General features: G+C 42.4%; 4 protein-coding genes across 4 annotated transcripts in view; 3 read left to right on the top strand and 1 right to left on the bottom strand.

The window, feature by feature from the left end:
- SRM (spermidine synthase) overlaps positions 1-1,718 on the top strand; it is a 9,054-nt gene extending 7,336 nt beyond the window's left edge. Inside the window, exons 7-8 of the mRNA XM_026715871.2 lie at positions 26-148; positions 512-1,718. Of these exons, the coding sequence (XP_026571656.2) occupies positions 26-148; positions 512-529 (141 nt within the window). The 3' untranslated portion in view covers positions 530-1,718. The remainder of the gene's footprint in view (positions 1-25; positions 149-511) is intronic.
- A 13,527-nt stretch (positions 1,719-15,245) lies between these two features.
- CORT (cortistatin) lies at positions 15,246-16,949 on the top strand. The gene is made up of 2 exons (XM_026715874.2): positions 15,246-15,528; positions 16,655-16,949. Exons 1-2 carry the CDS (start codon positions 15,343-15,345, stop codon positions 16,877-16,879), a joined length of 411 nt encoding a protein of 136 aa, XP_026571659.2. The 5' UTR covers positions 15,246-15,342; the 3' UTR covers positions 16,880-16,949.
- Positions 16,950-28,044: 11,095 nt separating this feature from the next.
- Positions 28,045-45,245, top strand: MASP2 (MBL associated serine protease 2). Its single transcript, XM_087914841.1, has 11 exons — positions 28,045-28,419; positions 29,375-29,597; positions 30,449-30,626; positions 34,994-35,125; positions 39,050-39,246; positions 40,170-40,317; positions 40,781-40,899; positions 41,249-41,327; positions 41,881-42,018; positions 42,982-43,056; positions 44,430-45,245. Exons 1-11 carry the CDS (start codon positions 28,388-28,390, stop codon positions 45,203-45,205), a joined length of 2,097 nt encoding a protein of 698 aa, XP_087770967.1. The 5' UTR covers positions 28,045-28,387; the 3' UTR covers positions 45,206-45,245.
- Positions 45,246-47,480: 2,235 nt separating this feature from the next.
- TARDBP (TAR DNA binding protein) lies at positions 47,481-55,876 on the bottom strand. Its single transcript, XM_026715858.2, has 6 exons — positions 55,737-55,876; positions 52,235-52,488; positions 51,307-51,470; positions 50,856-50,996; positions 50,378-50,548; positions 47,481-49,571 (listed from the first exon to the last, which is right to left on the bottom strand). Exons 2-6 carry the CDS (start codon positions 52,470-52,472, stop codon positions 49,038-49,040), a joined length of 1,248 nt encoding a protein of 415 aa, XP_026571643.1. The 5' UTR covers positions 52,473-52,488; positions 55,737-55,876; the 3' UTR covers positions 47,481-49,037.
- Between the last annotated feature and the right edge of the window lie 15,451 nt (positions 55,877-71,327).

Here is a 71,327-nt window from a genome sequence, read left to right as displayed (position 1 = left end):
CCCCCGTGTGTGAAATCTTCTGCAGAACACGAACTTCAGGGAACCGATCCAGCTACTTTCTCAGGAACAAGTGGAAAACATGACCCTTAAGTATTACAACTCGGACATCCACCGAGCGGCTTTTGTCTTGCCAGAATTTGCACGAAAGGTAAACCAAGTGGTGGAAATGTTTCTTCCCCCGTTTGACGTTAGCGTGACGAATCCTGCAAGTTATGCATGGGTCCCGCTGTCTCTGCCATTGCCGGTGTGGTTCTGGAACCGGCCCATTCAGTTGCCGTAACCCCTCTCCCTTTTCTGGCTGGCTCAGTCTCCCACCTCATCCCTTCCCTCCTCCAGGAGTTCAGCCTGGGAAAATCAGAACGGCCCTGCTGTCCCCAGAAGAAGCAATTGTTGAATAGGCACTTGCACGATTGTTTTATTCGTTCGGGGCAGAATGTTTCCCATGTTTTACCGGCCAGTTTCCTGTAACAGCTGTTTTTTTCTCCTTCTCTCCAATCTCTTCTCCCTTTAGGCACTGAGTACCGTGTAAAAAATGCCAACTTGGCCTCTTCCGTTTGAACTTCTGGAGGTCTCGAAGTGGCATCACCGTAGCAGCAGATTTTCTCCGGCGATGGCTCGGCCCTCCCGTCTGCAAGCCCGGGCACAACCCCTCTCTGCCAGCTGGGCCTCCCTTCCTATTATGTATTTAAAAGAAAAGGACTCGGTGTTCGGCCCCTGGCAAGACTCCAAAATATCTACTTAAGCTTCGGTTGCAGGCTCTGCCCTCCTTCCAGCCGGCGTTTCCTTTTTAACTGCCCCGATTTCATGGCTCTGTATTTATAGCTAACGAATATTTCCTCTCTCCAGCTCTTCTTCTGATGCTTCCTCCTGTAACTCAGCAGAGGGGCCTGATTTGACAGCATCCCCTTACCCTCGAACAGTGTGATGTTTTCGAAAGCAAACACCCGCTTCTCATCGCATCCTCCTCATGTTCGTCTTCCATAGGAGAAGCAGGTCCCTCGGTTTTACTGTTTGGGTATTTTGCCCTTTTCCTAGATTTTTTTTAACTGACCCGAGAAGCGCCTGCCAGCTGTAAACTCTGCTTTGCCCGCCTGTCATCACGAGAGAAGAGGCTCCTTCCGTTTGTGCCGCTGGAAACGTCCGTATCATCGGAGAGTTTCCAGCGACAGCGAGTCTGGGCCTTTTCCACACAACCACTCCCAAATTAACTGTCGTAATCATGCATCTTTGTTAAGCCGTTGCAGAAGCAGCCTGGAAATGAAATTAACTCTCGCTCCCAGAATCGTTTTTGTACAAATGTGAGGAAGTGTCCCCCCTACTTTTAAGAAGATAATAACCGTGGCGTTTCACAGGTGGTTTGCAAAAATGGCAAATACCTTTCCTTGAGCTGGTTGTTCTGCTGCAAGTGGCCAAATTCCCAGCATATGATGGCAAAGCAGGTGCCCTTGGACCCAGCCACGCCCATCTTTCAAATACCAAGATGAGATTCCAGTCGTCTTGGTTCAGAATAAGGGCCAAGGTCTGGGAATTGTGGGGGGCTGTACCCCAAAAGATCTGGGGAGGAATGGTGACCTGTCAAGAAATCCCTAATTTTAGCCAGTTCCCCTTGTCACTCATTCTGCCTTGTGGGGAAATTGTGCCTATGTATAGACTGGAAGGGTATGTCTGTATGTATGGTTTTGTTTCCTTTTTTTTAAAAAAAAACATCTTTAAAATTGTCCTTGTCTCTTTTGTTTTCTCTTTTTTTGAGGGGGGTGGGAATTGAGGACAGCAGCCACTTAAAATTCTGCCCACAAAACTGGGAGGCTTCAAAATAAGCTTATTTTGGCCTTTTGCGTTAATACTGGGGTTTGTAGAATTCTGTGGGGTGAGAACTGCTGTCATAGTCGCTGTCTTTTGGCCAAGTGGTTGCATCTTACGTAAACCACAGACCAATTATTTTTTAAAAAAATTACAGGTTGGTTCTTCTCTCATATTAAGCTATTTTTTTCCTTGATCGTGCAAAAGCAATAACATTTAAGAGTTATACAACTGTTTCACAATGCTTTGCAGCAGTCTAAGCAGTTTACAGAGTCAGCCTATTGCCCCCAACAATCTGGGTCCTCGTTTTACCGATTGGGAAGGGTGGAAGGCTGAGTCAACCTGCAACTGGTCAGGATCGGACTTCTGGCAGTTGGCAGAGTTACTTTGCAATACTCCATTCTAACCAATGCACCACCATAGCATCTCTCTCTCTCTCTCTCTCTCTCTCTCTCTCTGCACAAAAACAGCATATTTTTATTTTCCTCACTATTTAAATGCACCTGTTTTTGTGTGTGTTGACTTTCTTCAGTGTTTTAATCAAATGATTTTGGAGCGGGGGTGCAAATATTCTTCCCAGTTTTTGTAAACCGAAGGGAGAAAGGTTCATTGTGCAACTAGAGTGGTATTGCTGGCAAAAAAAACCCTCCCAATGTCATCATTTTCGATCCCACCTTCCATTTCTTAAGAGTGTGCAAATATTTGATTTGAAGAAGCAAATATTTGACTCTGAGACCTCCCAAGTGCTTCAACAACCCTTTAAAAGGATGCAAATGACCAGCTGTCTGCAAGGAATATAAATCTTTCCATTCCCCGCTATCCTGTCAGAGCTGAAGAAGCTTCTTGGATAAGAAGTGAATTGTCTTCAAAAGACAAAAAAACAAGAAAGTCCAGTGGCCTGAAAAAAAAGGCACCTTTGGGACATTTGAAGAAGCGGTTTCGAGTGAATTCAGCCTTTCAACCAAATTGCCGAATTAACTTGACACAGCAGGTAAGGTATCCTGAAATAATTTGAGAAAGATTAAGACATGGTTCGCAGCCTTGAGGGACTCAGTACATACAGATCATGTTCAATTTGAAAATGCAAAAATATTTGACTTGAGCTGGATCAAGGTGCACTCCCCGTTACTACGGGTGAGATCACCACCAGAGGGTGCCATTCTGCAACAGTTGAATGTTGAGATCTTGGCCTAGGCAGGCTAATTAGTACATTGTACTGCCCCCTTTTGGATCAGACTGGAATTGAAATTAACTTTTCTAAAAACCATACCTGGGATCGCTAGTCCCAGAATTGGAAGAATTGGATTTTTTTTTTCCCACCCTCCAAAAAGACATCAGTCATTTGCATAACATCAAATTAGCAAAAAAAGAAAAAGCTAAATGCACGAACATGCTTAGTTTTTGTGTGTGCCTATTGTGCAAGATAAGACAACAGGATAATTCAGTAATCACGTTTAGCACTAGGCAAAAACAGCCTTTGGTTTGGTCGGGAATAGAGATGGAAGTGGGGGAGAGTCTTTAAGTGTGAGGCCGTGTGTTGCCGGAGAAACGATGCATAGAGAAAGTCACTGCAGGAACATCCTATCGGGGTGACTCCCCGTGGCTGAAGAAGGAAAAAGCCACCAGTCTTGTTTCCTCATCCCGCTTTTCGAAGATCACTTACGGTTCCAGTGCCTGCAAAACACGCCTGGTATGATTTGGGCACGGCCTGTCTGGAGCCCAGCCAGCCTTCCATATGTTCCCACTGACCCTCCTGGACTCCTCTCGACCTTCTTTTCTGGACCATAGCAAAGGGGAGCGAGGCCCCTCGAGTTGCTTGCAGTGCAATTCCTTCATGGATTGGACCGGTTTAAAGGGAGAGCGCTAGGATGAACGTACAGAAGAAAAAAAAGGCGCCTGGGTTTCCATTGAAACGTGGAATTGATCTCCATTGTTGCTTTTAGCTTCCGCTACCTCAAGAGAGAGATGTTCTTAGCTTGGCAACTTGTGGATACAGTCTTAATGCTAACACAGTAGGAACTTTTATTATTATTATTATTTTTTCTTAATGGTCAGAATCTCAAAAGCCTCTGCACCAGTGGTGGTATGCTACCGGTTTGTACTGGTTCAGATGAACCGGTATTTTAAAAGAAGAAGCCGCTGTTCTACATCGCTCCGTTCTGAAATCTGGAGAACAGCCATGAAACTCTTGGCCTGGGGGGCTTCGACCCTTCTCCTCCTGACCTGGGCTGGGGGAGCTGTTGATCTTAGTCACTTCACTCTAAGTAGAAGAAATAGACATTCTTCAGGGGCGCAGTGACTGACTGGGGAGGAGGGAGGTTCTGCGTTACTTACAAACACTGGGAACTCAGATTTTAGGGGGGGGAAATGGGGCAAAGGAATCCTACTGGGCTCAGTTCTGACCAAGGCCCTCCCATCTGAGCACTGCAGCTCAATGGTAACGACATCACTGGCCTGGAAAAAGTCAAGGAATGGAAACAGTGAAAGGCCTGTTTCTGCCCACATCCACTGAGAAAACGGATCAAGTACTCCTGAAACCACATCTAGTCTCACACAGTGGTGGTTTTCAAATAATCTTACTAAAGATGTGAGGGTGCATGCATGTGTGGCTTTCGCCTGCACACACGGCTTCTGTGCATGTGTGCACACATACAGCTTCCACCCATGAGCACGGCTTCACACAGCACAGCTTTCGCGTACGCGCCTGGCTTCCACCGCGCGGCAAACTTGACTGAGCAGCCTTTTGGGGGCCTGTCTCCCCTCCATCTCTGCTCTCCGGGGCAGCGATTGCTTCTCCGCTGCTGCTCTTGTGCAATTGAGCAGCTGTGAGCCGCTGCTTCCCTCTTAAGTCCCATCTGGAAAGTGATGCAGCAGAGAGAAGCAGTGGTTGAATGTTGAATGCTGTTTCTCTCCGCCGCAGCGCTTTCCAGATGGGACGTAGAGGACTCAAACTGGAGCTTCCCCCGATCCGGCCTAGGAAAAAGGCGATTGGGCAGATGCTCCGGGACAAGGCCAGGGCCAGGGAATGGCACGTCCCCCGTGCCTGGCCTGAGACGAAGGGCAAGCAGGCAGCATGCTTACCTTTGGTGAAAAAAACAGTGAGGCGCAGAGATTAGCTGGGCCGTGTGGTGAAGGCAAGATATATAGGGTGGGGTGGGATGGGGGCTGGCGGGTGGGGTGAGCTATGAGCGGGTGGCAGGGGCCAGTCAGATGTGGTATTTACCGGTTCCCCAAACTACTAAAAATTCAGCTTCCGGTACGCCAGAACTGGTCCGAACCGGCTGAAATACCACCTCTGGCCTCACATCTGTTGAACTGTGGAGCAGCCCAACCCCTTGGATGGGCATCTACGTGTCTCTTTGTTTCAACTTGTCGTTAGAGTAAGGGATAGTGGTGGTGGATGTTGACTACGAACGGCTTCATCTGGAGATGTGAGACTCTGGAAACACTTGGAAATTCAGAGTTAGTTTTACCTCGCCATTCCTACACTATGTATTCAATAAACAGTAAACCTTTCAGAACTGAAATGATCCTGGTACGCAACCTGGATATTGACACCATCACTATGCCAAAGGCATACCTAGAACTCTTCAAAAACTCCAAAAACGCCAACCCGCATTTCCAGGTGCAGCCAGGTCTCAAGAGTTGACGCCAGGCCACTCCTAACATCAACAACTACATAGCGGATTGATCTGTATTTAAATACAGGGCTGGAAACTTGGAACCGTACTGAGGGGTTAAATTTGGTGCCACCAGATGATTGGAGGCCAGAACCATCAGAGTAAGCAGGTCACCATTGTTTCTTTTTCTATATTCTTCATCACCTATTTGCAAGAATTTTGCCAGGCTAACTGCAATCTCTTGGGAATGGGCAGATAAGGCTTCAAGAGTCTGGCCTCTGCCCTTCCACCCATGAACCCAACTCCAAGCTAGATCCTCTCTTGAGGTCAGGAAAAGAATATGTTAGTCCTGGAGATTTCGCGGTGCCTCTCAACGTAGTACCAAGCCAGAGCTGCCCCGGGGGCTTCGGACACCCCAGCCTGGTCCGAAAGCGTGGCTCAAAGCTGCTGCTGTGCACAGCACAATACAAGGCCACCACACCCAGAAAGAGATCTTGACCTTAGAATCCATTCTTCATTGATCAAGGAACAAGCTGCTAGGGTCATGGCGATCCCTTCCGTGGAGCACCTTCTCGAGAACATTACGGCCTCAAGAGACAAGGCAGAGGAAGAGGCTGGGCGTCCCTTCCTTGCCTTGAGCCATTACCTCATTTCTGCCTCGTGAAAGGACTTGCCTTGGTTGGTCAGAACTTCTGGTCTTGGTCAACTTGAGAGGCAATGGCTAGGAAAAGGGACAAGGTAGAACCTTCCTCTCCAACAGCCCGTTCCTTCCTGGAACGTCCTGATCTGGATCGCTCTCTTCAGTGAGAAAGCTTGCACAGGGGCAGCTGTCCAAGAGCTGTCAGCGGACCTGGGGGCTGGGAGACGAACCCAAAGAGAGCAACTCAAAGAAGAACCTTTGTTTTTACGTCATTTTTTTGCTTCTTCAACTGAATCATGGATGCTTAATGGAGCAAAGCAAGAATTAACAGCCTGTATTTAAAGAGGAAGAAGTCACCTGGAACACAATCGCGACTAAAAAAAAGTACGATCATTATTATTTTCTTTTTTTCTTTTTTTTATAAATAAATTTTATTAATTTTACAATGAAAACAAACCAACAACACATACACAAATGAAAGAAAAGAAAGAAGAAAGAAAGAAAGAAAGAAAGAAAGAAAGAAAGAAAGAAAGAAAAGAAAGAAAGAATAGAAAGCAATTAAAAACATTAAAAACATCAATAAACCTTAGTTCTTCCCTTCCGGAAAAGAAAGTTTTAGTTATGTTTTATTTTGAACAAGCAAAGTGGGTGGGGTTTTTTTTTCCCCCACCGGTTTTACTTTGCAGTAAAGTACTTAACTACGTACTCAAGTTCTTGAGGTAATGATCAGAATATTTAAAAGAGAAATGGAAACATGCTGAAAGGTTTTCAAATTTTAGGATTGTAAAAGGGTAATACCTTCTTTTTCCTATTAACAGGGTGCAAATCTTTGCAATTTGTTGGTCAAATTCCTCAGAACCCGCTTTCCCCATAGGGCCTGGACAGAGGCCATTAAACGGTTATATTCTGTATATATATTTGCACTCTCCCATGTAATTTTGTTATTACTGGTAATCCTTGCTTAACTACAATCATTGGGTCCGGCTCTAACTAACTGACCCAGTCATAAAACATGAGTTGCAGTGGCGCAGTGGTTAGAGCGGAGTACTGCAGGCTACTTCTGCTGACTGCCGGCTGCCTGCAATTTAGCAGTTCGAATCCCACCAGGTTCAAGGTGGACTCAGCCTTCCGTCCTTCCGAGGTGGGTCAAATGAGGACCCAGACTGTTGGAGGCAAGAGGCTGACTCTGTAAACCGCTTAGAGAGGGCTGGAAAGCACTGTGAACCGGTATAGAAGTCTAAGGGCTATTGCAATGAGGTCACGTGACTGCTATCATTAATGACAGCAGGGGTGCCAATCCCAGGTGCCATCTTTAAGCAACCCCTGCACAGTTGCAGAACCCACCGGTCATCCGATCCCCATTCGTGACCCCCTTCTTCTGTTCGATGGGAAGGGAGTCAGAACCAGATTCCGGGGTGGAGGAGCAGAGTTGAGGGTTCAAACAAGTCATCTACCGTTGTCCTTACTGGGCAAGTCATACCCAGATATTCCTTTCGTCATGATGGTTTCTACATTTCCTCAACTGTTCCTAGAAGGCCGCCAGGTGGACTCATTAAGAAGCACGTCATGGAATACAGGTCACCCAATGGTCCATAAAACAAGCTCAGCGAGTACCCAGATCCGTATTCCCAAATTTGTATTTGCACTTGGTTCTAGTCCAGGAAGAGGTGGAGGCTCGGTTAACTGAGCGTAGTCAAGACTACATAAGGAGCGGCCCTTGCCCCCTGCGCCAGTTCTGCTTGCGTCGGCTTTTTCCACTCCCCTGAGAGATTCCAGATCTTTCTCTTTGCCATGAAGTTACTGCCTCTCCTCCTAGGAGTGATATTCCTGGTTCTGGTTAAGGAAACTGAGGAGGCAGAGGGCAGATCCAAGAGAGATTATCCCAATGAAGAACGTGACATTGAGGTAGGTAAATGGACTGACATTTCAAGTGACTGTTCAAAGTTACAACGGCACTGAAAAAAGGGTGTCTGGTGGCTATTTTTCACACTTATGACCACTGCAGCGTCCCCGTGGTGACATGTTCAACATATGGATGCTTGGCACCGAACGTATGTTAGTAATATATGATGGTTGCAACGTCCTGTGGTCATCTTTTGCAACCTTCAGCCAATGGGGAAAACATATATTCACTTAAACAACTGCGTTACTAATTTAATAACTGCCACGATTCGCGAATGCAAATGTGGCAAGAAAAGTTGTAAAATGGGAGAAAACTCACTTAACAAAGCACATTTGGGGCTCGGTTGTGGCTGTAAGTTGAGGAATATCTGTGTTCTTTCTTCGTTGAGTTCATGGGGTTATTTCTTTCACTGTTGTAAGCCAACATTTAAAACCTAAGTTGGTCATAATGCAGATCTAGAAGAAGCAGAATTCCTTTGAATTCCCATCCCATCAAGATCTCTCATCGAAGTCCTGTTGTTTATTTGCTTATCTGTTAGTTGCATGCTCAGGACTGACTTTAGCATCCTATCTGCACAGACCTTTCTAACATGTTGGTGAAACACCCAATTGAAGGCATTAACCAGGGTTTGCACTCATATACATGGTGCAGCAATAAAGCCAGAATTTGAAAAACATATCGTGATCCATAAAACCTCACAGGGCTAATTTAATTCCAAACACTTCAGGTTTAATTTAGCAAAAAGAGCAAGGAGAATTGAAAATCTCCCTAGGCTGAGGGGACACTTTTCACACGAGAACTTCCTTTCCAGGCTGGGCCCCTCAACTTCCCTAATCTATAATCTATAAAAAGCGAAATATCACTCACGTATCATCACAAAATCTCCAGAACTGTAAAGCTTACAAAGTTGAAATTTGGCACGTTATGTTCCTCCTGGCTTCTAGGGACTCACTAAGGAAGGATTTTTCCAAATGACCATCAGAGCCATTAATTTTTCATATATTATTATTATTATTATTATTATTATTATTAACATGCTCTGATGCTAAGGAGTTCTACTCCCCCTCCCCACCTGAAAAGAAATCTCTGCCAAATGCAAAACACAAGCAGAGGAGCGGAGATTCAGTTTCGGAGCACCAAGCAGCTTTAAGGATAGAACAGTTGAGCTAAGCCACACCCAGGCTCCTTGCTGTCTCCTTCTTGCTCACACAGCAAATACTCTTTCAGTTTCCAAACAGCCCTCAACTCTCTCACACACTGACCGGACGTTAGCCAGATGAATACCGATGGATGCTGGTAGGCAGAGGTAGAATTTTTTCCCCCCTTATTTCCCTCCCCAAAAACTAACCCTGACCACATAGTTTCACAGCGAAGCAGGGGTATCGAGCTAGTGGTCCATAAAACCTCACAGGGCTAATTTAATTCCAGGCACTTCAGGTTTACTTTAGCAAAAAGAGCAATGAGGTCAGAACTGAAATTCCTACCAGGCTGAGGACATCTTTTACAAAAAAACTTCCTTTCCAGGCTGGAATAATATCCATGGCCATCTCCTGCCTAGAAATACAAGGAAATTATATCAGGAGTGTCAAAGACATCAATAAAACTTAGCTTCCTTCCAGAAAAATAAAAAAAATATTTCTTTTTTTTCTTTATTTTTGAAGAAGTAAAGTGGGCGGTTTTTTTTCCCCCATCTGTTTTACGTTGACGCAAAAAGATGTGACTTCATTACATGCTCACGTTCTTGAGGTAACGCTCAGTATACTTCAAAGAGAGAAATCTAGCAGGAAAGTTAACCTGAAAGATTTTGAAATTTGAGAAGGCGGTATTATAAAAATTTTAACCCCTGCTTTTTTTCCTATTAGGAGCAAAGCTTCTCCGAAAAACTAAAGGACCTTGGCAAAGAGATTAAGGAATACTTTAAAGCTACAGCTCATAAACTTGTGGACTGGGCTGCAAAGAAACTAAAACCGAAAACTTAAGCAGTAAAATCTGCAGATCAGCCTGACGATGGGATGTAGAATGCCGCCTTTCCCACTCCCGGGTCTTCTGATGAAATAAAAAGCGAAATGCCAGCTTTGTTTTTCCACACGATCTGGGGATCTTTAAAGAAGGAAAACAAGATTCCCCTGCCCTTTTTGTGCAATTTCCTTAACAGGGAAAAAAAAAACAACCACCATAAAGCATGCTTGGTAGAATCTTAAAGTATCGATGTTGTCTTTTCATTGCTTTTCTTTTCTTTTCTTATTTCATTCTCTTGGATTGTTTCTGCTTTCGGTGTCAGCTGACCAGAGTCATTTGGAGTGAAATGGCCTCTAAATTGTGAAGGGGGAAATGACACCCCTGCTGGCCTCCCAGAAGGCCTTAAAACCTACACAGACACACAAATACACACACAGACGGAGACACGTATGCTCTCCCCTGTAATTTTGTTATTAGGAATAGCACTTAGACTCATATATTGTTTCACAGTGCTTCACAGCCCTCCCTAAGCTGTTTTACGGAGTCGGCCTCTTGCCCCCAACAATCTGGGTCCTCATTTTACTGACCTCAGAAGGATGGAAGGCTGAGTCAACCTTGAGCCAGTCAGGATCGAGCTGCTGGCAGTCGGCAGAATTAGCCTGCGATACCACATTTTAACCACTGGGCCACCATGGCTCTTAACACTAGCACTTAGACTTGTAGGCTGCATCACAGACCTCTCTAAGCAGTTTACAGCCTCTGGCCCCCAACAATCTGGGTCCTCGTTTTACCAACCTTAGAAGGATGGAAGGCTGAGTCACCTTTGAGCCGGTCAGGATTGAACTTCTGACTGTGGGTAGAGTTAGCTGCAATACTGCATTCTAACCACAGGGAGGGAGGGAGGGAAGGTAGGAAGGAAGATAGCAATAGCACTTAGACTTCATAGTGCTTTACAGCCCACTCTAAGCATTTTACATAGTCAGTCTATTGCACCCAACAATCTGGGTCCTCATTTTACCCACCTCGGAAGGATGGAAGGCTGAGTCAACCTTGAGCTGGTCAGGATTGAACTGCTGGCAGTGGGCGGTCAGTCTGCAATATTTCATTCTAACCACTGCACCACCATGGCTCTTAACTATTTATTATAATTATTAGTACTATTAGAAGTAATCCTCGCTGAAGTATGGTAATTGGGACTGGCCCTCACTAAATCACATGACTAAGCGATATGACAGCCGACGTGGCAGTCCCAGTTGTCATTGTTAGGCAAATCCTGTACAAACGCACTATCCCCGTGGCCATGGGATTGCCATCAGTTATGTCCTGCTGGGTTCCCTGTTTCCTTTGTTTGTTGGAACTTGGCAGCGAAGGTTGGAAATGGAAGGAAAAGCAGCATTAAACCTTATAATCTCTCATCCACACCTTCTGCCATTGCACGTCTGGCCATGTCTGTACACACCCGTTGCCATTGGCCCTTCCTTTTACAATGACACCTGCAAGTAAAGAAATGCTTAGGATCAGATAGAATTAGGTGTTTATTCAAAAAGAAGGCTAAGTCGTAAGATTTTGGCTAAGCGAACTAGGTATGTTTCGCCTAATGAAGAGAAGGCCCAGTGGAGACATGATGGCAGTCTTCCACTATTTGAATAGCTTTCACAGGGAAAATTTGTCAATTTATTCTCTATAGCCGCAGGAGAAGCAGCAGTGGAGGAATTTCTTGACAGTCAGAAGTATTAATCAAGGGACTAGCTTGCCTGTTGGAGTTGTAGGTGCTGCATCGTTGAAGGCATTCAAGAAAAAATTGGACAACCATTTCTCCAGAATAGTACCAGGAAGGGGTCAAGCTATTTTCTAAAGCGCCTGTAGGCCAGACAAGGAATAATGGATGGAAACTGAACCAGGAGAGATTCAACCTGGAAATAAGGAGAAACTTTCTGACAGTGAGAACAATCAACCCATGGAACAGAAGTTGCCTTTGGAAGTTGTGGGAGACTTTCAAGAAGAGACTGGACTGCCATTTGTCAGAAATGGTGTAGGGTCTCCTGCTTGGGCAGGGGGTTGGACTAGATGACCTACAAGGTCCCTTCCAACTCTGATTATCTGTTATCTTTATCTGTTATCTGGTGAGGAGTTGGAGTAGAGGACTTCCAAGGTCCCTTCCAGCCCTAGGACTCTATGGTTGCAGAAAAATCTGGCAGTTCAGCCAGGTTCCTTCTCCCTTCTTGGAGGATAAATGTCTCTGTCCAGGGTGCTGAAAGGCACTCACCACCCACAATGGAATCTTGAGGAGCACCAGACGACTTTCCCAATGGAGAATCTTGTCAATCACACAATTGTTATTAGGTGATTGTATCCTAAGTGTCCTCTAATGTTGTAACATCTCCTCACAGAGGAGGTTTCTACTTCCTCCCAGTAATTTTCTCTGAATTTCTCTTGTTCTACATAAAGAAACCAAATACAGAATTAGGGGACTGGAGGCTAAAAGAATATAAAGAATGGTTGCTGGAATTGGGTATGTCTACTTAAATAAAAAGAAGGACTAGGGGAGACATGATAGAAGTGTTTCAATATCTCAGGGGCTACCCCAAAGAAGAGGGAGTCAAGCTATTCTCCAAAGCACCCAAAGGCAGACAAGAAGCAACAGATGGAAACTAATCAAGGAGAGAAGCAACTTAGAACTAAGGAGAAATTTCGTGACAGAACTATTAATCAGTGGAATGAGTTATCTCCAGAAGTTGTGAATGCTCCAACAATGGAGGTTGCCTAAGCAGGGGGTTGGACTAGAAGACCTCTAAGATCCCTCCCAATTCTTGCTATTCTACATTCTAACTTAAAAAACCTGCAGTGATTTACTTAACAACTGTGGCAAGAGAAGTTGTAAAATGAGACAAAATTGACTTAACCACAGAAATTTGAGGCTCAATTGAGTTCGTAAGTTGAGAAGTACTTGCAATATCTATAGCCACATATCAGGGTTGAGTGCGTGCATGCACGTTTCACTTCTTATCTTCTACAGAGGCATCTTACATAATTTCCCTTCCTGGGCTTTCAGTTATTGGCTATTTCTAATTTTTATCCTGCAATTCGAAAGAATAGGGTTCTTGAAAACTGCCATTAATGGGCCAATTCAATTTTCATGGATATGTTCTTTGAAGGAACATTACAGCACTGGGCTTAGCTTTGCAGGGTATGTTTTATTCTGAACAAGGGTAACAAGAGACTTTTTATCGGCAAAGGGAGTTGTTCTAAAAACCTCTCCTACCCAAAGAGAAGCCCATCAGGAAACCACGATAGTTAGTTTGTTCACCAAACAAGGCAGATGTCTAAAGCTGTCAAATGTCAGCAGTAGATTAACTAACTAAAAACTTCAGCATATTTACTGGGTGAGGCGAATGAAGAAGAGAAGAAAAGAAAAATATTTCATCATTCTGAGCCATGTCTGTAGAGATTCTTCATCATCTAGGTCATGGCTGTCCCAACAGTGCTTTTTTCAGGAGGCAACTGGACTTTCTTTCTTTCTTTTTTCTGTGAAGACGTTTTGCTTCTCATCCAAGAAGCTTCTTCAGCTCTGACAGGATAGTGGGGAAGTGTTAAGATAGTGTCCGAGCTGTAGAATGGAATGGAATGGAATAGGATAGAATAGAATAGAATAGAATAGAATAGAATAGAATAGAATAGAATAGAATAGAATAGAATAGAATAGAATAGAATAGAATAGAATAGAATAGAATGTAGAGGAGAATATAGAATAGAATAGAATAGAATAGAATAGAATAGAATAGAATAGGAGAAAGAGAATAGAATAGAAGAAATAGAATAGAATAGAATAGAATAGGAGAAATAGAATAGAATAGAATAGAATAGAATAGAATAGAATAGAATAGGAGAAATAGAATAGAATAGGAGAAATAGAATAGAATAGGAGAAATAGAATAGAATAAAATAGAATAGGAGAAAGAGAATAGAATAGAATAGAAGAAAGAGAATAGAATAGAATAGGAGAAATAGAATAGAATAAAATAGAATAGGAGAAAGAGAATAGAATAGAAGAAAGAGAATAGAACAGAAGAAAGAGAATAGAATAGAATAGAATAGAATAGGAGAAATAGAATAGAATAAAAGAGAATAGGAGAAAGAGAATAGAATAGAATAGAATAGAATAGAATAGAAGAAATAGAATAGAATAGAATAAAATAAAATAGAACAGAACAGAATACCTTTATTGTCATTGCATTCCACGAATACAATAAAATTTGAAAGCTACTCCAGCACAGTGCCCCAAACACCACATCACAATCACACTACAGAGTATTTAATAACAACAACAATAATAATAAACCCAGTCTAAAACCTATCTAAAACATTTAGTAAGTTAAATAGTTTAAAAATGCCACTCTAAAGAAGCTTCTTGGATGAGAAGCGAAACGTCTTCAAAAGTAAAACAAGAAAGGCTGGTTACCTCCTGAAAAAAGCACCTTTGGGACCGTTCTAATCAGTGCTTATGGCCTCTGATCAGATTCTACACAGTTTCCCCGTCAGCCATTCATTCTTTGATAAAACCATCCTCTCTCAAGGAGGAGGGAAATTCAGACGATTCCACAAATTCTGGTCTCTCGGGGTAGAATTGAATCCCACCGGGAAGGAAAATTGCATTTCAGAGGAGGAAAAAAGTCTTCTTCGAACATCAGCGCCTCTTTGTTTCGCAAGTTTCCTTGTTTCTGAACACACGGGATTATGCGTGCTATCAATGCCCTGCGTTTTATTTTTTAAAAAATTCTGCTTTCGCTTCTGTTATTTGCTGGACTTAAGCGTGGAGTGGGGAGAAAAACCTACAAAACACAGCTTTTGGTCAAGGAAATTTAAATGGCGTTTAATTCTGTTGTACGAGGTGCGATGACAATAAGCTAAATTAAATTAAACTTTTTAAAAAAGCATACAATAGAATACTTTATTGGCCAAGTGTGATTGGACACACAAGGAATTTGTCTTGGTATTTGGAACTGGTCTCTCAGTACACATAAAAGAAAAGAGACGAGAAGAGAATTATCAGGTACGACACTTAATGATAGTCATAGGGTACAAATAAGCAATCAGAGAACGGAAGGAGAGTGGCCACCTTTATAGAAATTTTTCTTTGTTCAGCTCTGGAATTTTTTTCTCCATTTCCAGATGTAAGAATATGGGGGGAAAGGGGGAAATCTGTCTAACTTCAACCACCATCATCATTTGGTGGAATTATCTCCTACCTCCCCGTTTGTGCTGTTATGTCACAAGTATCCCCTGGGGTCGGTCCTTCTCCTAGATTCTCATTCCTCAAACAGCGGATGCTGACACTTGTCTTCAATCTCATTGGCTTGGGAGAGAGTTTTTCCCAGATCCCGTCACCTGGCACAGCTCAGGGAGGGTTTTTATAAAAGGAGATGCGGCAACCGGGGAAGAATACACTGAAGCTAGTCTGCCTCGCAGCTTCTCTCTCGCAGCTTCCCAAACAAAATTTATCCATCATGACGATGGTGGGCAGGTTTGTTGCGGTGCTTCTGCTGACCTGGAGTATGTGTGCAGCTGCTCTGCCGGGGGAAGAAAACTTTTCTGCACAGACCAGCAGGGTAAGGGGTTTTTTTGGGGGGTGGGGGAATAAATTGACATTCCTCTGATATCGGAGAAAAGGGGGCGCTTTTTAAGGAAAGCGGGCTTTAAAAAGAATAATGGAATAGTCAGGCTGGAGGGACATCGGGGCATGAAAAATATATATATATATTTGTAATAAGGGGTGTGCATTAGGCGGTCCCCGTGAAGGAATCAGAGACGAAGAAAGACAAACTTTTCGTTGGAAACAGGAGGAGGCTGGCTTGCAAATGGGGGAGGTTTCTTCCACTTTCTGGAAAGGGAGGCTTTTCCAAGTTCTCTCTCTGCAGAAAGGATTTCCTGGAATTTCTGCCCATGTGGCTTCAAATCAGATCCAGCAGTGTTTAGCTTTCCAAGCTATGCTCAGACAGAATTCCCTTGGGAGGATGAGGTCCCTTGCGAACGCCGTGGACCTGTTAATTTCTACTGTGCTCTCCTTATTACAGCTAGTCCTCGACTTACCACAGTTCGTTTAGTGGCCCCTTTGAAGTTACGACGGCACTGGAAAAACCTGACTTTAGGACAGTTTTTACGATCTTAGTATAACCCTACGTTCCTGAGATCAAAATTCAGACCCTTGGCAATTGACTCGTATTTAATGACCGCTGCTGCGTCCTGCGGGGTCATTTTTGGCGACTTTCTGATGAGCAGTGTCAGCAGGGAAGCCAGAAGTAAGGTCTTGAAGTGGGGTGAAACTAACTCAGCCCTCAAACTGACTTAACCATGTTTCGCTTAGCCATCAAAATTTTGGGCTCCGCTGGGATTGTAAGTCATGGGCTACCTGTATAAATAGGAAGGGGGGGGGACTCTCTTGAAAATCTAAAATTGGATGTGATTTACCTGTATAAATAGGAAGGGGGGGGTCTGCCTTGAAAATCTAAAATTGGATGTGATTTACCTGTATAAATAGGAAGGGGGGGGTCTGTCTTGAAAATCTAAAATTGGATGTGATTATCACAATCTCTATGTGAATTCCCCTGGGTTTCCCCTCACCCCCCTCCTTCAAAGAAAACTTCTTTCTTGCAAGGATGAAAAAAAATATATATCTCACTGTCCCTTCTCTCCTTTTCTCTCCCTCTCCTCTCCTGCCTCCTTCACGGCCATAAGGAGCCATCCAAAGCTCAGAAAATCCTCGTTCTGAAAATGCTAGCAGGGCTCCTAAACGGAGTCGACGCAGATCACGAGGCAGCGGCTTTCGCCGACTTCCAAGATCCTCTAGAAAGAAAGCTGGAGGAAGAGCCCTTGATGCTGGGGCCCTCACCACACCTCAGCCCCCGAGACCGCAAAACTCCGTGTAAAAACTTCTTTTGGAAAACCTTCACTGCCTGCTAACAAACCCTCCAAGGCCTTTCGGGCATCCGGAGCTGTTCTCGCCAGAAGAGAAATACATCACCGCCTGTGTGGTTCCCGCCCGATCAGATGAGCCTCGATCTGCAGGCAGGGTGGTGGGTGGGGAGGGGGCTTTCTCATCCCATTTTGCAACCTAAGTGAGCCGACGCCTCTTTTGTCAAATGCTGCAAGTTGGATGGGTGGGTGGGTGGGCTGAAGGCGAAGGACTGGGTCAGTTTGCTGCGAATCACGTCCCCCCACCCCTGAGTCTTGCTAAGCTGTGGCCAGCGATCTCTTTGCCTTTTGTGGCGTTTCCCCTTTTCTGGCTTTTCTCCTTTTCCTCATCAAAGTACAAACTCTGATTCTGTGATTATTTAATTGACAAATAAAGCATGGCCTGAGAACATTGGGCTGCCCAGTCTTATGTTTATTTTCCGGTTGGTCTCTCTCTCTCTCTCTCTCTCTCTTTCTCTTTCTTTCCCATCTCTCTCTTTCTCATTCTCTGTTTCTCATTTTCACTCTCATCCTCTCTCTTTTTCTTTTTCTCATTCTGTTTCTCATTCTTTCTCATTCTGTTTCTCATTTTCTCTTTTTCATTCTCCCTTTTTTATTTTCTCTATTTCTTATTCTCTCTCTTTCTCATTCTCTCTCTCCCTTTCCCATCTCTCTATCTCATTCTTTCTCATTCTGTTTCTCATTTTCTCTTTCTTTATCATTCTTTTTCTCATTCTCTCTTTCTCATTCTGTTTCTCATTTTCTCTCTCTTTTTCATTCTTTATTTTCTGTTTCTCGTTCTCCCTTCCTCTCTCTCTCTCTCTCTTTGTGTGTGTGTGTTTCTCTCTCTTTCAAAAACCGGGGGAGGGCAGCTCCTGATTTTAATCACAGAAAAAACTTCATGGATGGAGAAAACATCAAATGCTAAGTAGAATGGATGCCTGAGGCAAGGGATATGGCTAGAGCTGCAGACAGATATTATGGCATCTCACAATTTGTGCAAATGCCCCTTAAAGCCCTTTTGAGGTTGGGAGCTGCATAGGAAACAAGTCGCTGATAAAAACTACCAGGCACTCTCTGGTTAGTACAGATAACATGTGGATGCCGCTAGCTCTGAGACAGAATAATAATGGGAGGTTGAGATGTTATCAGTCAGAGTCAAAGCAACCAAGGTCACGCCTCCTTAGCTTTGCTCAAAATCTGACTGACTTCTGGAGCAACGTTTGGGGTGAAAAGGAAGCATCAATGCTCCAATCAATACCTCAGTTACGGGACCAGCCCTTCTCTCAGGCACCTTTGATAGCAATACACAGTCCTGCTTGAAATCTCAAAGTGATAATTCCACCCACAAAGAAAACTTTTTTTCAACTACATCCCTCAAGCTGCATCCTCCCAAATCCAGCTTTTGCCCTGAGAGCTAAAATCCCATAGCATTAACTTCCAATTCTCTACCAGCAACAAACGAGCGACAGGCTGTTTTTCCGTTGGTTAACCTTCGGCACCGTTAGCTGCAACTTTTGTAAAAAAACAAAAACTCAGGAATCAGTTTTGGAGTGTGATTTGGCTTTCACCACTTGCAGGTTGCAAGCGCGAACCAACAAACAAGCATCCAACTTGGTAAAATTCAGAACAGTACTTTTTATGTATGCAAATTGGGTAGCCCGGAAGAAAAATGAGATACGCCACCATGCCAAACTGGGAGAGAGGAAACCAGCCAGCGGTGAATGTGCTTGCATGGAGAGCACTGATTGTGTTTACAGGATGGGCATCCCTGTGGCTAGGCATTCGGTGATTTGCTCAAGTGGCCTCATGTGGAGGCCTTGCGTCATGCACGGAATACAAACTAGGCACAGAAGCTTTGACAAACACCTTAATGTGCAGTCTGTGCTCCAGGACGTTGTGGGACCGTATTCCTTCCTGTTAGATTCATGGTGAGCAGTGGTGGGATTCAAATTCTTTTTTTACTACTGGTTCTGTGGGGCGTGGCTTGGTGGGCGTGGCAGGGGAAAGGATACTGCAAAATCCTCCCCACCCCACGAACCTGCTTTCCAGCTCCGTTCTCCTGGGCAGGGCAACCAAAGGAGACCCAGCCAATCAGCTGGGAGGCAGCAATAGACCAACCATGCCCGTCAGCTGGGAGGCAGCGAATAGATCGATTGGGTACCCCAACCTCACAGGATAGGCCACACTGCAGCCCCCTGGGAGCCAAAATGTGTCAAGAGTATATTCATGAACTGGAATAAAACTGGAGGTCAGCCAGTGAATAGGGACAGCAACTAAGTCAGCCAATGAGGACTGTTTGGAAACCGAAACTAAAGTAGCCTAGGCGTGGCTCTATATTAAGCTCTGCAGCTCTGAAGAGCTCTGAGCCTGTCTGTTGAAGATGAAACTAGCTTGCTTGCCTGCTGAACTAAAGTGAAAGTGATGCCTTGTTTCTGAGCTGCGGAAGTTGCTGCCGAAGCTCTGAACTTGCAACACGCTTCTGTCTGAGTCTGCTCCATGTCGGAGAAATCTACAGCTGGTTTGTAAAATCTACTTATTATGTTTATAAAGAGGTTAAAGGAAGCACCAGCCATCTGCGTTTAATTTTTCTGGTGCTGAATTGACGCTGCAAAGCTCTGAACAAAATGGTGCGCGTGGAGAATCCTGGATGCAGGTGGACGGGGCCAGTCAGAGGTAGTATTTGCCGTTTCTCTGACATGGTCATAGTTTCTGCTACTGGTCCATCAGAACCAGTCCGAACCGGCTGAAGACTACCTCTGATGACGAGCCCTTCCATGCAGCACCTTCTCAAGAACATTAACGGTCAGGGTGAGGAAGATCAATTAGGAGGCTGGCTGTCCCTCCCTTGTCTCGGGCAATCCCAGCATTCTTGGTCGTTGTAACTGCACCCTTCAGGGAGGAAAGCACACACAGGGGCAGCTTGCTGTGAGTAAGAGCTGTTGGGCCCAGATGACCTGGCGGTTGGGGAGAGAAGACACCGAAAGAAGGCGAATCCAAGAAGAGCCTTCGTTTTTATTCCGTTTTTGCTTCTTCAACCGAATCATAGATGCTTAACGGAGCAGAGCACAAATTAACAGCCAGCATTTAAACAGGAAGAAGTCATCATGAGTAAAAAGCCAAGTTATTTTTTTTTCCTTTGTTTCAATAGGAAGTACCCACTGTCCAAACCATCCTAAATGAAGACGACAAAGTGCACAACTAACCGAGTAAAACACACAAGAACTGACAGCCAATACAAACCTTCCCCTTATGCAACATCTCGGCTGAGGCCACCATTCCCAAATTTATGGGGCTATAGCCCGAAAGATGAGGGTTCTGCTTCCATGTTGGCTACTTGATCTGTCACTAAACAGGGAGAAGAGCCACAATTCCTGTAAATGCCAGAGTCAAAAAAAAAAAAAACCTACATAAATTTATAAATAAAACCCCACCAAAAGAAAGCTGGGCAAAATATACCTGTAATTTCATAAACCGGCATTAAACAATATGCACCGAAATACATGATGCAGGCAATAAAATTAGAATTGCAAGAGATATAATGATCCACACAGGGCTAATTTAAATCCAGGCACTTCAGGTTTACTTTAGCAAAAAGAGCAATGAGGCTCAGAACTGAAAATCCCACCAGGCTGATGACATGTTTTACAAAAGAACTTCCTTTCCAGGCTGGGCCCTTCAACTTCCTTAATGGAATAATAGTGGCCAACTCGTACCTAGAAATGCAAAGAAATCGGGATACCAATCAATCTTAATTCTTCCCTTCCAGAAAATATATTTTTTTCCTTTTATTTTAAACATGTAACGCTGGTCATTTTTTCGCCTGTTTTTCATTGCGGTAAATAGATGTGACTTCATCACATTCTCATCTGCCCGAAATGATTGTCAGAATATTTCGAACAGAGAAATGGTGGCAGAAAACTTAAAACCTGCCTTCCAGGCTTCTGAGTTCGGTAAAATGAGGACCTGGATGGTTGGGGGCAAGAGGCTGACTCTGTAAACCACTTAAGAGAGGACTGTAAAGCGGCATATAAGTCTAAGTGCTATTCCTTCCTCCCTCCCTCCCTCCCTTCTTTCCTTTCTAGCGGTTAGAATGCAGTATTGCAGGCTAACTCTGCCCACTGCCATCAGTTCGATCCAGACCGGCTCAAGGTTGACTCAATCTTCCATCCTTCCCAGGTGGATAAAACGAAGACCCAGGTTGTTGGGGATAATAGGCTGACTCCGTAAACCGCTTAGAGAGGGCTGTGAAGCACTGTGAAGCGGCATATAAGTCTAAGGGCTATTGCCACCTGTGCTCGCGCAGCAGTAATCACCAAAATTGATGAACTGAAGATGGATTCTGTGGCTCTCCATGCCATACCACAGTAGGTACCTAATAATTTTTTTTACCTCCCCTGGCCAGAGATTCTCCATGTAATTGAAAAGTCCCATGAAAAGAATCGAAGAGCTAGAAGAACGAGGTATTTACTATCAGGGGGTGAGGGTGACCATTTTAAAAAAAAAAAGGCAAGAGGAAAATTATCCTCCTTCATCCCCGCCATTGACAGGGGCTTAACTTCCTGCCCACCTGCCAGGCTGAATTTAACAGGCCTGCAAGAGCTAGAAATTGCCTCTGATGAATTGGTCGTGAAGTCTGCCTCCTGGGCTGCCACGCCAAGGGATGAGCCATTATTCTTCCAATTTAGCTCACAGATGTCTTTTAATAGGTATTACGACTCTCCATATGGGGCCCTCTTCACAGCACGCAGGGCAGCTGTCCGGCCTCACCTTTTACGCCCACCTTCCGAGGGCCAGTTAATCAGAATGAATGAGCTGTTCTCTTCCACCCCAAATGGCGGGCGGGTGGGCTCAATATACTTTTTTCTTTTTGCTCAATTGATCAGCTACTTCGAAAGGTGCGTCGTCCCGGTGAGGGTATCTTTTTTATGAAAACAAAAAATAAATAAATGCCAAACTCTAAATGTCCTCGGGAGATTTTCTGGACAAGTTTTGCTTTCGAGAAAGGATGTGACTTGTTGGAATTGGGGTGGTAGTGGATCTTTTTGGGAGGTGGTGGAGGGAAATCCATGAAAAACTCTTAGTGGTACAGAGAAACCGAGAGGGGACGAGGGGGGGAAACATTTTATAAACCTTTCAGCCTTCGTCAGGGTGCCTCCATAAAAACACATCCACTTGCATTAGGCCAGACGTCACTCACATGCTTGGCCTTTCTTTTGAGGACGGAAGAGGTGACAGAAACAGGAGGTAAAAGAACTGGGAGACGTAACAAGTTTCTGCTTCAATGGATCCTGTCTCCTTGACCTGCTCTGTCCCCGGAGGCTGCTAATGGATCATCATGGTTGGACGTTCCCCTGAAAGTCTTTTTAGATTAAATACAGAATAGCGGTGTGGCAAGGGACCTTGGAGGTCTTCTAGTCCAACCCCCCTGCTTAAGCAGGAGATCCTATACCATCCCACGCAAGTGGCTGTCCAGTCTCTTTTTAAAGACCTCCAGCGTTGGGGATCTTTGTCCCTGGCAAAACTTGCAGAGAACAACGAAGGCACCAATACCGTACATCCAATTAGAGAGAACGGAACACTTCCTGAAATGTATCTCCAAAAGGGGTTAACTAGAAATGTTTATCCCCAATCAATTTTTTTTAAGGTTTTCAGACATTAGAGAAATGGATAAAAAGTCTGATCTAGCCTTAGCATGGTAGCTCTTTGGCTAGGCTGAAAAATCACTTTTCTATCTCTGCCCTACCGTCCCTTCTCCAGATTAAATATATCAATCATCATCTTTAAATGACTCCATAATCCCTTGCGGGGTGGAGTCAACTGAATGGAGCTGACTGGTTACTGGCTGGATGCCTTTCTTGTCACCAGTGTGGAGTTTTGTTCAGCAGATATATTCTCAGGGTGCCCAGAGAGAGAAATATCTGCCTCTACCAAGGATCGAACTCACAGTCTCCTCATTGTGAGGCGAGAGCGCCACCTCTGGGCCACTGCGCCACTCAGGCTAAATATATCAATACAGCCAATAATTCATCATAGGTTTAGATTCCCTAGTGTGGATACATCATAATTCCTATTCCTGGTTTGGCTTTCTTTACAGAAATGCATGTTCCCTGCCTGAGTGATCTAAGACAAGCATAAAAGCCAACTAAATAAATAAATAAAAATAAGGGAATGAATAGAACAAACAAATGGCCAGACTTTTGTAGTCTTTTTTTCTTTTTCTGGAGTCTGCTCTGCATACTTATCATTTGAGGGGAGGGATTAAACTTTTTGTGGTTTGGGAGATCCTTTTATTGGCTCTCTGTCATGCCCCTGTCGGAATCTGATTCAGAGGGGGAGGCTGAGCAGCTGACAGGGAATGGGAGTGTGGCTCCATTGGCTGTGGAAGAAACTGGGGAAGGGCAAAGTCCAGCTGGGCAGAGCAGGGGAGAGGTACAGAAAGGCAGAGGAAATTCAGAGGAAGACCCAGGCCCACCCCTCTTCATCCTAGAGCAGAGAAGGGAGGAACAGAGAAGGGAGCAATGTGAATTGCGTGGCTTACAGGGGAGGAAAGGGTCCTGATTCCCTTCATTAGCTGCAGCTGGGAACACAGGGTTTAAAAAGGGAAGTGGTGCACAACAAACTGTTGAGAGCAAATTGTGAATTACCTGGTATTGTTGAGGCTTATCTGGGTTCCTGGTGTCTTCCCAACTGTGTGTGTTTTGCTGGCCTTTCAAGTCTGCAATTCCTTATCCTACCCTGTCAAGTTAATTGCTGCAGTGTGGTTGGTGTGGATTTTTATTTACAGTTTGTATGTACTTTGTTTTCGGACTAATTTCCTCCCCTTAAAGGCTGTTCCTGGGGGAGTTTTTTCTCTAGCCAAAGGTAACCTGGACATTGGGGGCAAAGTTGGCAGTATTAAAGGGACTCTTCTTATTTACGTGACTGTGTTGCCTTTATGCCACGCCCGTTTGGGTCATCACAAGCTCTTGCTTTGAGATACTGGCCTCACAGGGGCACCAATTTCAGCTTCAGTTGAAATGAGTAGAATCTTGTTTTAATTCCGTTTCGGGACACTTATGGAGAAACAGTGCTGCCGTCAGGCTAATGGCCCCCTAATAAAGAAGCCGCTGTGCCATATAACTAAGAAATTAAGGTGGGGAAGACAAAAAGCTCAAACCTGCAGTTTAGCGAAGCAGAATTGGGGACACACAAACATTTCTTAGATGAAAGAATACAAACCGACAAGACTTCGTATTCCCCTACTTGGCTGGTTGGTCTAACGCAAGCCTGCTGTAATTTGGCAGATAAATTCAGACAACTATTGGGTTAATCCCCAATAGATCCAAGAAAGACTGAAGACCTCCAAAGTCCCTTCCAACTCTGTTATTCTGTTCAGTCTGGAAGCCTCATATGGGGAAAGGCTGAGCCGTCTTCGAAGGCAGGAATCGGGGCAGTTTGCACGGATTGGAGCACTAATCCAGCCTCCATAGCTGAATATCCCGAGGTTCGTCTTCCGCAAATGAGGGCATGGCCGCTGGCCATCAACGCTACCCAACTACTTAATGCCTGTGTGCCAAATCTATTGCTTGAGCCAAGTCAACATATCAAGACAAGAGTGTGATCTGTTTGCGGGTTTGTTTTATTTAGTCCTGTTTTGCAGCAACAAACCTGGCAGAAAAGGTTGGCGGAGAAAGCTGGCCAAGTTGGAGCCCAACTGATGGCTACAGAAACAGCCAGGAAAAAAAACTGTTCCAACCGCATTATACAAAACTGGAGGTCGTGAGGATGCTAAATGCATCATGAGTCATCGATAGTGGACTCTGCAGGAAGCAGCACCTGCTAGACCTTGTTTGTGCTCCCAACCTAAGCAGGGCTGGGCTTGGTCTAGGATTTGGATGGGATCCTGAGGGGACCTCAAGACCAAAGGCTAAGCTGGCTGGAGGACTGAAGGGACAAATCACAGAGAAGAGCAACGCAAACGACTGCCAAGAAAACAACAAGGATGCATCCATGAAGGTGTCCAGGAATCCAGCTCTTTTCTTCATCTGGGAATAACAGATAATCAGAGTTGGAAGGGACCGTATAGGTCATCTAGTCTAACCCCCGGCCCAAGTGGGAGACCCTACACCATTTCTGACAAATGGTAGTCCAATCTCTTCCTGAAGGTCACAAGGGATGGCGCTCCCACAACTTCCAAAGGCAACTTCTGTTCCATGGGTTGATTGTTTTCACTGTCAGAAAATTCCTCCACATTTCTATAGTTGAATCTCTCCTTGTTCAGTTTCAGTAGAGGCAAGAGCTTCACTTTTAACCGGGATGAGCAGCTAAGAGAAAAGGAATTGCCTTGTTTTCCTCCAGTCCTGGGAGCTCGATGAAAATCCAAAGACTCAGATGGGCCCATGAAGGAAAAGGAGAGACGAGATGAGAAGCCAGCCCAATTCCGTCAGTTCTGCTGGAACGCCGAAATCATGAACTGTCTCCAAATAATACGTCCATGTTAAAAAAAATGTTATTTTAAAAGAAGATGCTCTTTTGAAGCCTTTTTCTTCATCCTTCACTCATGTCATGGAAAGCTGCTTCGGGGCTCCTAGCTGTGAACTAATTCAAGCTCAGAAACAGGACTTGAATCTAGATCTTGAACCTGACACAGTAGAGGATTGATATATTTGATTATAAATGTTTTAACAGCAGCTAGAATTGTATTTGCTAAAAATTGGAAAAGTGGAAGAAATTCCAATAGAAGGGGAGGTGAATGTGCAGAAAAGAATATATTGACACTGGCAATTAGAGAGCAGGAAGAAAATGAATGTTTTAAAATATGGGACTTATTTGACCAATGGCTGGATAGGAAAATAGAGAAATGAAGCACTTTATAATACAAATATAACATAATAGTAAAGATAATACAATGAAATCCTACATAACTGATTATCGTGGAAAGAATTATAATTTGCTCGAAAAGGATGAAGTAAATTTGTAATTAAAGTCTAATGATGATTTAACAATAAGATAATATGATATGGATAGGTTTTTTTATAATATGAATCTTAATTTAAATTTAAGAGGAAAGACTGTTGGTATTATGCACAAGAGATATGTACCAACCGACACACTGTACAACTGAAAGAAGGTTTTATTTCTTGTTTTGTGTTTGTATTTGTTTATGTTTGTTGTTAAAAAAAAGAAGAATCTTGAACTTGAACCACTGCTGGGCATGGAATCACCTGAAGACTTGTATCTTCTCAGTGGTGACAAGCAGACCTAGGAGATGTGGAGAAAAAGGCTTCCTTTGACATGACACAAGCCAAGGGCAAAGGCATAATGTTGGGATAGCTCCTCTCACAAAAGTGAGGATGCAATTGGATGGGAATCAGGGGTTTTTATGATTCGCATCTAAGCTCGAAGCCAACCTGACATCTGCTCCGGAGAATATCACCCATTATCTTTCGGCGCTTGTTCACTGCTTGTCGCAATGATGAAAATGGGACATTGGGTTCAGGGGAAAGAGAAAAAAAATAAAAGGTACAGCACTTTATGTTTAATGCACCTTCAGATGGGCAATGGAGGCTGGTCTGAACATCATGTACTAAGTGATTTTGTGTCAGCTGAAAACACACAGGTATAATGCGAGCATTCTTGCCTGCAGGGATTTGAACGGTGAAATATCTGGTTTATATGCAGCCTACTTCTTGCAATGAGCAGCAGATATAAATTATCTGGGTTCATCCCTTCAGAGGGCAAAATCAAACACGGGACTTTTTTTTAGATGACCCCTGAACCCAGTCATGACCCTTACTCCGAGTCTGCCTGTTGAAAACACGATTGTATCGGGCTGTAAATCCCTGGTATGTTCATCTACCTTCAAACGAACAGTTAAAAAATGGCAGACCAACGAAATCACACGAAATCTTCATGAAATCTGCTTGTTCATTGTTGATCAGCCATCAGTTCATGTTTCCCCTTCTGCTCGGGCCAAAAAGTATGAAATTGATTTTGCAAACGAGAAAATGACAATAGAGCCGTACGTGACAGTACTGGCCACCTGGGGTGGGGGTGGTGGAGGCAGACGCTTCCACTAATGAGTTCTGTCTGTGATAAAATGACAAAATAACTGCCGACTCTCTCAACCGGGTGACTTCAAAACAAGAAGCAAAGAGGCGGCCGGTATTGTTGCAGTTTGAGTAAGGAGACCACTCAGTTAATTCAAATGCCATCGTGGTCATTAAAGAAGCTAAGTTCTGCAGAAGAAGCTGCTCTGCTTTTGGAAAAGGAGTAGGATCTTGAGCTACCAAGTAAAATCGAGAAAAGCAACAGTCAACCGGTTGAAGACAAAATGGACCTCAGGAGAACCCTGGGCTGATTCAGTCACGACAGCTTCATATTTGCTTTGGTGGGCTGGGTGGAATGAGGGATTATGGTACAGTGACAAGATACCTTGCTTTGTGGAGAGATGCCAGTCGATTTGGTACCGCCCTTCTCAAAAGGATGAAGGACTTGTGAATGCAAGCAGCTGACAGTTAAATTGGCTCTCTTTTGGAAAGGAGTTTCTTCTCTCATATTATAGAATTTAAATAAATGCATATACTTTTCCTATTTATCTCTCCCTGTACATACTTCTGCCTGGGAAGAACCGTTGGCTAAAATACTAGGGACAAAAAAGATATTGCCTGTCTCGACAGACCAGAGGCAGAGTGCCTTCGAAGTCTGCAAAATTTACTTTTTACTAAAAACAACCAATTAAAGCCAGATTCAAAGTACTTGTGTAGAGAGTAGAGGTGTCTTAGTAAATGTGGAAGAAATGTGAAATAGACTGTGAAACCAGAATTCACGGTATTCAACGTAAAAGCATCTCTATTATCGGAGTGATTTTCAAGGGTGGTGAGTAAACAATAAGGGAAAACAAAATGTTTATAGAGTATTTTCTTTCAGGTCTGATTTAGAAATGCAATAAAAGGGGAAAAACGTCCTCATTCGTGTATTTAAGGCAAGGAACAATCGTTTTAAGGTTCCAGGCACCATTCACTACTCCTGGCATTGCCCACACGGTATTTTCTTCCCTCCGTCCCTTTCTTTCTCCAGCTGCAGAAGAGGTGCCTGGATTTTTTTATACGTTTACGGACATTACACAAGAGAGGGGAAAGACCCAGCTGACGAAACACAATGGCTATTGCCAAATATAATCCCTCCCTCCCCCCTCAGCCCAGAAAATTATGTACTTCCCTGTACCTTCCCCATTTATCTCACTTACTACACCCACAAGTGCTGGGTTATTTTATTTTTTTTGTCAACTTAGCCTAGCTCAGAACAAACTTAAACGTTGAAAGACTTTAGGTGTGTCTTTCTTTAAGGGAAAGAAGAGAGGGGAGGCCAAGAACGAATCGACGAAAGCCCTTCCCAACTTCCGCCACATGCCTGTTTTAAGAGAAACGTAAGACCAGAGTTCAAAATTCAGGCAAATATTCCTGAACCAACACAGGAAAAGCTTTCCTCAACAAGGTAAATAGGCCGTGGAAAGCTATTGACTGCAAAACCCAGATGGAAACAGACAGGAACGCTGCTGGGATGAGGTACGTTCTATGCACGGTGGGAATTAAATAAGGTGTGAACTTGTTTTTCATACTTTTGACCCGCCAAAATTTCCCTGATCCTTGTAAAAAAAAACTAATATTTTTTTTTTTTGAGAAGCAATTTCTTCTACAACACATTGAGATACAACTTGGCCTCTGGGAAGAACCTAACTTTTATCTCTTTGTATGGGAAGAAGAACAAATTGAGAAGTCTTCCTTTCTCTCCAATGTAATGATTTCTACCAATACCTATGCAACTGCCATTACCTTGTTTCTATGGGGAAATAATTCGTAATTTTCATAATTCAGTTCCTTTGGGCAATGCGTGGTTTGTTGTGAGCTTGCTCTGTGCTTGTCAAATTGTTCACCTGTCCATGTGATTGCCTCCCTCCTCCACGCCTACGGACATTTCTGTAGACAGTATGTCCTCCATCAACTTACACGACTTTAGTAGGCTGTTTGGTAAATTAATGGAGAAGAGCGGGGTCACGTCCTGCTTCCGTGAGGAATCTTATTCGGGTATGGAGGGAGACAAGATACCATATTAAATCAGTGTTTAATTTGATCAACTGTGGCTTTTTTTCTGGTGTTCTTTCTGCTTAATGAAGTGTAGTGGGCTTTCTTAAATTCAGCTTCTATAGGGTGATGACAGTGATGACAAATTGGCAATTCTGGCTTGGACAGATAAGAACTGAAGCTTGAATGTCTACAGGATTGTCTGCAGAATTCAATCAATGTGTGCCTGTTTTAGTAATGGCATTGAAACAGGTTTTTTTTTACATCTGACTCTTGAGCTTTATGGAATATTTTTAAGAGGGGCAATGAAGGCAGACAGGCTCAGAAATCTGAAGAGGAAGGAAGGGAGAAGAGGAAGGAAGAGGATGAGTGAAGGATCAGCCAGCCTGGTTTGTGTGTGTGTGTGTGTGTAAAACTTTCCCTATTTCCTCTGTCACAGATTTTGCTTTCTTCTCCTCACTTTGTGGCCTGGGATGCTTGGTGATGTTCTTCAGCTGGACAAAATGTACGGGAGGATCGCCTCTCCGGATTTCCCCAATGTCTACCCTAACAGCAAGGAGAGGATATGGAATATCACTGTGCCTCACGGATATGCCGTCCGCCTCTATTTTACTCACTTCAACCTTGAGCTGTCTTACCAGTGTGAATACGACTATGTCAAAGTACGTCCAACTACCATGTAGCAAGGCTTTGTGTGCATATTGAGGTTTATACTGTGTAGAGCCACCAGCGAGAGCATTTTTGGTACGAGTGAGCAAGCAACCTGACCCCTTGTTTCATATTTGCTTAGCTCTGAGAAAGTGGAACGAGATTCTCTGGCTCAGCCTCCCGTCCATCTGAGATCAGTAAAATGAAGATCCACATTGTTGGGGCCGGTAGGCTGGCTCTGTAAACCGCTTAGAGAGGGCTGAAAAGGCATATAAGTCTAAATGCTATTGCTGCAAGAGCCATGGTAGTGCAGTGGTGAGATTGTAGTATTGCAGGCTAATTCTGCTGACTGCCAGGAGTTCGATCCTGACTGGTTCAAGGTTGATTCAGCCTTCCAACTTTCCGCGGTGGGTAAAATGAGGACCAAGATTGTTGGGGGCAAGAGGATGATTCTGTAAACCACTTAGGGCTGAAGCGGTATATAAGTCTAAGTGCTACTGTGATAGATAGATAGATAGATAGATAGATAGATAGATAGATATGAAAAAGATGATGGGTGGATGAAATAGCGATAGATGGTAGGTAAGAGCTACCTGTGGTCAGAATGCAATATTGCAGGCTAATTCTGCCAACTGCCAGCAGTTCGATCCTGAACTGCTCAAGGTTGACTCGGCCTTCTGTCTTTGCCAGATCAGCAAAATGAGGACCCAGATTGTTGGGGGCAATAGCCTGACTCTGTAAGCTGCTTAGAGAGGACTGTAAACCACTGTAAAGCTAGACTGCGTGTGTCCTACCAGGTCCCCACAGAAACTTGGGGGGGAAGATTAACCTCACTGGCAAAGCTGATTCTGTGTTTGCTTTACAGCTGAACTCGGGAGGAAAGGCTGTGGCCACTCTCTGTGGGCAAGAGAGCACGGACACCGAGGAGGCCCCCGGGAAAAATATATATCGCTCCATTGATAATAACTTAGCAGTGACTTTCAGATCGGATTACTCCAACGAGAAGCAGTTCACAGGTTTTGAGGCCTTCTACGCTGCTGAAGGTGAGAGCAGGAAATAGCTAGAGGCGGCTCTGTGTTTTGATGACTCTAGGGAGGTGGGGGAAAAGGTGGCAACGTTATGGGAAAGGGGTCTGCCTGAGACCCCATTGATGGAGGCAGTTTTGAGTCCAATGGGCATCTGATATGGTAGGAAGTAGCTTCCTGATCATGGGGTGTCATAATTGGCACATATTTGGTCGGCAGAAGATTCAGACTCTGGCATCTCCTGGAAACAATTCTTGAGGCAAATCTAGAATTGCTGCCCCTTGTCACAATCAATAAATTTAGAAGTAGGGAGTGGGGTTTTTATTTAGTTTTGTCGGCTTTCTTTTCACATGGAATCAATAGTAGGATCCTGCCTTAGTTGCTACCAGTTCAGTGGGTGATCCTGCGTGTGCATGCACACGTGTATGCCCTAACAAGCCAAGCAGCTGAGAGGATGAAGAAATGAAAAGCAACGAGCAAGTCTCCCATGTGCTATTCAGTCTTTTATCCTCTCAGCTGATCAAAGGCTACCGTTTGTAAAAACTGGGCCAAACCGGTAGCATACCATCATTGCACAGAATGTGCTCCCGAATCACAGTATAGTTTTGTGCGTATTCTCTCAATCAAAATGGAGGGGTCGTAACATTAAATTTTGGAGAGATCTGCAAAAGACATGGAAAACCAAAGAGCTTTGGACCAGGAGACCCATAAACTGACACAGCTTACAATCCAGTTTTGGTATTTCCCATGTTGTGCGTGAGCAGCCACCCCGCTGCCTCTACTTCTACAAACCATGCCCGGAAGAGCCACCTTTTATCCCACCAGCCAATCTTGGTCCTCCGTTTGTTTTTCTCTTTTAGACATCGATGAGTGCGAAGGGCAGCTTGATGAAGAGTTGCCTTGTGACCACTACTGTCACAATTACCTGGGCGGCTTCTATTGCAGTTGCCAAATTGGCTATCTTCTGCACAGGGACAAGAAGACTTGCAAGGTGAGTCCACTTCCTAGAAAGCGGGAGGATGAAGTGGTCAAAAATTGGCCAGAGTGTGATACCCGAACCTTTTATTATTATTTTTAAATCTTCATTTCCCTAATTTGTTTACGCAAGCAGCTGCTTGGCTGTTGGAATGGGCTGCAGGTTTTATTGTGATTTAGAACAAGTTAAGCCGATCGAGTACCTTTAAAAACTCTAGAAAAGAAAACAGATTATCATCTGCTATGCCACCCAGTCAGCAAGGATTATATTCACCAGCGTCGTTTTCTTCTTTTCCATCTTTCTCTTTCTCCCTTTTCTATTTTCCAGCGTGAAATAAACCTCAGCTTAGACAGAGATGGAGACAGTGGTGCCACCTGTAGTCTTCTCCCGAAAACCCACAGAGGGCTCATTCGGCATCTAGCTCTTCTTTCCGCTTCTCTCATCGTCCATCTGCCTCCTGTGGTTAATAAAATGGCTTCCACCCTGTCCCACATTTCCTGCAATGTTTTATTTTGCAATGGCACTCGACACGAGAGGAAAAGGGGAACCTAAAGAGGTCACAAGCTGGACCTGAGAGGAGGGGAAGAGTGTACAGTCAAAGGATCGTATATGGAAACAGTCTCCTACACAGGTCCGGCGGGCTTCTTAGGGGAAAAGGAGAAATCAGGATGAGGTTGAAGCAGAATCACAATAAGCTTCCATGGCATTTGATGCCAAGACAGGCAGGTTTTCTTGACCATCCAAATTGGGGTGAAGTCTGGGCAACTGAATGGAGCTAGCAGAGTGTTTTAATGGCCGGATGCCCTTCCTGTTGCCAATGCGGAGTTTTGTTTAGTGTGTATATTCTCAGTGTGATATCTGTCTCTACCTAGGATCGAACTCACAGCCTCCTGATTGTGAGGCGAGAGCTCCGCCTCTAGGCCACCACACCACTCTTTCCTATAGGAGCCTAAAGTTCAAACCAACTCTTGGTTTATTTCACCCGTAAGACCCATCGTCTCAAATGAGTTTCCAGTGAGGAATTGATGGTTAAGCTTAGACACCCATAGATTGTTTGTAGTTGAGCTGTTCACACTTGGCCCTAACCTGTAACGCTTTCTGTCCTTACTACAGATCTTAGCCATCCTTGTTGGTAAATCGGGGTTTATGCTTCATATAATCTCAGCTCATTCACAGAACCAACCACTTTCTCTCGCCTTTATTTTCTACTTGTCGAGTCTTTGCCATGTTTTTCCACTCCATTCAGTAACCAAATTTATGGGCAACTGTTAATTTCAGACCTAATGATCCGGCAATCACACTTTTGCAAGTTGAGATAGGCTTGTTTCTCGGAGTTCAAATCTCTGGTGGGCCCTGCAGTGTAATCTCCAATAAAAAAAGAAAAAAGGCCTAAGTGTAATTGAATGCTCCCTTGATACTCCTAAAACTCAGCTGGAGTTTATGGCCAAAGACAGAAATAGGGGTGGAGGGGAAAAAAGGCTGCTTTTGTGCAAGGGATAAGTGTGTGTGTGTGTGTGTGTGTGTGTGTTTCTACAAAACAAAAATATAGCCCTTGATAAGGAATGCTGAATTAATATTAATGCCTGCCACGCTATGCATTAATTGAACAGTATTTGTGTGACACCTCTCGTCGATACGGCTCTCTTACCAGCGCCCAAACCATCTAATCATAAATTGAACTGCATTAAATTTTAATGGTCCACGAGCGTTGTCCGAAAAGGATGCAGCAGCACTAGATTCTAGAGAGTTCACTTTTCACCTTCTTCCATTCCCTGGCATTCCTTAAGGCAGTGATATACAACCTACAGTCTCCAGGGTGACAACAACTTCCCCCTCCTTTTTTACCTATCAGAACTTGTAACAGCCTAATTAAACTCACTATATTTCATTTACATTAAACTTAAATCAAAGGTACGGAGGGGAAATTAGCAGAGATTTGTTAGATGGGAAGTCCTGCCTCGGGTTATCAGAGGGAGACGCTGTGGCTATAAATTTATCAGCCACAAAAAGACATACCATGCTGGATTTTACCATGGAAACTCTTATTACCGTGATGGCGAACCTATGGCACGCAGAGCCATTTGTGCCAGCATATGAACTGCAGAGCAAACTTACTTCACTGGGCATGCACACGCCTCACAGCTGATTTTCGGCTGGTTTGAGGCCTTTTGGGGCCTCCCAAAGGCTTGAGGAAGGCTTCTGCAGGCTTTGCAGGCTGAAAACTAGCTCCGTTTCGTCACTTCCTGTTTTTCTGAAAATACCACAAACGGGGCTAGTTTTCAGTAAACCACTGTAAAGCTAGACTGCGTGTGTCCTACCAGGTCCCCACAGAAACTTGGGGGGGAAGATTAACCTCACTGGCAAAGCTGATTCTGTGTTTGCTTTACAGCTGAACTCGGGAGGAAAGGCTGTGGCCACTCTCTGTGGGCAAGAGAGCACGGACACCGAGGAGGCCCCCGGGAAAAATATATATCGCTCCATTGATAATAACTTAGCAGTGACTTTCAGATCGGATTACTCCAACGAGAAGCAGTTCACAGGTTTTGAGGCCTTCTACGCTGCTGAAGGTGAGAGCAGGAAATAGCTAGAGGCGGCTCTGTGTTTTGATGACTCTAGGGAGGTGGGGAAAAGGTGGCAACGTTATGGGAAAGGGTCTGCCTGAGACCCCATTGATGGAGGCAGTTTTGAGTCAATGGGCATCTGATATGGTAGGAAGTAGCTTCCTGATCATGGGGTGTCATAATTGGCACATATTTGGTCGGCAGAAGATTCAGACTCTGGCATCTCCTGGAAACAATTCTTGAGGCAAATCTAGAATTGCTGCCCCTTGTCACAATCAATAAATTTAGAAGTAGGGAGTGGGGTTTTTATTTAGTTTTGTCGGCTTTCTTTTCACATGGAATCAATAGTAGGATCCTGCCTTAGTTGCTACCAGTTCAGTGGGTGATCCTGCGTGTGCATGCACACGTGTATGCCCTAACAAGCCAAGCAGCTGAGAGGATGAAGAAATGAAAAGCAACGAGCAAGTCTCCCATGTGCTATTCAGTCTTTTATCCTCTCAGCTGATCAAAGGCTACCCGTTTGTAAAAACTGGGCCAAACCGGTAGCATACCATCATTGCACAGAATGTGCTCCCGAAGTCACAGTATAGTTTTGTGCGTATTCTCTCAATCAAAATGGAGGGGTCGTAACATTAAATTTTGGAGAGATCTGCAAAAGACATGGAAAACCAAAGAGCTTTGGACCAGGGAGACCCATAAACTGACACAGCTTACAATCCAGTTTTGGTATTTCCCATGTTGTGCGTGAGCAGCCACCCCGCTGCCTCTACTTCTACAAACCATGCCCGGAAGAGCCACCTTTTATCCCACCAGCCAATCTTGGTCCTCCGTTTGTTTTTCTCTTTTAGACATCGATGAGTGCGAAGGGCAGCTTGATGAAGAGTTGCCTTGTGACCACTACTGTCACAATTACCTGGGCGGCTTCTATTGCAGTTGCCAAATTGGCTATCTTCTGCACAGGGACAAGAAGACTTGCAAAGGTGAGTCCACTTCCTAGAAAGCGGGGAGGATGAAGTGGTCAAAAATTGGCCAGAGTGTGATACCCGAACCTTTTATTATTATTTTTTAAATCTTCATTTCCCTAATTTGTTTACGCAAGCAGCTGCTTCGCTGTTGGAATGGGCTGCAGGTTTTATTGTGATTTAGAACAAGTTAAGCCGATCGAGTACCTTTAAAAACTCTAGAAAAAGAAAACAGATTATCATCTGCTATGCCACCCAGTCAGCAAGGATTATATTCACCAGCGTCGTTTTCTTCTTTTCCATCTTTCTCTTTCTCCCTTTTCTATTTTCCAGCGTGAAATAAACCTCAGCTTAGACAGAGATGGAGACAGTGGTGCCACCTGTAGTCTTCTCCCGAAAACCCACAGAGGGCTCATTCGGCATCTAGCTCTTCTTTCCGCTTCTCTCATCGTCCATCTGCCTCCTGTGGTTAATAAAATGGCTTCCACCCTGTCCCACATTTCCTGCAATGTTTTATTTTGCAATGGCACTCGACACGAGAGGAAAAGGGGAACCTAAAGAGGTCACAAGCTGGACCTGAGAGGAGGGGAAGAGTGTACAGTCAAAGGATCGTATATGGAAACAGTCTCCTACACAGGTCCGGCGGGCTTCTTAGGGGAAAAGGAGAAATCAGGATGAAGTTGAAGCAGAATCACAATAAGCTTCCATGGCATTTGATGCCAGGACAGGCAGGTTCTCTTGTCCATCCAAATTGCAGCATCCTTGCAGGGTGAAGTCTGGGCAACTGAATGGAGCTAGCAGAGTGTTTTAATGGCCGGATGCCCTTCCTTGTTGCCAATGCGGAGTTTTGTTTAGCGTGTATATTCTCAGTGTGATATCTGTCTCTACCTAGGATCGAACTCACAGCCTCCTGATTGTGAGGCGAGAGCTCCGCCTCTAGGCCACCACACCACTCTTTCCTATAGGAGCCTAAAGTTCAAACCAACTCTTGGTTTATTTCACCCGTAAGACCCATCGTCTCAAATGAGTTTCCAGTGAGGAATTGATGGTTAAGCTTAGACACCCATAGATTGTTTGTAGTTGAGCTGTTCACACTTGGCCCTAACCTGTAACGCTTTCTGTCCTTACTACAGATCTTAGCCATCCTTGTTGGTAAATCGGGTTTATGCTTCATATAATCTCAGCTCATTCACAGAACCAACCACTTTCTCTCACCTTTATTTTCTACTTGTCGAGTCTTTGCCATGTTTTTCCACTCCATTCAGTAACCAAATTTATGGGCAACTGTTAATTTCAGACCTAATGATCCGGCAATCACACTTTTGCAAGTTGAGATAGGCTTGTTTCTCGGAGTTCAAATCTCTGGTGGGCCCTGCAGTGTAATCTCCAATAAAAAAAGAAAAAAGGCCTAAGTGTAATTGAATGCTCCCTTGATACTCCTAAAACTCAGCTGGAGTTTATGGCCAAAGACAGAAATAGGGGTGGAGGGGAAAAAGGGCTGCTTTTGTGCAAGGGATGTGTGTGTGTGTGTGTGTGTGTGTGTGTTTCTACAAAACAAAAATATAGCCCTTGATAAGGAATGCTGAATTAATATTAATGCCTGCCACGCTATGCATTAATTGAACAGTATTTGTGTGACACCTCTGTCGATACGGCTCTCTTACCAGCACCCAAACCCTCTAATCATAAATTGAACTGCATTAAATTTTAATGGTCCACGAGCGTTGTCCGAAAAGGATGCAGCAGCACTAGATTCTAGAGAGTTCACTTTTCACCTTCTTCCATTCCCTGGCATTCCTTAAGGCAGTGATATACAACCTACAGTCTCCAGGGTGACAAGCAACTTCCCCCCTCCTTTTTTTTACCTATCAGAACTTGTAACAGCCTAATTAAACTCACTATATTTCATTTACATTAAACTTAAATCAAAGGTACGGAGGGGAAATTAGCAGAGATTTGTTAGATGGGAAGTCCTGCCTCGGGTTATCAGAGGGAGACGCTGTGGCTATAAATTTATCAGCCACAAAAAGACATACCATGCTGGATTTTACCATGGAAACTCTTATTACCGTGATGGCGAACCTATGGCACGCAGAGCCATTTGTGCCAGCATATGAGCTGCAGGCAAACTTACTTCACTGGGCATGCACACGCCTCACAGCTGATTTTCGGCTGGTTTGAGGCCTTTTGGGGCCTCCCAAAGGCTTGAGGAAGGCTTCTGCAGGCTTTGCAGGCTGAAAACTAGCTCCGTTTCGTCACTTCCTGTTTTTCTGAAAATACCACAAACGGGGCTAGTTTTCAGCCTGCAAAGCCCGCGGAAGCCCTCCTCAAGCCTTTGGGAGGCCAAAAAAGGCCTCGAACAAACTGAAAATCAGCTGTGAGGTGCAGTGCAGGTAAGGGGGCGGTGGGGTGGGTGGAGATTGCACGCGCATGCGTAGGGGCCGTGGGGGGCACGCATTGCCTTCTGGGTGCTGGCACACGAGTGTGAGCGTGCAAGCCCGCACACAATTTTTGGCACAGGACCCCAAAAGGGTTAGCCATCACTGCTCTATTACTTCTCCTATACACCTGGCAACCATGAACAGAGCTGTCGGGAGGTGACTTGTATTTTGGGAGATACCGAAAAGGAAAGAGGGAGATGGCTGTGGCACAAATTGAAACCACAACCAAAAACATTTTCTCTCTCTCTCTGTTGGGAACTGCAAATTCGTCTTTGGTGATGAATCAAAACAGGAAAACTCTTTCTTCTTCTGCAAGGACAGGTACCCAGGCTGTACCTGGACCACTTTAGATAAGAAATGATAGAAAGCACCCATCGTTATCTTAAAGAGAAGACTTAAAACAGCCCCGTCATTGCTAAAACTAGGCAGTACACATAGTCCTCGACATACGACCACAATCGATGCCCAAAATTTCTGTGGTTGAAAGGGACCATTTGCTAAGTGAGCCCTGTTCCTGTTTTGCAAACTTCCTTGCCACGATTGTTAAGCGAATTGCTGCAGTTGTTAAGTTTAGAAACACGGCTGTTAAGTGAATTGGGCTCCTCTGTTGACTTTGTTTGTTGGAAGGTTGCAAAAGGAGGACCACGTGACCCCTCGGATACTGCGGCCGTCGTAAATATGAGTTCAGTTGCCAAGAACCTGCATTTTGATCACGTGACCATGGGGATGCTTGCAACGGTTGTAGGTGTGAAAAGTGGTTGTTAGTTGCTTTTTTTCGGTGCTGCTGTTAACTTCGAACAGGCACTAAACAAGGACTGTTGCAAGTCAAGGACTATCCGGGCTTGTTCAGATAAATGAACGCTTCAATCTCCTGTTAGCCTGCTTTGCAATGGAACACGGACGTTTGCATCTCGTTTCTTCTTACATCAGCCTAGGATTCGAAATGGTCTTTTGGCTCAAACCTCAATGTGAACCTTGAACTGAATATGAATTTTAAACACACACACACAGAAAAAAAACCCACATTTTTTTTCTGAAGAAGGCTTCTGTTGTTGTTTTTTTCTTCTTCGTCAGAATATATTCAGAACTGGAATAGAGCATGGTAACAAGATCAGCCGATGAATAGGCATAGCAACTAAGTCAGCCAATGAGGAGTGTTTGGAAACTGAAATTAGAAGTAGCCTAGGCGTGGCTCTATATTAAGCTCTGCTGCTATGTTAATCTCTGTTCTGTGCTCAGCTCTAAAGTGAAAGAGCTTGCTTGCTTGCCGAACTAAAGTGAAACTGGGGTCTGTTTCTGAGCTCCTGAGTTGCTGTTGAACCTGTAACATGTCTGCTTCTGTTTGAGTTTGTCCATGTTGGAGGAATCTACAATTGGTACTTGTAAAATTTACTTAATATGTTTATAAAGATGTTAAAGGAAGCATCAGCCATCTGTGTTTATTTTTCCAGTGCTGAATTTACGCTGCAAAACTCTGAACATTCTTCCCCCTTCCTTTCAGCGCACTGTCCGAATAAGGTGTTGACAGCAAGAACTGGTGTGATCTCCAGCCCCAATTATCCCAACCCGTATCCTAAAATATCCGAGTGCAGCTATAGCATCCGGGTGGAAGAAGGTTTCATGATCATCCTAGAATTTGTGGAAATCTTTGATGTAGAAGACCACCCAGAAGTACTGTGTCCCTATGATATCCTAAAGGTCAGTGGGGTTAGCTTTATAGGCCCTCCGTGCTACAAAACTGGATTTTTCACATCTCTATTTAATTCACTGCAACTAACAAACAGACTAGCTTCCCAAAGGACCCTGCGTCATGATTTGTTGAATACTACAAAGGGCTGGGTTCAAGATATGTTAAGCCCTAAATTACAGTTCACAAACAATCTCTCTCTCTCTCTCTCTCTCTCTCTACATATGTGCCTTGCTCCTATCTTGACAAACTATAGGAAGCAAACAGCAAAGCACAAAGAAACAGAAAAGCTTTTAAACAACTGATAAAAAGGACTTGCAAAGGCAAAAGTAGACAAATTGCATGACAATCTAGTATGATGTATGAAGCCAGCCAATGCCACAGGGCACCTTCAAAATAAATTAACATTTACAATCTATTTCTATTTCACCACACTTGTGAGCAACGAGGTCCTATCCGCAACGACCAGGTTTTCCAATTTTGCTCAAGAGGATTTTCCCCCCCAAAGAAGAAAAAAACCCTACTTGCCACACAATCATTTAAATTTTAAGGTGCAGTCTGAAATAAGTTTAAAACTTGCCTTGAAAAAAAAAACACGATAGCACATTTCTGCACACTTTCTAAAGCCATTTCTTTCTGTACTATAGGATCACGCTGAAGGGAGATGCCTATTGAATGACATATCCTAAAATCATATGGGACTTGGGTCACAGTGAATCCAATGAACTTCACGCAATTTCTGCAGCCTCACCATAGACCAATTCCACTTTGGATGGGTTACCTTCAAAACTTAACGCATTTAAAATAAGATAAAAGGAAATTAAAAAATAATCGAGGACATTTCTTTCTTAAAACAGTGGCGTCAGACAGAGCCGGACTGCAATATCTGCATGTTGGATTCTATAAAATAACTTACACTTTATGGTTCTTCCAGGTTAAGACCCCCAAGAAAGAATACGGTCCATTCTGCGGCAACACCCCTCCTCCCAAAATTGAGACGCGTAGCAATATGGTTGATATTACGTTCATCACTGACCTTTCTGGGGTTCATGCTGGATGGAAGCTCAGATATGACACAACAGGTTAGAAGGCTTGGGGAAAGACATGGTAGCTGAATGCCCAAACTGACGTGTCTGTTAAAAAACACGAGTCAGCTGCCAAGCGTCTGAATTTTGATCACGATCACGTCGTGTGAAAAATGGTCATAAGCCATCTTTATCAGTGCCATTGTAACTTGGAACAGCTACTAAATGTACTTATCTTGATCCTCAAGCAAAGCATTTAAAATTCTCTTGAGGCAAGTTATGCCCATTGTACCAAGACGTTCACAATTCAGATGGTTCCTGAAGCAGTTAAGAAGACGGCAGTGGGATAAAAGATTACAGCCCGTTATGTTGCGTAGATTAATTCTCCATTCAGACCAGGAAAACTAGGAAAACAAAAATCCGAAATGTAGAGAGTTCTGTAAGAACTGCGAGAGGATTTAATTGCATTTTGTCAAGAAGTAGGAAATCAAGGCTGGTTTTTTTCTCTCTCTCCCTGCAGCTTTGCCATGTCCCAACCCTCAAGCACCACCCAACGGCCGTCTCTCTCCAGTGCAGGCAAAATATATTCTGAAAGACTTCTACAGCCTCTCTTGCAACGTGGGCTACGCGCTTTTGGAAGTGTGTAATATTCTTACAGTGTTTTTTTTTACTTCTAAAGATTAGCAACTTATACAGATAGGTATAAATTTTACCTGTGGAACTTGGGCCAAAGCAGTCACTCTGCTGTATGTATTTCACATCCAGAGAGGAAAACTCCAAACATTATAAATGCTTTTAATATTGAGCTGTTATTAACCTTTCCCCGTTTCGTTCTTTCTGGTTGGGGGTGAAGGGACATCAAGCGCTTGCATGACACAACACTGGTTTTTTTTGTCTTTTTTCGGAGGCGGAGGGGAATGATTACCAACAAAGGCATTCTCAAATTGCGAGACAAATTCCCTGAAATCTTTCATTTTTCCTCCCACAGAACAAACTGATTGTGAAATCTTTCAAAGCAACCTGCCAAAAGGACGGTACCTGGAACAAGCCAATGGCCCAATGTACCAGTAGGTCTTTGCCCAGAATCCACGTGGGACTTGGCATAATGTTACTTGTTGCTTGTGGAAATCCGTATCAAGTCTGACAGGACAAAGCGAATGAAAATTGTGGTAGACAAACTGCATAAAATCTGCCTGCTTTGAAATATTTTCAGCAGAGACAGACCAACATACGTCCCAGTTTTCGCTATGAATTTACTACAGGGGAGTTAAACGCCAAAAGAAATCTTTTATCTTGCTTCTGCTGACCCTCCAATTCTTCTTTTAAAATTGATTTTATGCTCCAGAAGTCATTTGGGAGACATTTAAGAGGCAGAATGTAATTTATGTTACTTACAAGCTGAGTAAAAGAATTTGTAAGAATTAAAACAAATGCCTCCGAGTTGCAGATCCCTGATCACAGATATTTAAGTCTCTAAATTTAAGTCTCGGATAAAAATTATCTTTGACTTGGGACCAGATTCTCTACTGCCTAGCCTGCCACTATTTCTGTCCTGATGTTTCTCGTAACTATTGCCTGCATTCCTTCGGACACTTAATTTTTCTTCCTTATCCTTTTCAGTTGTCGACTGCGGCCCTGCCAATGACATAGCGAACGGCACACTTGTGTATGTCACTGGAAGAGAGATTTCCACCTACCAAGCTGAAATCAATTATAGCTGTGAAAGCCCCTTCTATGCCCTGAAAACTGGCCACTCTGGTAAGAGAAAGCTTTTGTGACACGGAAGAGGCTATCTTCAATTTTGCTTGCTAGGTAAGGGAGCTCTTCTGCATTCTATTTAGCAGGATCTTCAACCCAGGACATTCTTATTAATATTCTCTTGAATCTTGAAATATCCTGTAATTCTGAAAATCTCTCCCCCTTATTTGACTGCCTCAATAGAGTAAAAAAAAAAAAAGCCAACAATCCGATGCTTAAAAAAATAATCCTGCAAACCTTACAGTTTCACAAAGGCTATCCAGACTGACCTCCCCTGTGAAAAGGAAGTGCTGCTTTGGGTAACTGTGGATCAGCACATGGAGAAAGAATTCGACAATGACATGACAATCAAACAGGAAGAAGTGCTCCATTAAATAATAATAATAATAATAATAATAATAATAATAATAATAATAATAATAATAATAATGCTGGGCTAAACACCAGTGCCTTGTATGGCCTGGCAGTAATTGCTTTGGTATTGCACCATGTCCACGCCTATCGGAGTGAAAACTAGTTTTCAACGTAAGGCATTTGTAAAATTGGCGGAATTCGGGACACAGGGCTTCTGATACTGCTATGCACAGAGGCGTGAGAGAGGGAGACGCCAGGCACAAGAAATCGGGAGCCAGGGTTAGACCCCAAAATAGTACGAGTTTATTTTATGCTACCGCTAAATGAGAATCGGATCTACTAACCGTCAAGACAAATCGGCAGTAGATAAAAGAGTCTGTGGATTTCAAGGAGGGCTCGACTTAGATTTCTTATGGGTGCAAAGGGACTCTGAACTGATGATGTGCTTGACTCCTCCCTCGGTCTCAAGAGGTATCAGTAAACGATGGGATGCAAACTGGGACCTTCCGGTGAGAGTTAGGACTGTATTTAAAACTGGTGGGAAAGAGCTGGCTGCAATTTGAAGCACGGGTAGCATCTCTTTTTACCAAAACTATACTGTCTGTACAGGCAATTACCGGTGTGCCCCTGATGGTTTCTGGAAGGATCACAAGGGAAACAAAGCACCTCCAGTCTGTGAACCAGGTAATACATTTGCAAGTGCTCTACAACAGGTACATAAGACAAGAATATGATCTCAGACAAATGGCATCATTTCCTTGCTTCGTGATGCTTACAGTATCTGCTCCATGTGGTACAGAAAGAGCTTTCCCTTCCTGACCTGCCAGCTGTGCAGAGTTTTATGTATTTGTGTGTAGAATCATAAGTATAAAATAATCCTTTTTTTTTCATTTTTTAATCTCATGCAGATTTTTTCATATACATATAATCAAAGATGACTTTTCATTCAGCATAACTATTTTACTTTTAACTATACAAAAGAAACTATTGTAGGCATTATTCAAGGCTAAAAACAGATATTCCAAGCTTTTAGATGAGATGTGAAATATCCCTTATTAAAGGTAAAAGTTCCCGTCATAACTACGTGCTAGTTGTTTCCAGGCTCTAGGGGCGGTGCTCATCTCCGTTACAAAATTGAAGAGCCAGTGCTGTCCGAAGGCGTCTCCGGGGTCATGTGGCCGGCAGGACTAAATGCCAAAGACACATGGAACGCTGTTCCCTTCCCACCAAAGGGGTCCCCGTTTTTTTATTTGCATTTTTTATATGCTTTCAAACTGCTAGGTTGGCAGAAGCTGGGACAAGGAATGGGAGCTCACTCCCTTATGTGGCGCTAGGATTCGAACCGCCAAACGGCCGACCTTTCTGATAGAGAAGCTCAGCGTCTTAGCTACTGGGTCGCCGCGTCCCTTATCCCTTATTGCAACAGTCTCTCCAAGAACTTCTGTATTAGAACAAAATAATCTTTGTATTTTGTCTCATCTACTATTAACTTGGCCAATCAAACTGCACAACTGGGTACATATCAGACAACAAAGGCAGTATTTGAAAAGACCAGACGGCCCCATGTAGTATTACCAATAATAAGGCAGCATTCCTATTTGTGGAGAAGGTAGTTGAGCCACTCAGCACCTGGGAGATCTCAAAGCAAGACCACACATTAAGGAAACATTGGTATTTCCATAGTTTAAGCGTCAACATGTGGCCTAGATTTGTGACTAAGAAACATGTTCCACATTAAATGCCTTTAAAATTGCAACAGATAACATGTTACAATGCAGCCATAGCTCTGGGAAAGTCATCCATAACCACCACCTCGAGGTGGGAAAAAGAGAAGCCGCATAGCTTGACAAACCTGGCATCCAAACTTCAACCACCACCACTGCCACCATCCTCTTCGGAATTCCTTGTTGGGATGGGGAAGAATGGGGAAATAACTGAGTTTGGGACACATAATCCAATCCCTACACTTTTCTAGGACTTTGTAGACTGAGGCCGGGAGAATCAAATCTCTCTGGAGTAGTAAGTTTGACTAATACCTCCTTTCTCTTCCTTGCCAGTCTGTGGAGTGCAAACGTCCAACACTTTGAAACGAATTTTTGGGGGACAGAAGGCTCTGCCCGGCCAATTCCCTTGGCAGGTTTTAATCACAGACGCACACGGAGCAACTGGGGGCGGAGCCCTTTTATACGATAACTGGATCTTAACAGCCGCTCACGTTCTGGGCAGCTCACCTGATGCCTCTTCCCTGACCTTGAAAATGGGGCTTCTAAACAAACGGTCTCCTCATTACCACCAAGCCTGGGCGGAATCGGTTTTCGTCCACGGCGGCTTCACAAACGATGGCATCAACTTCAACAATGACATCGCTTTGATCAAACTGAAACACAAAGTCCCCATTAACAAAAACATCACTCCAATTTGCTTGCCGGGACACAACCCAGGCTTCCAGGTGCACACAAACGACACAGGAATAATCGCTGGCTGGGGAAAAACGGAGCGGGCCCGGCAGTCCCGTTTCTTGTTGTATACCGAGGTAGATGTTGTCGAGCCGAACAAATGCAAAGCTGCCTATGCCAACCGGACTTTGCAAGGAAAGCAACTCAGGCTGACGGAAAATATGCTTTGCGCAGGAACTGAGGAGGGGGGGAAGGATTCCTGCTATGGGGACAGCGGAGGAGCCTTGGTGTTCTACGATACTAAGGCCAGGAGGTGGTTTGTCGGGGGGGTGGTCTCCTGGGGTCTGGAATGTGGCTCTGCTGAGCTTTACGGGGTCTACACAAAAGTGTCCAATTATATGTCGTGGATGGGGGACCTAATTGCACGCCATTCTTGAACAGTTTTTGTCATGTTTTTCAATAAAGCATTGAACGCAATTAGTTCTGTAGATTTTAATAAGGCTCATCTATAGCCCTACCCTCCCAACTTAACTCGGGTTTATTTGAAGAAAGATCCACGGAATCTGCCTCTAAGCTATGCAACCAACAAACTGATTTTTAACCACGTTGAAAGATCTGGTTCTTTGTGAATTTCTTATGAAACTGTCCATTTTAAATCAGAAAGGTTCATGAAAGCATCCACAGCAACATTCACATTTTCCTCCCAAATTATTTTTCTTTTTCTTTCTTTCTTTTTCTATTTATTTATCTAGCTAGCTAGATTAGATACACAGATAGAACTATCTAGATTAGATAGATGAAAGATTGATGACTGACAGAAAATATATTGATGATAGAAAACATAGACAAATAGATAGTGACAGACAGAGACAGAGACAGTGACAGTGACAGATAGATACAGACCCCAGCCTTGCTCCCTGCCACAACCCATCGTGGTCATAATTCCCATCTATTCAGTTTTCTCATGTCGTTAAAGCCATCACTTTTCTTCTACCATACTCAATTTTAAAGTCCAAATCTTTAACTTCATTGGGGCCAATCTCTTCCCCCTCATTTACATTTACTGAAGCTTATCTTAATGAGATCAACCTAGCATACAAGGAATTCCTTTATTAGCTACCAAAGAGTTGGAGGTAATAGTATTCTCTTTTTATGAACAGGCTTCACTGACAACCGGTGGGGCGGGAGGGGGGAGAGAAAGCGCGTCAGGCGTTATGTAGGAACGGAGCAAAAGCCCCAGAGGCCCTGCTCATTCAGCTGTAAGTTTGGTCTCAACTGCAGAGATCAAAATGCGCCAAGATTTAATTCGCACCCACACAAATCTGGACTGGAAAATGGAACTGTCATCGTCATGTCCATTTGAATAGCAAAGTCTCAGTAATTAAGAGATGCTCAGCAGGCAACCGAAACACACATTTGCTCACATTGGGCCTCTGTTAAATTACAATACTGCTTATTACTAAATGAAGCTCATTAGCAAGATAATCCTTCTAGCAGTGGCAAACCGACTGTGTTCCTTATTTCCCTCTTTAAATTGCATTTAGCAGAATACATACAAGGGCTGCAGAAAGTTAAAAACAAGACTCCAGACGATCGAGTTATGAGAATTCTGTTTATTAACTCACTTTCAACACTAACGAAAAAAATTAATGATATGAATCATGTTTGAAAACAATTCTAAGATGCTTAGGGATTGGAGGGAAGGGATGTTAGAGCCCTTTGTGCTTGAAGCAGCATTAAAATGGTCACAGCATGGGTCCCCCTTTCTATTCAGAAGTGGCCCTTGGGTTTTATAAATACAAGCTGAAATAAATTACTGAAACCATGCTAGTGAGGTATCAAACTTACCCTCATGATCCTTCCTGGGATGACACAGTTTAGCCTTGGGAGGTCCGAGAAAACCATATTAAGTGTTACTCAGCAGCAGTAGCTGGTGTTAATGCAAGTGCTAAAATGCAAAATTCAGATGGTAGATTTTGGCAATGGATCGGATTTAGGTGAAGTAAAGATTATGCAATGTAAGACTATATGTCCTCTGGAATATTCACAGATCTGTTTTACACCAAGAACCATCTTCAGTTTTAGTATCAAACAACAACGCCACAATAAGCACCCAGCAAATAGTTTTCAGAGTTCACCTCCTACACTCATGTCCTTTAAAAGGAAATAGGATTTCTAGCTGAAATGCAAAGAAAATCAGGGGAGCTAAAGGGGATTTTAGAAGTGTATAAATTTAATGGGACCAAACTGACGGCTCCCATTACCTATCCAATGGAAGTTGTAGGTTTGTATCGAGTAAGGATACTGTTACTGTATAACTCACGTGGAGCCAAATGTTTTCCAATACTTTGTCGAACCACATTGTCACATTGAAACTGAGGTTTTTAGCATCCTATTCTCAGCAAGGCGGAGAACACAATACTACAGACTCAAGGGTTATTGGGGATTTTTGCTTAGACCCAGGAAATTAGTGATGCCTGCTGAGCAGGGATGGCGCACTTCATATGACAGAATTGCATTTCAGGTATGTTTATCGCAAAAGCTATGAAGATAAGGCCGGGTCTTAGTTTTGAAGTTTCTGCTACATGAGGCAGGCAAACCTAAAAAAAACATTTTAAAAAAACTTACTTTTTTTATCCTAAACGATACTTTAAACCAATTAAAAATTTAAGAGCTCTTTCGCTCTTGGGGGCTGTCAAACACACACACGTATTACTTAAATCAGTTTTATTTAAGAATTTCCTACATTGACAAATCTTGTAAAAAAGCATCCAAACACAGAACTTCAGCAAACAGCATTCATATGAGTATCTTACAGACAGGAAAACTTCCACCCGCAAGGGAACACCTGAGCTTGCAAGTGAGCTCTGCTGGGGAAAAAAAAAACAACACACACAGAAAGCACACTATGAACTGGATGTTCCCATCAAAAATCCCCACCTTCGGTTCACATTACCACACTTACAGGATCGTTGAACAAAATAACACACACCATACAGCATTCACAGCAGAGTTGACATAAAGGAGAGAAAAAAAAATATACAGATATTCATTTCACTTAACACATCCAACTAATTTGGTTAACTAAGTAAAAAGCCCTCCCCCCGCTTAAGTTCTTCCAGATCAGATGTCCGTTTGAATGCAAAGAAAACATTCGTACGTCTGCTCCCATCGCTCTCCGCACACTCTCTCACCAAAGCCACAGGATCGAGGGGCATTGCGTCAAGAAAAAAAAAATTGTTTTTTTTTTTTTAAATCCCATAATGCATCACCAAGTCTCTCTCTGCATGCGCCTCCTTCTTTTTCTCGCACATACCAAGCCCTCACATGCCTTGGCACCACAAATCCAATCCCACACAAGGTTTTCAGAAGTTCAAACAAGCCTTCTGGTTTCCATCTCACAGCCTTGCGTTCACAGCGTTGAGTACGACTCCATGAAATAAAAAGAGGAGCGGATAAAATGGAACACCCACCATCTTAAGACGCAGCATGTGCAGTGTGATGAAGGAGTCTTGGATGAGGAAAGCATGGAGACAGGAGTATTCCTAAAGCAGATATTTTTTTTTTATAGATCTATGTATAGGTGTTTGTGTTTTTTGTTTTTTTTTAAACTGCACTGTTTTCAATGAAGTGCTTCTTCCAGACACATTTGAAATGAGATGAACTGCAAGAACTAAATGAGGTCTCCATACTGTACTTTAGTATGAGAAGGGAGACAGTGTTAAAAGGAAAAAAAGCCGACACCAACATTGCATTCTCCACACAGGACATTTGGGGGAGGGGGAAGGAGAGAAAGAGAGAAAAAATTCTTATGGCGGGGGGGATCAAATTAAATTTAAAAAAAAAAATTAATAAAGGATAGGATGCAGTTTCTGAAAAAAATGTCTTCCATTTTTTTCTGAAACATGCCAAGATCTCAGCTGACTAGGAAACGAGGAATCAAATCTTTACAAATTCCTATTTAAATTGCAGCACACCCGTTTGCCAGTCAGGGAAACAGTTCACGTTCAGCCACTCAATAATCCCAACTCATGTATTCCAACTCATGGTAACAAAACCTATAAAACTTCATTGAATCTTTTTTTTCCCCCCTTACAAAAGAAAAAAAAAGTGTCAAAAATACTATCGAAATATACTACACACTGAACAGAATCGATTTGGGGTTGTTTTTTTTTCTTTTTTTCCTTTTAGTATATGCATTTTAGATTATACTTACCAGGAGCTCTAGAAAAAAAAAATTTGATTTCCCGCCGGTCAGTATAAGCCTGCCTACATCCCCCACCCCGATGACTTGGAATCCATGCTCGACCCGAATCCCCCATTAAACCCGCTGCTGGAGCCGGTGTTGGAGGAGCCCCACCCTATCGCTGGGCCCGAGTTCGAGCTTCCGTAGGAATTGCTCCCGGAGCTAAACCCTTGGCTCTGCTCCCTCTGCATGTTGCCCTGTGGCTGGTTGTTCCCTGACGGCCCAGACTGGTTCTGCTGGCTAGCAAGCATGCCCATCATCCCCCAGCTGCTTTGCAGCGCGGCCTGGGCAGCCGCCATCATGGCGGGGTTGATGCTGAAGGCCCCAAAGTTCATCCCACCTCCCATGTTACTGCCCTGGTTGCTGCCCAGCCCCCCGCCTCCCCCGCCTCCCCCGCGGTTAGGAAATCCCCCCTGATTCCCAAAGCCTCCTGGATTACCACCAAATCTTCCACCTCTTTCTAGTTGTCTACTGCTATTATGCTTAGGTTCAGCATTGGATATATGGACGCTGATTCCTTTTATGATCAAGTCCTCACCACAAAGGGACTGGGCGACCTGCAAAGAGTAAGGAGCAAGGGCTGAGTAATCCCAGGAGCAAAGGAGGAGAGACAACAAATGCACAAAAAGGGCTACAAAAGCAGCAATGAATACACAAGGCTTGTTTGGAGCATTCATTAACCTAGCCAACTATTAGCCTTCCCTCACAACAGCATAGAGCTATTCTCTCTCTTTTTTTAAAAAAAAACAACAACCCTAATTTAATTTGCATTGCACTTCGTACTCATTCTGCTCAAGTCTGAAACAAGAAACTCACTTTCTCATAAAAGCTTCCACTGACATTTCTAAAAGGAAGCCCATCCCACACAATTACCCCAATTATAGTTCTTAGGCAGCTGATTTTGAAATTGAATACTGCTCCATACAAATGTGTAAGTAACCACTGGCCCAGAAGGTCTGTGGCAAGATTAATCAGCTTCCCAGACAAACAGGAGTTAAGAGCTGTTTTTCCTTCATTCTCAAGGGCAAAAATGATTAACAGCCAGTTTATTTACAAGGTTTGCTTTGTGCCTGTTGTTATTTAAACAGTGGCAATGAAATGGAAGCATCTAATTACACAGTAATACTGAGATACTTTTAGATCAAGCTTTCCTGGATGAAAACCTCCCTTAAAATGATTGTGTAGCTGACAGGAATAAATTAACAGGATATATGCAACAGGATATATGCAATTTATATGTCTCATAATTCAACAGCCAACTGCATTTACATTTAACACACAATGAAATTAAATGGGAATGTTATGAAAACTGCTTAAGGAAACAGTGCATGCTCCTCGGGCAAAGAGGGCACTGGGTGAATACCTGATCATCAGCAAACGTAACAAAGGCAAAAGCTCTGAATGGTTTGGGAATGAAGACATCAACGACTTCTCCATATTGTGAAAAAAACTGACGGAGCTCATCTGCAGTCATGTCTTCAGTGCAACGCCCAACAAACACCTTCCTGCTACGCAAAGGTTCATCTGGACTTTGCTGGTACCAAGGCAGAAGATTTATATTAATATAAAAGAGTTACAGAGGCTGTCACCAATAAAGGTTCCCCCCACATAATAATACAGCAATTAGTCAACGAAAAACTTCAAATTCTGAAATTGTCTCTTCTAAAGTGATGGGACACGGAATTTGAATTCGGAAAACTAAGAAGTGCTTCGCTCCACTCGCAAAACCCTGTCAAGTCATATGAACACCTGGACCACTCTGGTCTTCTGCAAACTTGTTTCAGAGAAGAAAATATCTGGGCGCAATGTGATTCATAAAGCCCACAAATGTCATCATGTACCTTAGAATTGGGGAGCTTGCAGTCGCACCATCTTCCATCAATCATGTGACGCTGAGACATGACTTTCACTTGGGTTTCGTAGTCGGTAAACCTTACAAAACCAAACCCCTTTGAGTGGCCAGTTTTGATGTCCTTCTTAACCTAGATATAGAAAAGGAAATTATAGGCCCAGAATAGCATTATGTCACTATATCCACCTTAAAGTTAATTTGAAATATGTAATAATAGAAAAATACTAATGTTCTGTCTCTTAGCTGAAGGTTTCATCCTGCGTTACGGTCTTGAATGAAAAGCTGCAACAATCAGCTCCCTTTCCCTTAAATGTCCATTCCATTTGGCCTAGACTAGAAGGAGGAAAGGCAGGTCTTCCCTGCTGAGAGGTGGCAGCTAAACTAAATTTTCATTCTAACATAAGAACCGCTACGCAGCTTCAAGAACTTGTGCCAAATACCTGCACCATGAGAACTTCTCCAAACGTGCTGAAATATTCTTTCAGATCTTGCTCTGTTGTTTTCCATGGAAGACCCAAAACTATCAGATCAGAGGTTTTTTGCACTGCACGTTTCACTTTAACAGCTGATGAAGCATCTGTTTCATCCATTTTCCTCTTGTTGTCTAAAAAACAGCCGTGGACACAAATAGAGACCATGTTAATTGCAACGTAAGACTCCCAAAGTTGCTAGAAGCTGGGCAGTCTACTTTAACAAACTGATTGTTTGTGCAGTCAGAGGCTAAAGACTAGATTTGGCATTTTTTGACTATTGAGTCCTTCCCAAGGTTGTTTATTACATATTATTAAAAATCAGTTGATTTTAGAGCTATGCACATCTCAATCCTGTTACTCCACACAAAGGTGTGCTCAATATGAAACTTAATACATTCAACATAATGTTCAATATGCGTAATAGTTTGGAAATATATTTTTAGGCACATACAGTCTTTAATGTATTTTGACACTTTTCTCCAGTGCGTCTTATGGAGCAAAAAATACGGGCTGCAGCAGCAGGGCCCTTTTTACAATGCTGAAACCCGCCTCTTCTGTCTTTGTCATTGCCTGTTTTCCTCCTCTAAACCAAGATGCATCTTAATAGTGCAAAAAATACGATATTTAGTTATACGTCAGTAAGCGGGGCCTTACTAAATAACCGTATTTATATAACCTCATAGTGTGAATGCATATGCTGTTAGAGAGAATACTACTACATTTGTGGTTTCCCTTCCCAATTATTAAAAAGAATAACCGATTAAATAATTCAGTTGTTTCCACACATGGCTGAAATAAAACATTTTATGCATTTATGTAATTTCCAACTATAGTATATATTATTATAGTTGATAAACTTTTTTTAAGAAAAAGAAGAATAACTTTAAACACGCACCTTTGGGATAATTAACCACATATACCAAATTTCCCCAGCCATTATCTGGTGCATGAAGAATTCCTTCCACTAATCGGACGCCTCTCATACACTGAGACACGGGGTTTCTGTAACGCAGACCACAGGCTCCTGGGAACTGAGCTGTAACTGTGGAGAGTAACACAGTCCCATCATCCTCTGAAGGGATCTCAATGGGTTCCTCATTCTCATCTTCCGTAACTCGGATGTATTCCGACATCTCCGCCGTGATGTTACTGAAGGGTGAAAAGAAACAGATGAATAAAAAAGCAACATGCAATTTATAATAACAATAATCAGTGCTTTGGCTAATTGCAGAATGTAAATACTGTTTATCTGGCAGAACTTGAACTGAAAAATGATAGATTGTAACTAAAATGATAAGAGCATGCTATAAATTCAATCCTTGTATCTCTAATTGGAAAGAAATACAGGTGATTGAAATTTTTTTAAGAACTTAGAATGGACAATATTAATCTGAGTCTCTTATTTTTAACATTCAGATACATTTGGCATACAAAAACATTTCATTTAAATGATATAGTACCAACCATTTTAATTCCAAGAGTAGCCATTCAGATGCTCATAAATTTTATAGTTTACACTTACATGCTACCTTTAAGGCCTGCGTATACATGTTTTTATGTTTTGTTTGTTTTTAAAAAATTTTTTAAAAAGAGGCCTGCATATACCACAACACATTTTAGTTAATCTAATTATTATCATAGTAGCTACTATGAGCCTTGGTGGCACAGTGGTTAGAGTGCAGTACTGCAAGCTATTGCTACTGCAATCTGGCAGATCGAATCCCATCAGGCTCAAGGTTGACTCAGCCTTCCCTCCTTCTCAGGTGGGTAAAATGAGGACCCAGATTGTTGTGGGCAATATGCTGACTTTGTAAACTGCTTTGAGAGGGCTGTAAAGCACTATAAAGCGGTATATAAGTCTAAGTGCTATTGTCCCTGCCATCTTGCCAAACTGTCACACTGCCATCTTGCCAAACCATCAGCCAGCTATTAAAAAGGTAACAGGGTGATTAGCAAATTAATTTCACCAGCTCAGCAAGACACCAGCAATTTTTGACTACGGTATGGCTTTTCTGTTCAACTGAACATGTTAAAACAAACAGCGACTTCTGTTTACATTGCACCACACCAAAATTGGTCCCTTTCTCTTATACAAAATCATACTATTATGATTTGTTTATTCCGCTTTATCTTGTGTTTTTACATTACAAGCTAATAATGTTGTTTACCCCCAAAGAGAACACAATATGTGTATGGATATGGATAAATGTATAATTAAAACAACACCCATCTTGTTTTTAACTATAAGTTGCCGCAGTAGTAATTATGCAGAAAAACTAAATATAAAACCTTCACTTTTCCCAGCGCTGTTATACCTTTGAACAGTCACTAAATGAACTGTTGTAAGTCGAGGACTAGTATTCAGCAGTGTTGTACTGAAACTGCTTCTGACTCTAAAATATATTTTAAAACATGAAGACACGTATCTAGTCTTTGGAGATAGGCATTAAAACCCTATTTCCCATAGCATTAGCATCACAAATAGAAAATGGAGTAGAGTTTATTTTGGTCCCATAATTCAAAGAACCCAGAAAGATTGCTTTAGAATAAAAATGTCACTAACAGTATCAATGGGATGAAGATGATACACAGATAATCCTCGACTTACAACAGTTCATTTAGTGACCAAAGTTACAACAGCAATGAAAAAAGTGACATGACCATTTTTTACGCTTATGACCTCTGCAGCATCCCTATTGTCATGTGATTTATATTCAAGACGCTTGACTGACTCATATTTATGACAATGCCAGTGTCCCATGGTCATGTGATCACCTTTTGTGAACTTCTAACAAAGTCAATGGGGAAGCCACATTCACTTAACAACCGATTTACCAATTTAACAATTGCAGTGATTCACTTAACAAATGTGGCAAGAACAGTCATAAAAGGCAAAACTCAACAAATTTCTCACTTAGCAACATAAATTTGGGCTCAGTTGTGGTATTAAGTTCAGGACAACCTATGTTATAGAATGTATGTATTTTCTTGAATTGACTCATCTAATCATTTTGGGATGTCAGAGCTACTTTCCCCCTCCAGCTGGTAGCCCATAATAGGCCACTTACAAAGTTCTTATTGAATGGCAAGTGCACAACTTTTGAACAATTTCTGATAAAAATTTCTGGATCTAACAGAAATTCAATTACAATCAATTTCTGTTGCAAATGGATTATCTTGCAAGGTGGTGTTTTTGTTTTGTGATGGCATAAACAGGTACAAATTTAGCTACCCTGGGAGAGTTACCTTGGAAACCAGATTAAATGTTTTTGAAATAATTATGCACGAAATTCCTTTTTTTCAATTGGCCTATCAGAGGAGGTAACTCATTGCCAGTTTTTAGAAATAAATAGTTTCCTTGACTTCTCATGGCTCCATGGTAACATCCATGAAATTTTCTTGGCAGAATATGGAAGTGATTTGATGACTGCCTTCTTTAGGGATGAGTTTTATTTTTAAAATTTTTTACTTCTCAGTGGAAATGACAGATCTAGGATTTCCTAGTGATCCCCCTCTAAGTTCTTAGTCCGACCTTTATTTAGGTTTCCAAAATCAGAGGTTGGGAGGAAAAGACATAGGTTGAAAAATAGAGGTTACAACAGTTCATGTAGTGACCATTCAAAGTTACAAGGGCACTGAAAAAAAGTGACTCAGGGCCGTTTTTCATAGTTACGACCGTTGCAGTTATCCCCAATAACCATGTGATCAAAATTAAAATGCTTGGCCACTGGTTCATGTTTATGACCATTGCTGGGTCCTCGGGGAGTCACGTGATCCCCCCCCTTTTGCGACTTTCTGACAAAGTCAAGGGGGAAGCCAGATTCACTTAACAACCAGGGTTACTAGCATATCAACTGCAGTGATTCGCTTAGCAACTTTGGCAAGGGAGACCGTAAAATGGGGGCAAACCTCGCTTTCACAAATGTCTCTCACTTGAAACACAGAAACGTCGGGCTCCGATGTGGTCGTAAGTCGAGGACTGCCTGTACTTGGAACTAAGGAGTAGGGGGCACAGCACTGAGGCAGCCTGGTTTTGATCCAAGGACCTTTTCCTCTGAAACTACAAGTCCCAGCAACCTCCATTCTTCTCAGCCTCTACCCACCACCACACGCATTGGCTGGGAAAAGAGCGGGGGAGGCGGCCCGCAACGGGAGCCAGCGCGAACTGGAAAGCCCCCTTTGCGAAAAAAAGGCCTCTGTGGAAATCGCAGTTCCCTCAAACATGGAAGCCTCACAGTTGGAGAAGGGTGCCTTATTCCGTCCTGCGTGGGGTCGGGGAGCGCGCGAAAGAAAGGCCCATACGCGCAATCGAGACTCGGCAGAGTCACCGCAGCCTCCGCGTGAGGGCCCGGCCTTCCCCCACCGGCACCCACTCGTCCTCCAACCGTCGGACTCACCGTTGGCGCGAAGCCTAGGCAGGACAGGAAAGAATCGGTTGCGACTGGGCCGCAAGAGGACCTTGGGCAAGCTCCCGGCTGAGGCCTCCACTCTCCTCGCTGTCAACAAAATGGCGGCGCCCTCTTTTCCCTCAGCAACTGCGGACCGAAGCCGCGGTCCCAGAACGAGCCACACCAAGTCGCTTAGAGGGGGGACGCCGTGTCACCTGTCACGGAAGGCTTTTTACCTTTTAAGGGAAAAATTATGCTCCGGAGGGCGCATAGTTCAAAATTCTTTTAGTATTATTTCCATTTCGAAGTTTCTCATATTCTCTTTCCTCGCAAAAGGAGGTAATTTGAAGTCTACGGCACAGTCACCCCCCTTATAGAAACCCAAGAGTGGTATGGCTCACTCGGCCGTGTCATGCGCATGCGTTACAAGAACTATGTGAAGTTACAGAGGAGAGGTATCAGAAGCTCGTTTCAATAGCGTTTGTTACTTTTGCGCATGTGGAAGAGGCGGGACCTGGAGACCATGAGCGGGAAAAGGGCGGGAAAAGTCTCAGGCGGTGGCAAGCGTTGCGCATGCGCGTTCCCAGAAGAGCTAAATACTTTGAATTTCATTTGTGTCCCTCTTTAAGTTTTTGCGCTGCTGTTTTTACAAAAGGTGCCCCTACAAAAAAAAAAAAATAAACTTCTTAATTCCAGAGTTCCTTCTGAAATGCCGGTGTAGACTACCGAGGTTGACTTTGCAACGAAATTCTGAGCTATAAAGGCAGGTTTTGCAACTAGACTCCTTTTTTCTCATCAGTAATTTTTGCAGAATTTTGCATTTAATATTTTAACATTTTAGAGGGGTTGAAACTCGCTCTGGGTCGTTCCTACAACCATTGTAGAAGCTTTATTTCTAATTTAAAATACTGCACCTGATGCATAAAAAGCTAAACAAAAAGCCACATAGTAAATGGAAATGTACTGTATATGCCCAAGAGTTACCAGAGCGAGCCAGAAAGAAACCCGCAGAATAAGTTGTGTACAAATAAAAATACCCTGTTTTTCTTTCATTTCTTTAAAATACATTTTGTGTATTGCATTTTCAAGTATTTTTCCCAGGCTGAGAAAGTAGCAAAGAAAAAAAAGTGGGACAATTTTACCATAAGGAAAGCTATTTTCTTACCACTTGAGGTGGCAGTTTTTAAAAGTTAAATACTATGTAACTTGCAGTCTGGTTTAACCTCTCTCTTTATGGCCACATCCAGGATCTAAAATTAATTCATTTTTCTAACAAGGAATGTGCTACATTGTGGCTAAGCCAAGATATTTTGGTGGCCATGTGCTGAATAACCCAAAACTTTAGCATGACTGAACTATAAACCATGGTTCGCAAACTGTAATAGCTGGTTTCACGTATAAAACCAACCCAGCAGCCACATTGCGACTTTCCATGATGGGTTAGTACAGTGTTGGAGTGATGTATAAAATACAGGCAAATGGGGCCTGGTAATCAAACCATGGTTTGATGTGTATGCGTGAATCAAATTAGGAGGTGAAACAAACCTCCAAGATCAGGTAGAGGAGAATATATTTAAGATATTACAAATGTCTTAGAAATATTCAAGAGCAGGCCTAAAATTTGGTTTTAGGTTTTTGGTTTTCTAAACTATTTCCACCTGTTTTGGACAGCATAGTTGTGCCTTATAACTTTGTACAAGACTTATCTTACTGAAGATTTTCTCGGTCTGAAAGTAAGTTCATCCAAGTTAAAGTTAATATAGTTAAACAGGAAGAGCAACCACAGCTCTTGAAATGTCTATCAAACATTTGACTGGCATAACTTGAAATATTATTCTTCGTTCATGCCAACCATTCTTTTGAAATTGACATTTATAGTTAGAAGGTAGAGGTACAGTTTTAATATTCTTCCTATTAAATCTCCTTTCCTTTTAGTTGTAAGAAATTTCTATATAGTCTATTTGTCTTCTAACTGTCATTTGATTCCCCCATTTAGGGCTAGTCAAACTGGGCGTCTTTCTTATCATGTATCTGATAAGAGAAATTTCAGGGCTCTTCTGCAAAAAAAAAATTCCTGTTGGCAACATACAATCCTACCTGGAGATGGATGAACCAAATGCAGGTGAGAACTTAGTTCTACCGCTTGTCTCTAAAAAGATATGTGGATTATTTGTTTAGTTTCTGAAGTTGTAAAATGTCACTAATGGTTGCAATTATATTTGACTTCCAGTTTATTTTGATTACTTTTCTCCTTAGTTAACAGGTTGCAGAAACAATTCTGGTACAAATACAAGTGGTCTGAAGACAAAGAAAAGAAGCTCCACACAGGTAAGTACTTGAATACTATGAATATTTACACTTCATTTTGTTCCAGCTAAAAAAATAAATAAATGAAATATTGTTATTAGCCACATAAGTTTTCTGGGCTGCTGACTTGCACACACTGCAGAAAAATAATTGTTTTAGTCATTTGAAATTCTGGTATAATAATCCTACTTCCTTCCCTTGTTTCTTCACCAAATGCAGTTTTAAGCCACACAATAATAAAAAATAATAATATTTATTTTGGCATAACAGCTCAGTTGGACACATTGATCTTTAAGTATTCCTATGCCATGACAGTTTAGCAAATGCCCTCTAGAATGTAAATCTGCAGCTACTAAACATGTTTCCCATGACGGTTTTAAGATGTGTAGACTTCAACTCCCAGAATCCCCTGCTGGCTGGGGAACTCCAGGAGTTGAAGTCTGCACATCTTAAAGTTGTCTAGGATGAGCAAAACTGCGCTAAATAGTGCAGGAGAAAAGCTTCTGCACTGTGTCTCCTTACTGCCACTTAGTGGCTGATGTAGTCAATTAGCCTCAGCCTACTTCCGCCTGCTGTTTTGTTACGCTTAATGAAAATGCTTAAGTTCCTCTGTGTATATTTGCTGGCCTTGCATCATACTGTACCAACCTAGTTCTTCCAAAAATGGAAAGGCCATCTGGATTCCTTATGCCTCTGGCTCCAAAAGCAACTTAACATACCTGCATTTAGTGCATATCACTAAATCAAATTATGTATATCATTAAATCAAGTTTATTGCATGTATATCACTAAATCAGTGTTCCATAATTTTCTGAAAATACTTTAAAAAGATGGCTTGCTTCCATCTAGAATTCCATAGTTCTATAGAAGCTATGGCCTTTGGACATTTCAATTCATTTTTTGTGTGTCCATCCAAGTTTTTATTTATATATAAACTTTTTGAATGCAATGTATTGTCCGGGCATATCATTTTACCAAAGAAAAGATTTTTTTAAAAAGAGATAGTAACATATATGCTAATAACAATAGTAGTGGTACAACAGAATGATTTTGCCCAAAGTTGCGTTAGCGTATTTATAATCCTATTGATTATATTGGCATACTTATAGTTATAAACCATGTTTATATTTAATTTATACATAGCAATAATCTTTCTTCATCTAATTTCTACCTCTTATCTCTAACCACTCATAAAATCTATTCCACGTTAAGTAATATTCTGTATGTCCTTTATCTGTTACTGTCAATGTCAATCTATCCATCTCTGCACAGTCCAATATTTTCCAAATTATATCTTCATCTGATGGAGTGTTCTCGTTTTTCCAATATTGTGCAATTCTCGCTGCTGTCAATACATGTAACATTAAGTACACCGTCCCTTTATCATAACTTTCTGGTATTATACCTAACAAAAATATTTCTGGTTTCAAATCTGTCTCAAATAGATTTGAGGACATTTCAGTTCAAAATGGCCAAGTTGGACTGGAGCAGGGCACGATATCAGCAGATGTCTTGTGAGCAAGGGGGCAGAAAATGGCCCTTGCTGAGACGACTGGAAATATGACTCTTTTTCAACCATTAGCTCCATTGACACAGCAAGATGCCAGCAGCTTAAAGCTCCCAGTCTAAATAATGTGGAGAGCTGGCAATTACCACAGCAGGATTCAGCAGCAGAGCTGCTCCAGCACAGCTGTTTTCTCATTAGAACCAGAAAGTCATTTGCACTCTGGGACTTGAAGCAACATCAACCACGATGCCAGGAATTTAAGTATCTCTTGCTTTTCTCTATAAAGGAGAAAATGGGAGGAAGAATTCAGGCAATCACTGCCAATTGGTCCATATGACGAAAGGGTATCTAAGACTGTTGATACTGCTTGGATAAAAGCAGTGACTTTATGAGACTACTCTTTTATGAAAATTATTGGTGAAGCACTGATAAATTGCTTAAATACGTCCTACATTTTATCACAGTCCTTCTTCTAGATGTACACTCACCTGTCAAGAGACAGGTAAGAGCAGCATAGGAGATTGCCATGCATTTAGCTGACAGACAGGTAATCTTTGGATGGCAGACAGAAGATCGTTGAGTTTTACCTCCAAATGCCAAAAATTTGATCCTGGGATTCTCTAAATAAATCAAACAGATCATAGGTCCTGAATCTAGCCAATGTACTGTTGCATTACATGCAGAATTACACACACACACACACACAATTATCAACAATTAAGATGATAAAAGGCCTGAAGACAAAAACCTATGAAGAACAGTTGCAAGAGCTGGATATGGTGAGTCTAGAGAAAATAACTTGATAGGGGTGAGGACAGTTAATCGGTGGAACACAAGTTGCCTGCAGAAGTTGTAGGTGCTTTTCATCGCTGGAGGTTTTTAGGAAAAGACTGAACGGTCTGCTACTTGAGTAGGGGGTTGGACTAGAAGACCTCCAAGGTGTCCCTCCCAGTTCTATTCCAATTCTGATTTCTGTTGTTATACAGCTTCCTTCCGCTTTTTTTCACAACATGACCCTAATTTTGATAGTCTTTCAGAGAATAAATAAGGAAAAAGTACATGTGGATCATTATTCTGGAGCTCGCAATATTCAATAGGGCTTGCTGCCTAACTATTTACAGCATAGCTGAGAGAAACCTGGGTCATTCTTATGAGCAGACCCCAGTTAGGCTTAAATTCTTAATTCCCCTATATTTTCATCAAAAAAACAAAAGCGTGGAATTCCCACTTTGGACATAAGGGGGCAACATTTTCTGTTGAACAACTCTTACCCGTTGATGAAATGTCTTTTGCCTGAATTTGGCGTGGCAGGAAGCGTAATCTGTTCTCTTTTACTGACCCAAGCGGTCTCTATGGGGAAATAGAGGATTCTGTTTCTGTTTTTCAAAATGGCTGGTCATCCAGGACTAAACTGTGGAACTCTTTGGCGGTGGAAAGGATGGGTGGGGGATAAGGCACAACTGGGACTTTGCTGGCTCTGAAGGAAGAGACTGTGATTTCAGTAGTTCATGAATGCAGATTTAGGGGGGTAGTTGCTACTGCAGTGAGAGCTTCATAATACGTTTTTAATGTTCAACGAAGGGGCTATAAAACATAAAGAATGAGCCTTTCCATATTTGAAAATCCCTTTGATTGGCAGTTTTATTATCTCTGAAAGGTGCAAGGCCTTCAACACAATCAACTTAAGGGTTTTTCCTATTATTTTTTTAATAGAGAAAATGATATTGCTTCTTAAGTCAAACACATAGCTAATTGTGTTTTAATAATTATTTTTAAAATCTTTCCATATTCCTTTAATATCCCAATATTAAACCAAATGATAACCGGGGGGCACTTGAGGACAGATGGATTTATGAAAGAGGCTTTGGTGTAATGAGGCTTTGGCGGCCAAACATTGTGAGGTTATCAGGCAGTCGTAATAGTCTGTGGCTTGGCTTACAATCCAAATATTCCTTCCAGAGCTGACATACCTTTCTGGTTCAATCAGCGGGACACATGGACCAGCAAAATTTTTGTTGATTTTCTGCTTTGGAAATATCTTGCAGATTTATAAGTAGCTGTTTGCATAATTTCCAGGCACAAATGAGCAAGGTTCCAGCAATTCTGGAAACCTGAAATAACAAAATATATTCACCCATCTTAAAGAACCAGCATAAATATGTATCTGTGGGCAGCCTGATTAAAAACACAGACCAGTTTGTCAGATTGTATCTAATAGTCCCTGGGGAAAAAATCGGACAAAACTGGACTGGTTTTTTGCCTATCTCCTTTACCATGTCCCATAGCAAAACAATACAAAATAATTCAGTATCATTTCAGCCTGTATTGGGAAATGCTATTTAGCCAATAAGTGTCTGTGAGTTGCTTAACTGAGCTAGGGAATATTTTGCCTTTTCCTGCAGTTCCCAGCTGATTGACTGACAGGCTGACTATTATCCATTCAGTTGTTGTCAATTCTGAGCAACCACATGGATAAACCTATAATCATCTTATTCCTTTAATGACCCCATAATTCCTTGTGGAGTGGAATCTGGGCAACTGAATGGAGATGAATGTTTACTGGCCGGATGCCCTTACTGTCGCCAGTGCGGAGTTTAACCACCAGATATATTCTCATTGTGCCCAGAGAGAGAAATATCTGCCTCTACATAGGATTGAACTCACAGCCTCCTGATTGTGAGGTGAGAGCGCCACCTCTAGGCCACCGCACCACTCATAGATAGACCTTTAATAACCAGTTAACTTTTGTACTGTCCTCTATCCCTGGTACTGATTACACTTCCCTATGAAGCTGAGCCCCTGTCAACATTATCTATTTGCATTAGGTAAAGATTTGGCTTTTTATTTTCACATTTATGATAACATCCACAACCTGACAATGACTTTGTTCTTAAGCTTTGTTAAGTTTATTTCTGAGTGTTGGAAAGTACATGATTTTATTTAGCTTTGCTGTTTTGTCTTGTTTAGTGTATGAATCATAATCTACCATCATAATCTACCATTCTTTGAATGTGGGGTTTGCTGTAAATATTTTAAATAAATGGATGCCATAAGTCTTGGGAAAAGAGATTGCGATCAGTCTTCGTACAAATGTGGGTTTGAAGCAAGTTGAGGTATCCATGCTAGTGTTTTCAGTTCCACATCAGATCAGAAGGGATCTGATAGACAGACAAACAGAATAATTTTAAGGAGCAGGAAACTTACAGATTTCTGTGAGTTGTGGAATCAGGTGGGTGGATTTGTATTGAAAGCAGAGAGATAATAATCTACTGTTTGTAGACATGCACATTATCCCACTAAAAAGGCTCTCCTGCTATAGGTAAGATCAAGCACATAGCCCAAGGAAGTTAGGAATAATTTAGTGTTTTCATCTCATTTTCCCAATTTAATTTGAAAGCATTTGGGGGATTTTTTTTTTATAAATTTAAAAAATTAATAGTCTTTGTGCAGATATCCATAACGAATCCCAAATATCTTTTCTTAGTCCCACATGAAATAAAAATAAAAATGGAATTGTTTGTGTAAGATTCCACTTATTCAAGCAAGCTGGGAGGCACATGTTTGCGTCCAAGTTCTGTGTCGGAAGTAAATGTCCAGCTCTTTTCATGTGGTTTCTTTAATCCCCCAGATTCAATTTCGGAACTATTTTATAGTTTCAGTTTTACAAAGCAAAAAAAAAACTTCCTTTAATGTTGGCATTTTTGAAGAAAAAAGTCTTCAATCAAAACATGTGTGGCTCGGTTATTTTCTTTCCTTCTTCCTTCTACATTAGCCAGATGTAACATGTGGAGAAGAACAAGCTGAAATGTGCTGCTCAGGTCTTCCTGCCACAGTGACACAGCCAATACGCTCCTGTAGATTTGGCTGTATTTAAGGTAGAGTCCCTCTTCATAAGGAGAGCTGGCAATGACTTAACGTTAGTATGAAATTCTACAGCTGCATTGCTGGCTATAAATTTTAAATCCCACAAGGGCACCATTTTGAAATTCCTTCACCTCCCTACAGTAAAGACTCATTTGTTCTTGGGACAGTATGCCGTGAATGCGTGTGTGAGAATATTATTTTGTTTTCTGCTTCTTTTTAATTGCTGTAGGATTTTCTAAGCATTAAGGCCTCCTCCAATCACAGTATTTTGATGAAGGATACTTGGTGCTTTGTTGTCTTGAAGACGTTTCATTACCCAACTAGGTAACATCATCAGTGCTAGAGATGATGTTAGCACTAGCATTGATGATGTTATTCTCCTGTATTGGGACAGTGTTATGATTTCATGTTAGACATCCAAATAAACCTTACTTTTATTGTCAGCGCTTCTAGTGAAAATGCTGGCATTACTTCGTCTAATAGTGAATGATTCTCTTCTCACAGTCCAAGGTATTCTCAGCTATTTCCTCCAGGCCAGCAATTTGGTTTTTTTTTTCTCTCTTCACCTTTCTGATGGTGGAGTTTTCCTAGTCATATTGTTATGTCTTCACTACAAGTTACTCTATGTGCAGCTCAACATGCAGCTAAAACCACCTATCCTTCAATAAAACAGAACATGTATGTATATTGGAATGCTTTATTGAAAGAACAGGATATGGCAAAACTGGGGAAAATAGGAATACATACAATAAGAACCAAATACAAGATAGACAGTATTTATTGCTGAACATAACAATTGATAAATACAAGTAGTTTAAATCTCACCAGTGATGCTCTGCATGTGGGATATGGGTTTGTCCTTGGATGACCATGTGGCACAGATTAAGGTGGATTCTTTTTTGCGCTCCAAATGCTAAAGGAAATGGAGTCTGGCTTCCTAGTGTGCAGTGCGGGCTGATGGGTGAGGAAGTTGGGTCAGCTTCAAACAATATGATTAGTAAATGTCTCTCTGGCCACAAGATGGGGCCAGGGAGCAATAACAGTATATAAAAGTTATATGCTGAGGCATGTCACATACATTACAACTGGGAAAGCCATGACTTTTATGATATTACCCTGTGGTCTAGCACAGCATGTGATACATATGGTAGGAAACTTATATAAGGGGAAACTCTAAACTGTTTTTCCAGTGTTGAACCATTTAATAACACCACAGGCCACCCTAGTTGTGGTTTCTACCTTGTCATTCAACTTCCCCAACACCATGGTGAAGTGCCCCAGTACACCCACAGCTTTCAAAAATGATTAGAAATTGAAATATTAAATATTTAAAGTCTTAAATTAATATTACAGCATAATATTAAATATTTAAAGTCTTATTTCTCATTTTTGTGCTTTAAAAGTAAACCTGGCACATAATTCAAAGCACAATTCTAGGATTTATAACAATATGTGGATTTATATTCCATCCAAAATTATGTACACAGATAGATGAGAATATTTATAACTCAGGGACAAACTGTGGGGTTCCTTGGTGCTCTCTGAGCTTGGTAGGTTTCTGGCAGACATTTCATTACCCAACTAGGTATCATCATCATCATAATAGCATGATATACATATCATTTTATGCGTAGATTTCAATTCCATGGGATGTTTGAAGCAAAATTCTCGGTTTTGACTTGATCTGTTGTAGCTTATAATTTCATGCAATGACATATACTATTATTGGCATCTGATTCTTTATCCTAGCTTAAAACTTAATAACAATCTTTTGTTATCTACACCAAAGTATTTAGTTTGATCATTCATAATTAATGATACACTGACACTATAAACCCCTTGTTATTATTTTTTTTAAGATCCTTTGTTGCATTTTCCTTCTTTTCTATTTGTCTTTGTTTATATACTTTACTTAAAACCTAGTTTTAAAAAAGCTCTTTCTCACCTTCCATAAAAACGATCTTTTGCCAGGGAATTAGGAAAATTTGGTGAGACTTGTGCACACAACGGATCATATTTTATTTGCTTTCATGTGCAATGTTTCTCTGCATGACAGCTCTATAAAAATCTTGGGACTCTTTTTTTCTCTGCAGTAGAAAAGCAGGGGGAAAAAACACAAACAAATGATTTTCTCTCTCCTTCCTGATGCCTGTTGTGGTTTGAGGATTGGGAGAGAATTGAAAACAAAAGTGACAAAACATTTCTCTCGGGGGTCTGTCTCATCATGTCCAGCTTTTTTTTTTTTACATCCCACCCTTCCTTTTCTGTAAGATTTCATTGAAGTTGAATCTCCCCAATTGTAGAATTTTGTGTCACTTTTGGGGATGAGAAAGAAACGATGTTTGGGGAAGGGAAGCAAAAGAGAATTGCAGCTGCAAAGTTTCAGATGAAAAGCTAATCAAAGACAGCCCAGGCGGGGCATGGCTTTAATCTTTAATCTTCAAAGACACACAAACAAATATTGGTTGTGTACCATACAGCAGGGGGGCTGGCAACTCCCATCCCCACCAAAATTCACATAGTTAAGATAGACAGACAGACAGATAGATAGATAGAATTCTTTGTTGACCAAGTGTGATTGGACACACTTTGTCTTGGTGCAAATGCTCTCGGTGTACATAAAAGAAAAGATACATTCATCAAGAGTCAAGAATCATAAGATACAACACTTAATAATAGTCATAGGGTACAATAAGCAATCAAACCATACTAGGAAACAGTCAATATAAATTGTTAGGATACAGGCGACAAAGTTACAGTCATACAGTCACAAGCGGGAGGGGATGGGTGATAAGGAGTGATGTGAAGATTAATCGTAATAGCAGTGCAGATTTTGTAAATAGTTGGACAGTGTTGAGGGAATTATTTGTTTAGCAGAGTGATGGCGTTTGGGGAAAAACTGTCCTTATGTCTAGTTGTTCTGGTGTGCAGGGCTCTATATTGTCATTTTGAGGGAAGGAGTTGAAACAGTTTATGTCCTGGATGTGAGGGGTCTGTAGATATTTTCACAGCCCTCTTTTTGATTCGTGCAGTATACAGGTCCTCGACGGAAGGCAGGCTGGTAGTAATTGTTTTTTCTGCAGTCCTAATTATCCTCTGAAGTCTGTGTCTGTCCTATTGGGTTGTAGAACCAAACCAGACAATATGGTTGTTGTTGTTGTTGTTCTTTTGTACATTTCCAGGAGTAACCTCCATGAAAAAAGGCATATCAGAGATTGGCCATGTGTTTTTTGGTATCCAAGGCGGAAAATTGAAGGGAGGTGGAAAAAGGAACAAGAGGGTCACGGATAGTAAAGGTAGATGACAACCAAATTTATTAGCAGTTATATTTGAGGGCTATTTCAGTTAAATGTCTCTATTAAAATTTATGAGATGTGGATTTCAGTTTTGGTTGCCTCATTGCAGTGCTGAGGCAGACTGATTCTTACACAGTTCTCCTTCTCATTCTGTTCCCTAATCTCATTGCCAGTATTTACCAGTGGTGGGATTCAAACATTTTTACTACTGGTTTTGTTGGGCATGGCAGGAGAAGGATACTGTAAACTCCCATTCCCTCCCCACCCCACTAACCTGCTTTACAGCTCCGTTCTCCTGTGCAGGGCAACCCAAGGAGACCCAGCCGATCAGCTGGGACTCAATGGGAGGCGGAGAATAGATGGGGTTGGCGGGGCCAGTCAGAGGTGGGATTTGCCGGTTCTCCAAACTACTCAAAATTTCCACTACTGGTTCTGCAGAACCGGTCAGAACCTCCTGAAGACCACCTCTGCTATTAACCATACTTTCCCCCAGCAAGGTCAGCTATCTACAGAAACCTCCGTAGGTCTCCCTACAAACTGAGATTGGATCCATGCGCTAGCTTCTACCTAATGAGATAAAGCTGCTTTGGTCAAGGAAGAATTCAATTAGAAGGCTGGAAGAGCTATTGATTGGTGGGAGAGAAAAATATGTGCTTGGTTATTTGAAGCTCAGGAATTTAAAAAGTGTAACATGCCCTCTTACAGGGACACATACAGGAAACAATAATTAAGGAAGAAAAAACTGACCATAGAAAAAACTTCCCAGTCCTCTACTTTCAATTCTTTTTTCTTCCTACCAATAGACAACAAAGCAACAATTAGACCCTTATAACTGGAGAAGCCTCAGCATTGGTCTCTCTTTATCCTAGAGACGGTAGCAGGAAATGGATAGATTGAAGCCAAATGGGAAGCTTGACTCAAAACAGACGCAACTATTATATGGCAGTGGTGAGGCAGGGAATGCGTACATGTGTGCATATGTTTGCAGTTTGCAATAACACCTCATGCATCTGATGAAGTGAATGAAAGTCCATAAAAGCTGATGCCATAACAAATATGTTAGCTTTTAAGTGGCCACAGGTTTTTTTTTCTCATCACCTTGGCAAATTAACCCAGCTGAGGTGATGATTATGTGCCATCAAGTTTGGTCTCCGCTTTTAGTGACCGCATGGATAGATAGTTGTTAGGGAAGAGTGATTGGCATTGAGGATCAAACCCAAACCAGGTAGCTAGAAGTTAAGTCAGGAGAAATGAGGAAGTCTGTAGAACTATTTAGTGCAAGAAGCTGCTGATGGCTGAGATACCAAGCACTTTAATGGTCCAAAGTAAATCCTGGAACTAAATAAACTAAAAACTAAAGGGGACGCTCAGTGGCTAAGACGCTGAGCTTGTCGAGCAGTTTGGCAGTTCGAATCCCTAGCGCGAATATTTTAGGACTTAGTTTTGGGCTTCTTGCATCCATATCCCACATACTGGCCACAGCCCCCAACTGGCTTTTAATATGCTTTGAATGCTATCAACTCCCAAGAATTCAGAGATTGGCGCTTCTACCGGCATGTCACAGAGAATCTTGGGTAGACTATGGACAAGGCCTGTAATTTAAAGGCATGGCAGAATATCAATAAAGCTATTAGAGAAGGGAGGGTATTGTCTGGCCCAGAAAGTCATTTCTGGCCTCTTATACTTCCCCCATCAGCCAAATGAGATAGTAGTTCAGGAAAGATCTATAGGAAACAATTACAGTGGCCACCTGTCCCTGAGGGGCTGAAGATTCACCCCCCCCCGCCCAACCATTGCTTATTGAAATCTCTGTTAAAAAGTACCTTTCCTGCTAAGCCTAAGTAATTTTTATCTGCTAATCTTATTCATTTATCTGCTGGCTAATATGCTGTTCCAATTGCTGAAGAGACCTTTTTTCACATGGTGAAGTACTTTTGTACGGAAAAGCATGGACACCACAGATTATGCATATACATATACATAGCGCTAGTCCTCGACTTACAACAACAACTGAACCCAAAAATCTTTTTGCTAAGTGAGAAAGGTGATCACATGACCCCAGGACACTGCAACCTTCATAAATATGAGTCAGTTGTCAAACATCCAAATATAAACCGCTTAAAAAGGGCTGTAAAGCACTGTAAAGTGGTATATAAGTCTAAGGGCTATTGCTGTTGCTATTGTAAGTTCGGACAGCCACTAAATGAACAAGTCGAGGACTAGCTGTAACTGTATAATCGCTTTATCCAGGTGTTTGCTTTTCTGTGGCATGGAAAGGGGGCATTTTTTTTCTTACGTAGAATGGCGGGAGGAGGTGCATGGAACGAAGCAATTCCTTTGTGGGGTAATCAGAAATCTAATAGAAAAAGAAAATGGGCGAGAGAACGTGAGAAACACACAGGCCTAAAGCAACCACCCAAGCCTTTTACTAGCAATCTTGTCAACGCTCTTGCAGTTTACAACTCTGTTTGATCCTCTAGGGGTATAGGAGGGTTAAGTTTCAGGCATGGTTTAGATTAAGCCAGTTGGGACTGCGGTGTTGACAGGCTTCAACGAGGCATACGGCAATGTGCGTGATCTCCCCATTCCTCCTCTAACCCAGAGAAGGCATTTGCCACTTGGCTACGTGCAAAAAAACACAGTTGGGGGAAAAAAAATTGGATAAGTGGCTGTATCAGGCTTTTGGGAAGTTAGAGTTGATGACTTCTACATCGTAGCTATGGCTTGACAAGCCACCAGGTAATCTACACCCGTTCTTGCCAATTTAGAAGCTCCCAATAAAATTACCAGCAGTTGTGAGAATTGCAATGTGGCTCGTGTGCCCGGCATCAGTTGTGGAAAGGATAATCTCTAATCGGCGTATTGCGCAGTAAGAAAGAACTAGGGAATTGTTCTTGTCATGTATAAAGCCACAAATGTACTTCCCAAAGCACTGTTTTGGATAGAATTGGCCCTCTCAACAGGGCTATTTAAGATGTTCGTTCCCTCCGAAATATAGCACTAATTTAGAATAGAATAGAACTAGAAATCGAACAGTTGAGCAGAATAGAAATAGAATAGAAATAGAATAGAACAGAACAGAACAGAATTCTTGATTGGCCAAGTGTGATTGGACACACAAGGAATTTGTCTTGGTACATATGCTCTCAATGTACATAAGAAAAAATAAAATACTTTTATCAAGAATCATAAGATAGAACACAGTGATAATCATAGGTTACTAATACGCAATCAAAACATACTAGGAAAACAAATAAAATAATATAAATTGTAAAGATACAAGCAACACGGTTATAGTCATAAGTGGGAAGAGATTGTCCCTGTATGCTGTGGACATAGTTAATTTGTAATTCTACATTTAGATTCAAATGTACATTTAGATTTAAATGTAGTTCTACATTTAGCAATAGCGCTTAGACCGCTTCATACAGTTCATTTAGTGACCGTTCAAAGTTACAATGGCACTGAAAAAAAGTGACTCATGACCACAGTTATGACTTTTGCAGCAACTCCATGATCATGTGTGATCAAAATTCAGATGCTTGGCAATTTTTCCACACTTATGACCATTGCAGTGTCCCGGGGGTGTGTGTCACGTGATCCTCTTTTGCGACCTTCTGACAAGCAAACTCAACGGGGAGGCCAGATTCACTCAACAACCAGATTGCTCACTTACCAATTGCAGTGATTCATTTAATAACTGTGGCAAGGAAGGTTGTAACACTGTTGTGGCTAGCCGGCAGCAGTGAGGAAGATGTTCCCGAGGAGCCTATGCTAGGTGTGAGTGAGAGCAGGATGATTCTTGAAAGAGCAGCACAGGCAACTCAGGAGTAAGAATGCTAATTAATGGCCCCTCCCTCCAGGGAATATAAGCCTGGTTTCAAACGGTTTTTGCCTTTGCAAAAGGCAAAAACGTTCGAAGGATTCAGTGTTGTGAAGACACTGGTTTATTTGAGGACTTCTGCCAAGGTTTTTCTTGTTGGACTAATTGGCTGCAAGCCATCTGTTATCTACAAAGAGGTTTATTTGTGGATTAAAGCGGTGAAAGTTTGAGTTTCTGAGTTTATCTGTGTTTGCTTTCGGGGAATTTGGCTGGGTCAGAACAAATATGGGGCAAAACTCACTTAGCAGATGTCTCACTAAGCAACAGAAATGTTGGGCTCAATTGTTGTCATCAGTTGAAGACTACCTGTATTTTCTATACGTTTCTTGCGAAGGGTTTTTTAAAAAGCAAAATCTGGGGAGGTTTATTTCCTAAGGGAAGAAAGCTTATTACATGCTTGCAAGATGCTGCAGGATTTCATGGGGGGCTTTGCATTTTTATTTGAAGTGATGCCAAACGTCTCCCTCCCTAAGCCAAGCTCCTCAGTGGAAAAAGTATGATTTGGACAGATGTGAATTCTGGCAGTTTAGGGGAAATACGTCTTTTCCTTCCCCGTGATTCGTGAAAACATGCTATTATTAATTAAGCCGCACGAATATTAAAAGGGTACCTTTCATTTTCCGGCTTTGGCCGCGTGCATCTCTTGTTCATCTCCTTTTGCAGAATTTTCAGTGTTTTTAACATCAGACTGATGTTAGGTATAATTACTAACTTTGCACCAAAATTATATTTGACATGGCTTG

This window comes from Pseudonaja textilis, chromosome 18 (genome assembly GCF_049901715.1).
Source record: "Pseudonaja textilis isolate UNSWEBS1 chromosome 18, rPseTex1.2, whole genome shotgun sequence".
Taxonomy (NCBI): domain Eukaryota; kingdom Metazoa; phylum Chordata; class Lepidosauria; order Squamata; family Elapidae; genus Pseudonaja; species Pseudonaja textilis.
The sequence above is the reverse complement of the archived record's forward strand: the minus strand, read 5'-3'. Positions and strand labels throughout refer to the sequence as shown.

Coding starts and splice junctions, on each gene's coding strand:
- TARDBP (XM_026715858.2), bottom strand. CDS start 52,472: ATGTCGGAATACATCCGAGTTACGGAAGATGAGAATGAGGAACCCATT. Junction 51,471..52,234: donor TGTGGTTAATTATCCCAAAG/GTGCGTGTTTAA, acceptor GCTGTTTTTTAG/ACAACAAGAGGAAAATGGAT. Junction 50,549..50,855: donor GCAAGCTCCCCAATTCTAAG/GTACATGATGAC, acceptor CCTTGGTACCAG/CAAAGTCCAGATGAACCTTT.
- MASP2 (XM_087914841.1), top strand. CDS start 28,388: ATGGAAACAGACAGGAACGCTGCTGGGATGAG. Junction 35,126..39,049: donor GGACAAGAAGACTTGCAAAG/GTGAGTCCACTT, acceptor CCTTCCTTTCAG/CGCACTGTCCGAATAAGGTG. Junction 41,328..41,880: donor GCCAATGGCCCAATGTACCA/GTAGGTCTTTGC, acceptor TATCCTTTTCAG/TTGTCGACTGCGGCCCTGCC.
- CORT (XM_026715874.2), top strand. CDS start 15,343: ATGCGGCAACCGGGGAAGAATACACTGAAGCTAGTCTGCCTCGCAGCT. Junction 15,529..16,654: donor TTTCTGCACAGACCAGCAGG/GTAAGGGGTTTT, acceptor CACGGCCATAAG/GAGCCATCCAAAGCTCAGAA.